At 32.7% G+C, this 72089-nt stretch overlaps 3 protein-coding genes, 1 long non-coding RNA gene and 4 other non-coding genes across 8 annotated transcripts; 4 read left to right on the plus strand and 4 right to left on the minus strand.

Annotated features, from left to right (window-relative positions):
* Positions 1 to 4086: 4086 nt before the first annotated feature.
* On the minus strand, positions 4087 to 9024 carry LOC142628377 (GDSL esterase/lipase At5g42170-like). Its single transcript, XM_075802489.1, has 5 exons — positions 8775 to 9024; positions 7374 to 7498; positions 6497 to 6727; positions 4953 to 5193; positions 4087 to 4265 (listed from the first exon to the last, which is right to left on the minus strand). Exons 1-5 carry the CDS (start codon positions 9022 to 9024, stop codon positions 4087 to 4089), a joined length of 1026 nt encoding a protein of 341 aa, XP_075658604.1.
* Positions 9025 to 32109: 23085 nt separating this feature from the next.
* LOC142627110 (uncharacterized) lies at positions 32110 to 33954 on the minus strand. Its single transcript, XR_012842767.1, has 3 exons — positions 33842 to 33954; positions 32839 to 32906; positions 32110 to 32270 (listed from the first exon to the last, which is right to left on the minus strand). It is a non-coding gene; the product is annotated as an uncharacterized LOC142627110 (long non-coding RNA).
* Positions 33955 to 57271: 23317 nt separating this feature from the next.
* Positions 57272 to 57907, minus strand: LOC142628378 (uncharacterized). Its single transcript, XM_075802490.1, has one exon. It carries the CDS (start codon positions 57905 to 57907, stop codon positions 57272 to 57274), a length of 636 nt encoding a protein of 211 aa, XP_075658605.1.
* Positions 57908 to 59577: 1670 nt separating this feature from the next.
* On the plus strand, positions 59578 to 59684 carry LOC142630143 (small nucleolar RNA Z107/R87). Its single transcript, XR_012843254.1, has one exon. It is a non-coding gene; the product is annotated as a small nucleolar RNA Z107/R87 (small nucleolar RNA).
* A 118-nt stretch (positions 59685 to 59802) lies between these two features.
* LOC142630123 (small nucleolar RNA R30/Z108) lies at positions 59803 to 59897 on the plus strand. Its single transcript, XR_012843235.1, has one exon. It is a non-coding gene; the product is annotated as a small nucleolar RNA R30/Z108 (small nucleolar RNA).
* A 95-nt stretch (positions 59898 to 59992) lies between these two features.
* Positions 59993 to 60068, plus strand: LOC142630093 (small nucleolar RNA snoR31). Its single transcript, XR_012843208.1, has one exon. It is a non-coding gene; the product is annotated as a small nucleolar RNA snoR31 (small nucleolar RNA).
* A 7779-nt stretch (positions 60069 to 67847) lies between these two features.
* LOC142627510 (uncharacterized) lies at positions 67848 to 70691 on the minus strand. Its single transcript, XM_075801390.1, has 3 exons — positions 70485 to 70691; positions 69753 to 69921; positions 67848 to 68414 (listed from the first exon to the last, which is right to left on the minus strand). Exons 1-3 carry the CDS (start codon positions 70542 to 70544, stop codon positions 68218 to 68220), a joined length of 426 nt encoding a protein of 141 aa, XP_075657505.1. The 5' UTR covers positions 70545 to 70691; the 3' UTR covers positions 67848 to 68217.
* An 83-nt stretch (positions 70692 to 70774) lies between these two features.
* TRNAI-AAU (transfer RNA isoleucine (anticodon AAU)) lies at positions 70775 to 70848 on the plus strand. The gene has a single exon. It is a non-coding gene; the product is annotated as a tRNA-Ile (tRNA).
* Positions 70849 to 72089: the final 1241 nt, after the last annotated feature.

Genomic DNA, 72089 nt, shown 5'->3' on the forward strand with positions numbered 1-72089 from the left:
AGGAGGAGGAGGTGGCGGTAAAACTGGGGGAACTTGGGATCCCTTTGCTCCCTTCTTTGCTATTCTCGCGCCTCTCGCAGTCATTAGACCCTTAAGCTCGTCCATCTCTTCTTCGATGAAGTTGTCGTCTGGACGAGCAATCACTAGGCCCGCGATCCCAGAGGCCTCGGCTGTTTCTTCCTCCTCATCGGAGAGAACAATGAATGGGTTTCCGCGAGGTCGTGGGGCGTCCTCGAGCTGAAATTGTTCAATCTCCTCGTCCAACGTGTTCGAAGAAGATACTCGCTCCTCTGGGACAGCGATTGCCTGAAAGTACGCGGTAAGAGGGATCGCCGCAATAGGCTGTGTGTACAAAACGGTATGAGGGGCGTCGGGGATATCGTGGTCGGCCAAGAAATGGGGTTGGGCTACGTGAATCCTCCTCCGCCTCCTGTCACCCGCGATTATTGCGTTCTCTATCTCCTGGAAGTCCGAGGAGATAAGGTCGTACCCTAGAATCAAGTGGGCCACCCTAAGTTGTAAGTCTTCGCTGACGAACACCTCGAAGCATAGCACTCTATTCAAATCGGCAACGTTGCAATGGCTTAATCGTGGGCACACGTGTTGCTTATCTGCAAAGAAAGACATCCAAATAAATAAACATGGTCAGATTCGTATAACAAGCAATAAGTTAAAGTTAGACGCTCAAGTAAACGTAAATGCACATTTCTAGATGTTAGAGGGAGTTATGGGGTGGGAAGTTAAATCCAAAGGTGTCGCACCTGGATCTCCCCACTCAACTGGGCAGTGGGGGCCGTCGTGCCAGTTGCCAGAAACGATAAGGTAGTCATCCTTCATGCCTTTATTAGACTTGGGCAGACAGGAGATTAACCTCACTATGCTAGAATGGGATTTTATATAATAACCTACGTTGGTAAGTTTATGGCACTCGTACATGAAAGCAACGTCGTGCCAGGTAAGGTTCAGACCCATCTGCTCGTTGAGAGCGTCAACGCTACCTAGGACTCTAAAAACGTTGGGAGCACACTGATCGGGACACAACCGGTGGTTGCGGAGGTACTCCCTGGTCACGGGTTTCATTGGGAGGGCCATCCCACCTTCTACAAAGGCGACCATCGGGATGATGACCTCTCCGGTTTTCCTAGAACCGGCCACGGCTTCCGCCGGGCAGTATTTTAAACCCACGTCGCTGGGAATGCGATACTTGGCCCTAAAGCCTTCCATCCCAGCGGCGGAGTCAACTAGACACTTAAATTTTCCCATTAGTAAGGAACGAAAGGTTAAGTTCTAAGAAGGGGAATGGTTAAAATGGGGGCCGAGAACAGGATCCGAGGAGAATGGGTTGAGGGAAGAGAATATGAACTTACAAAATTGAAGTTGTGCGAATTTCCACGGGTTTCTGCAGGTAAAAGGTGATCACTGATGTTTTGATGGGATTAGCCTCTGAAGAAATAAATGAAGGCGCAAGTTCCCGAAGCGTCACAACGTGCGGGAAGCGGCCTCGAAAATTACATTCGTCCTGCCCAAATTTTCAGGGGGTAACAGGGGCCGTTGGATGCTCATCTCACCGTTGAAAGTGGGAGACAAGGTGTAACTTACAGTAATAAATGCGCGCGTTTTTGAAATTAAAATCGCCAAGTGGCATCTTCTGGAACACGAAGCGGTCTCCACACGTGCGGTTATTTACAAAACGTGCGGAATAAGTTCTCGTTGGATCAAAACCCTATTTTTCTCCTCAGGTGCTGAAAAATAGAGTTTTGAGGAGCTATTGTAGGGAGTAAAGGACTCAAGCAGGCATTTTGGGCCTTTGGGCTACAATAGGATGGGCCGATCTGTTCTTAAAGCTAAGGATTTGTTGATACTGTAAATCGGCCCACACGCCGAGAGTCCGAGGACATGTCCGAGGGTGAGTTGCTCCTCGGACGGACCCAAGAGAATCTGGAGCTTCATTATGAATGTCAAGACACAACTCTGGGAAGACTATTGGTTAAAAGGGGGAAACCCTGAAACCTTCTAGATGCATCGGAGTTAGGAAAATATCATAAGCAAAGGCTGCCACCTCCACATTAAAGACTCTACACCTACCTCCTTGGCCGCATTAATGGGGAAGTGACCCCTAAACAATAGAACCAAAACTTCTGGTCACTATTCAAAGGCACTAAGAAAAGAAATATCTAGGGGGGAGGGGGTTGGAGCAACACGTGGACAAAAGTATCAGAAAAAGAAGTATTTAAGGGGGGTGAAGGCCAAAGAAGGGGGGGGATTAGTGAGTAACGAAGAAAGAAATTAAGAATTGTAACCTTTAAGAAGGAAAGAAAGAGAAATAATACAAAGATAGTCCTTGGCTTACGTCCGAGGAGACCTATTGGTAATTATTGTTTGTTGTTTACAAATATTGGTAACTCTTAACCTGTTATCAAGTTCTCAGTACTTCTAACCTAGATTTCAAGCCCACACTCTACAAATTTTATTGTTTAAGGCTCATTGGGCCTGAGCCTGTAGTTGTCTTTGGGTCCAGGTGCAATTGTGCACTTACAAGGTTAAAGTGGTACTGAAAAATGTAATATTTGGAGCCAAAATTCTTGCGGAAATTAATGTTGTTGAAATTGGCTCGTCTTTTTTTTTTTTTTAATTTTTTTAAAAATAGTTGTTGTTAAATATTAGCATTGATACACCATGTTGAATATGTTAGTATGGACGTAGAAGCGAAATCATAAAGTATAGAACACAATAACACATGAGAATTACGTGGTTCAGCCTAACGGTCTACATCCACGGAGGAAACCCTAAAGGGCTACATCAATAATATATTAGAGTGTAGTACAAATCTTGTGTTACAATGAACCATAACATGTATATATATAGTAGACTAAACCCTAGACTAATAGACTTCTAATACAAGTAGGAGACTTGGCTTGCATACAAAGTAAAATTAGACTTGAGCTTATGCTAATATGCTAATATATCTCTAACAGTTGTATTGGCTTATTTCAAGGGTTTTAATGACCATTGAAATAAAGGTAGCCATACTTATTCTCTTAAACCTATTTTCACTTTTCAGTGTTATTTTGTTTGGACCCTTTTTAGTGGACCTTCGAAAATGGTGGTTGAAAGAGGTGAAGTATTTTGTAGTGGTGTGAAGGTACTCATAAATGAATCTTTTTTTTTTTTCGACATGAATCTAATTATTTATTTTGATTATATTAATTTAGAATAATGAATGCATTAAAAATAATAATTTTTCTTAGAAACAATTAAAAAAATAATTTTTTAAGAGAGTTTCAATTTATTGTGTTCGTTAATAAGTCTTGATAATAGGTCTAAATCTCTTATTTAACTATCAAAGACTTTACCAATTGAACTAACTAGAATCCACATTAAAAATAATAACTTTATATAACTCTACATATGTGTAAATAACTAGATATACTTCCTCATACAAAAAAAGAGCTGTAAATATACAGTGAAAATATTATCCCATATATAATATTTATTTTATTATATGCATTTATATAACATACTATATGTCTCATCATGTAACGTACCCAATGCAAAAGCTAGCTTGGGACATCCTGGTCAGATTGCTCAACCTCAAAATATACAAATTATGCTGACATAATTTAACAGACTATAATAAGTAACATATTGAGGCAAGCCGAAAAAGAGAGTTTAAGAATACACGGATTATGTTGACATAATTATGCTTATAAATTTAATCAAATTTGACTACTTACTTCCTTTACCAACATTGATAGAAATTGATTATCTCATACCTATGTTGTTCCATTTTTTTAGGCACTACAATAGTGGGAGAATTGTTATATGTATTAGAATACTTGTTGAAAGAAAATTAAAGAAATGATATGTCCACAATATTTTTACAATATTTTTATAACAAATTCTAAAAAAATTAATATAACGTGTTTTTCTCTAAACCACATGGTACGTCAATGAAGAAAGTTACGAGTAATATCCACCTTTGATCATCAACATCTACGTGTTTTTCTCTCCCTTATTATGCTTGCAACTATTGTAAACACCAAGCAAGAGAGTTGCTGCAACGAACACCAGAAAACAAGTATTGCTTCAAGAGAAACTAGAAAGGGTTTTGTTGAGTACATCAGAGACAACTATTCTGTAAGTTTTTTCAGTGGGGTGGAGAGAGTCCCAAAAGACATAGGTAGAAGCATTTGGACAAACGAGTGTAGTAAATGGAAGACATGAGCCAACGCCGCCGCAGCACCCCAAATTTGCGTTTTGAAAGCCTGAAATTGTAAGAATAGTCACAAATTAGAAATAAAGTTCAATTATAATGTGTCATATTACATAAACTTTAAAAATTGATGTTTTAACTTTTGATAACAAAATAGTAGGATACTACACACACACACACACACACACATACACACACGTGTATATGCGTAAACTTTATAGACACGTCTCATCAATTACAAAAACAAGAAAAGTAATTATATTATATGAAAATTCTAAGCTATTTAAAATTTTACTTCAAAAAGACTTACAAATTAATGCTACAAAAAATATGATATTGTTGCCACTTTAATAACTAATAAATAGATATCTAAATAACCTTTAGGAGTAGCCTATCCATTATAGTAAGGTTTATATAGTAAAATTTGTATTATCCTTAATATCAATATTTTATCATGTTATTGAAGTGACATCAATTGGATACATTGCCACGTAGGTTTATAAGCCTTTTTTGCGTGTTTTTTTTTTCACCTTCAATTATTCAATTGTTCCAACAAGGGATGAAGGGTGATCTAAATTTGTACTACCTTCAACATTTCCCATTAAAATCTGGTTGTAGCTCTAGTATTTTCCATATAGGCTAATTGGCCTTGGATGATAGCAAAACAAAAGCTTTAAGTTTAAGTAAATGATCACCAAATTTTTTAAGAGATAATAATAATAATAATAATAATACTTACCAAACTGCTGAGGATTACTAGCGATGTTATCTAGAGGGGCAAAGATGTCGAAAAAGACCAGCTTTGCATCGGAATGCTTGCTTTGAAGGGAGGCTATTCCTGCTTTTAGCAGATTATTGTACGTTTGTGCTCCAACGTTTGCGGTAATTGAACAAGATCCTGGAACTCTTCCTGATGGCTCGCATCCAAGTGCTACAGTACTAAGAACACCCAATCGCCGAGCCCCCAGTGCATACAATTGCTTCACAAATTTATATTTGATACGGTTAGCGGGTTATAAGGTGCTTTGTGCTCTTTGTTAATTCTTAACAAAATTGATTTTTAATGAAGTGCATGGCATATACTTTGTTAAAAAGGTAATTAGAAGATCACAAATTCTTGTCCTTGTTTTATATACATACATGCAAACAAACATATATTGGTACGGATGATTCAAACAACAATGTGGCACCTAGCAATAGTGAATGTGATGTTGCAAGCTCAAGGGAATATGATTCTCATAACACAACATCATTCTCCAAAGAAAATAAGGAATTAGAAAGAAAACTACAAGAATTATTATTGGTTAAATGGTTCATAGCTAAGTATATGTACTTGTGCTATGCTTGTTTTGTTAACTAAAATAGAAAATGGAGAATGTCGATCAAGGGAGTCAATTTCGTATCGGAAGCCGATTTGGTTTGACAAAAAAAGGGTATATTTCAGTACCAGTAAATATTGGTGTATCGTTTTGAATTTACTACTATTTTATTATTAAATTAATAAATATTTTATATAATCTATTAAAAATATTGAAAATTATAATTAAGTCCATCCCGAATTTATTTTTGATGAGAAGTCCATCCCAAATTAATATGTTCAGCCCTAGCTAAGTGTTAAAACTCTTATTTAACTGTCACCTGGAAGGTTGACAAACCACGTAAATTCAATGATTTGTCCACAACATTTTAGTGGGTAGACAGTAGACTTTCACTTACTTTTTGAAACATGGGGTACAACTAGGCAATGAAATAAAATAGTAGGGGTAGAGAGAAGCTAAAAAAAGAAACGACGAAGACACAGTTGCAAAGAGTTGTTGACGCCGACGAAAAGGAGAGGAGAAAAATAATACAGTGACAAAGAAGAAGTTGAAGACGCTTGCGACTAGGTTTGAAGAACATTTCTTATACCGGCTGGAAGCACAAAAACCGTTCGAAATTGCCGGTACAGACGAAAACATCCGGTATCAACTGAAACATCCGGTATTTAAACTAGTACATTTTAAGACGTTTTCGGTACCAGTTTGGTGACCGATACAAATTTTTTCGACTGTACCGGCTGGTACAGTATGAATTTCACTTTTTTGTCACAAATTATTACACAATTTTTTGTTACAACTCTCTGCATGAACATACCATTTTTTTTTCATCACTGGCACTCTACCATATTACGCTTGTAGCAAAAAAATTGTATAATAGTTTGAGGTTTTAGGGTTTTTTTTTTTTTTTTGGGTGTGTCTAAAAAGTTACTTAGGGCCTTCATATGTCATAACGAAAGAAAATTACCTCCAAAAAAGTGGTAGACCAGGTAACCAATTGAGCACAATATGCAGGAAAAGTATACTGTAATTTCCTCGCACCACCTGTGTATGATACTCCTATGTCATTGTTTCCTGCTGACATTAGAACAAGGCTGTTGGCTATGATGGCTTTTGCTTTCTCTTCACCAGCAACCCCTGTTAGCTTCGCTATGTAATCCTTGAAGTATTGTAACTGTTGGGACATTGCCACAACTCCCTGATTCCAACAAAACAATTAAATTGCAAGAAAGCCTAGAATTTTAAAAGCACAGTAAATTATGTGTAATTATTAGATTTAGGAAAATATTAATTCGGCTCTTCTAATCGGATTTGTTGTTGTCTCGTGTTTTGGGTATTGGATTCCATCACCTAAAACATGGAGGGGCAGAAGTTGAAATACCATCCTCTAGATTAATTGAAAACCAACAAATGTCGTAATTTCTATACAATATGAATAAAAGAGAGGGAGGATCCTATCCAAAAAAAAAAAAACAAAAAAGAGAGGGAGGAGGGGGGCATCATATCCCTTGTCATGTGGTTCTGCTAGGTAACAATTTAGTTTAAAGACTTTCAAATTTTATATTTCACCGCCTAATTTTGGACTAAAATAAAATTATTAGGGTTATGTTCAAAATCTATTTTGCTTGTTTTGATTGAACATATTACCTCCTTGGGATTCCATCCAATAACAATTTCGTACCATGATTATTTTAATTGTTACATTTTGATCCCTAAAGTTTAAATTATAATGAAATCGATAGAAGTACTTTTGACAAAATCCAAACTATTTGATTTTAGTCCAAACCTTAATGCGGTCAAATGTAACAATTGAAAGCTTGTTAATAAAGATATAAGATAGTTACCAGTGTACTAGATGTTAACGGGTCAATTCCTGAGCCACCGGAAGCAAAGCCTACACCGGTTAAGAGATCTTTACTTTGAAGATCTGGTTTAAGATACGCTGACACAGTATCTTTAATTCCCAATGCTTCCGTTGAAAGGAGTATAAAATGGATGAATAACCACAACAATTTGGTCATATTTTCAAATTAAACCTTAAAGTTTTGAGTACATTACTTTCATCCCTATAGTTTAAAAATTATTGTAATTTAGATATGTTTTTGAAAGGCTCTTTCAACTAAAATAACAAAAATCTACATAAACTATACCTAGAATTTTTTGGACACTAGAACTCAAAAGCAGAACCAGAAACTTTATATACATAGTATATAAAACATGCATCATGCATGATGTTAGGGTTATATTTTTATATAGTTGGCATATGTTTTGAAAAAAGTGCATTTTACTTGTATTTGGGTAGTTCTAAGTGAATTCTAGAATATCATAAAGTATGTCTCTTAAAGAAAATAAGTGGTATTATTGAAGACATAAGATTGCACAAAGAAATAAGTTAGAAAAGTTGAAAATAATGGACCTTGATACAAGCTCAACACAAATTTGATCTATCGAGATTTAATAAATCTCGACACCTCTTGACACTACTCAATCTATCAGGCTTCACAGATTTAGAAATTCCAAATCTGTTTTTTGGCCTATGATGACTTGGACTTTTAGGGTTTCTTTCACTAAACTTCTAGAAAATATAAAAGGCTTATTTTAAAGTTGTCATCATACACAAAGACTCAATTAGAGAATCTATACACTTATTATGAAGCTATTGCATTCTTATGCACCTTAGGATTTTGTGACCAAGTACTTCATTCTCTACCAGTGTATTGAAGAATTTTGCATCCAACAACAAGCTTTATGCTGCTAGGAGGTAAACACGTACCGACATCCATGCAAAAGGAAGAAGTCTCTACAAAATCAAGACCAATTAGGGATTGGCGTAAGGATTGAATTGTAGCTTAATACTTTGGGATAGGCCAAGTTTGGAGTAAGATTCCTTGCACTTGTAATATCTTGATTTTGATTAGTGTATCTTGTTAATGGTGACCTAAAAATTATCCGGTGAGGTTATTGCCTTGTGAGAGGTTTTCCCTATTAGTTAACAAATAATTGTGTCAATTTATCAACTTGGGTAATTGAATTAATTAATCACTTAGTGGTTTTTTTGCTTTGTGCCTCCACAATTTTACATGTAATTTGATCTAATTAATCAACTTGGGTAATTAAATTAATTAACTAGGATCAATATATAACTCATCACTTGAGAGAGAGAGAGAGAGAGAGAGAGAGAGAGAGAGAGAGAGAAAGAGAGAGGAAATGTTGTTTGGTAAGGAAAAAAGTTTATGATATTATACCTATCAAGTCTATCGGGTTTTTCCCATTGCAAAATCTTCCTGTTGCAACTTTTCCTGGAAAGTCTCTTCCATATGGAGGGTAATTACACCTACCTGAAAGCAAATTGTTATTCATGCCTGTATCAAGGATTGAATCTCCAAACGAGAAAATCGCTGAAAATGTTATATTTGCTTGAGCTCCTATGGTGTAGAAAAATAGACAAGCACAAGCTTGAAGAATGAAAAGTATAAATAAAGATGTAGAAGCCATTTTAATTTACAAAGTCTGAGCACTTAGTTTTTGTAGTGATGAATGCTTTAGTTTCTCATGGCCTAAATGAAGTATGAACTATGTGTATTTATACTCTCATAGATAGAATAGTAAAGAAGATGTTAAAGGTAATTACAAGAATGAAAGAGATTTTACATTAAAATCTGATTTGAACTTCTATCAATTAATGGTGGTCAATCGTATTAGATAATTTCTTTAAAAGCATTAATGCATTAAATTAATTAAATATTCCCCAAAAATGTTAGGGCATGTTTGATAGATTGTAATAGGCACTGTAATATAATAATTATTCTTATAGTTTAGCTATTCGATAGTGAAAAATTCTTAAGTAGTCCCGGAGTATGGTTAAATGGTGCTCCCTCCTCTCACATTCATGGTAGACTCCACCATAAATTTAATGAGCGGACCTTACCATGAATGTGAGAGGAGGGAGTACCATTCTCCGTGCTCCGGGACTACCTAAGAATTACTCTTTGATAGTTTGGTTATGTTTTTATTAAAGGAATGTGTCATTCCTTATAAATAGCTATTTATTAAAATGAAAAATAAGTATTCCTCTCCAAAAGGGTTGTAATAGCTATTCTTTAGTAGGTGTAATAATTTCTAACATTAATATATTTCCAAATAAACAAACTTTCCATATTCACTTAACAATTATGGAAATAAAAAACATAAAAAATAACTCATCCCTCTCAAATTTAAAGTATATTAATTTCTAGGGAATTAATTGTATGAGTGAGATATTTCCTAAAATAGATTTTAATTTTTATTATAATGCTACAACTTAGATTTCACAACCAAACTAATGAATTGGTTTAGTTATTCCATTACAACACATTTTATTCTTAGTAATAAAAATTACCATTCCTGTTGTAATTCATATTCAGTGTACCAAATATGCCCTTAGCTTAGTAAGATATATCTTTAAGGCAGTCCTTATCCTGGGATACTATCTCTATAACTTTACGTTTAGAAACTTCACAATGGATTATTAATGTGTGTCAATAGACTATTAATTTGCACGATCTGTTATAAGGAACTAGATTCATGTCATGTGAAGGTACTCATAAGATAAGAGTCATAACTTAAAATAATTATTTACTTTTAGATTTGATTCTAATTAATATTTTTTATGTCATCAAAATATTTTTTTTGAGGGGATGTTATTAATTTAATGTAACTAAATAAGTAGTTTTTTTTAATATTAATGTTCATTGTGGGTATTTTTTTCCTCCAACTTTCCGTGTGGAAACCACCAAAAAAAAAAAAAAAAAATAGAAACTTCATAATGGATTACTTCGGGTTAATAGATTATTAATGTGCACTATCTATTATATTGAACTAGATCAATGTCATGTGAATGTACTCATCAATATATATTAATATAATTATTTTTTATTTGACATGAATCTAATATTTATTTCAATTTTATTAATTTAATATAATTAAATGAATATAAAATAATTTAATTTAATATAACTAAATATTTTTATATATACCTGTGCAAAAAAATTGTAAATATACAAGGACGATATTATCTTATGTCTAATATGTATATTATTAGAGTTAAATTTAAGTTACATTTAGTGTAATTAGTGACAGAGCTAGGAAATTTGTTTTTGGCAGCCACAATTAACCTTAATTTATTAGATATGTAATATTTTATTTTGTATCTAGTTTCTCTATTATCTAATGAAGCACAAAAAAAAAAAACATTTTTTCATATATATATATATATATATATATATGTGATATGATTTAAAACTTAAGGTAAAAACTCAATATCTAAATGTTAGAAAAATGGGCCAAAATGGGCACATGCCCATTTCACACAAAAAAGCAGCATTCTGCCTCTTTTCCCAAACTAATTAGGGAAATATCCCCTCTTTTGTAACTCGATTTTTTCAAAATCGAGTTTCAATATAAAACTCGATTTGTAGAAAATTGAGTATGGGCCCATCAAACTAAAAAAAAAAAAAAAAAATTGCATGGAACTCAAGTTCACAGAGCTCGAGTTCCATAAAAAACGCCACTATAGGTATTAAAAACGCCACTATAGGCCTCCATGAAACGCAGCTATAGGTAAAAAAAAAAAAAAAGTATGAAACTCGAGTTCGTGGAGCTCAACTTCCATAAAAAACACCATTATAGGTATTTTAAAATGCCACTATAGGGCTCCTTGTGGAATGATCAGACTTAAGAAAAAAACTTGCATGTTAAAATGCCATTATAGGGCTTTAAAACGCCACTATAGGGCTCCCTATGGAGCGATTAGACTTAAGAAAAAAACTTGCATGCTTTAAAACGCCACTATATGACTTTAAAACACCACTATAGGGCTCCTTATGGAGTGATCAGACTCAAGAAAAAAACTAACATGTTTTAAAACGCCACTATAGGGCTTTAAAAAATTGCATGGAACTCGAGTTCATGGAGCTCGACTTCCAGAATTTTTTTTATAAATTTTCAGTTTGCTATAACTCAATTGTCCAAAAATTGAGTTTTAAATTGAAACTTGATTTTGAGAAAATCGAATTACAAAAGAGAGACATTTCCTTAATTAGTTTGGAAAAAAGGGGCAGAATGCTATTATTTTTTGTGTGAAATGGGCATTTGCCCATTTTGGCCTAGAAAAATGTCATATATTTTATTGCTACGTATGTCTAGTTTTAAAATTATGTGATGAAAAAAATAAAGTAACATAAAAAATACTTTTGTATTTTGTTTCAAATTATGATAGATTTAATTAGACTAAATATAATTAAATGTTTATGAGAAGAAATTAAGTGTCTTTATTTTTTTTCTTAGATATAATTAGATGTTGTTTCTAAAGAAGAAGAAGAAGAAGAAGAAAATTAAATTATATTAGATGTGATGAAAAAGTAAAAAACAATAACAAAAAATTATTTTTGAACATCTTTCCAAATTGTGAGATATTTAATTTGATTAGATATAGTTAGACGTTTATGAGCAGATATTAAGTGTCTTTTTTGTTTAGAAACAAAATTCAGTATCTTTATTATTGTCTTTCTCACAATAAAATGGATTGTAAGAATTTTGACAAATGTAATTGCCATATGCTTTGACAAAGTGACACATGTCACCATGGAATGCATCCCCTAATTGTGAGAATCCAACTTTTATATATTAAGCTTTGAGTTGTGAGTTATAGTAAGATCAAGTGATAAAGTCTTTGATAGTTGAATGAGAGATTTGGAGTTCAATCCCCGCCTATACCAAAAACTAATTGGTGCCTTGGTTAGATAATAAAGAGCTAACATTATGAGCGGACGCTATAAGTTGAAATTTTCTATAAAAAAAAAAGGCTTTTAGTACATTCACATGACATTAATTGATCTGCTAGTTCCTTATAATGAAATAAGTGCATTAGCTTCTCGGGTATGAGGATAAATTGTTTAGCTCGTTAGTAGTGGTTCTAGCGAGTAAGCCGGTATGGGTAATTGCCCAAATAAATTTGACTAATTATTGTACTATATACTTTACGACGTGCAACTAATTTGAGTTAAGTTTTTCTACGTTATCACAAATAAAAAAGATAATGTACATTAATAATCTATTAAAACAAAATAATCCATTAAGTTTACTGAACGGAAAGTTGGAGAGTAATACCCTAGGACTACCTTAATTTCTTAGGCTTTGTTTGGGAGTTCGTAGGAGAATGGAATGGAATGATCATAAGGAAATGGAAATGAATGAAATAGAATGAAATGTAATGTATTTAAGTAAGGAAAAAGAATAGAATAGAATGGAATTAATTAGCATTGATTGGATGTTTTAAAAAAAAGGAATGGAAATGAATGAAAATAAATGGAATGTAAGTAATCTTGTTTGTGAGTAACTTGGAGGGAATGGAATGAAATTATTTTATGATAATATTACTATTAGACCTCCTATTTTAAAATAAATGGTTCAATATATAGGGGCATTTTGAGAGTCTTAGTAAAAACTTCATTAAATCTAATTCTATTTTCTCTCATTCTCCTAATTTCCGTGCGAGGGGGGGGGGGGAGGGAATGAAAATTTGAGGTTTTAAGGGAATAGAGAGGAATGAGTGTTCTCTCCTATCTATTCTATCCCCTCCCACTTAAACTCCCAAACAAGAGAATGGATTTTTCATTCCCTCTATTAAAACTCCAAACAAAGGAAGGGAATAATATTTTAAATTTATTCTTTTTATTCCTTTTTATTCTCTCCCCCAAACGAGGCCTTAATATTAAAGCAATATAAATTATACTAAGCTAACATTTTTGGGGATATTATTAAATGTATTAGTGCCTTCAAATATTTTTGAGAATCTTACTTTCATTGCCTTACCATAAACTACTTCTTCACTATTCTATATTCTATATTTTTGGGGATTTTTCATTCCCTCTATTTTTCCGTACCATAGGAGCTCAAGTAGCGCCAACAAACCAGAGCCAAAAACCTTTTTTTTTTTTTTTTTTTTTAATTACAAAAGTGAAGAAATTTTTACTCCAAGGCTGCAAAATCATCTGCTTGCTAACATAACTATACCAGTCACTAACCCACATCTTATCAATCAACAACGATTAAGAAGTTTTCAAACCCAATGCGATTGAGAGTCACTCGAAATGTTGACACCAACCACGAACGACTAACCCATGATAAATTATGTCCCCAATTGTTCTTGTTACCTCAATACAATTTTGTAAATACCGTAACTTTATCTTGGAATGTAACAAGCAAGATAATGGGAGTGTGTGTAACTGTGAGGTACTCAGAAGTGGTAGTCATGTGACTGCACTAAGCAGAGTCAAAAACTAGGAAGCGGGCTCTTGTATTTTATTTCACTCTCCTCAGGTGAAGGCCTGGACCTCAAAAAAACTTCTGGAGTATTGGAAAAAAAAAAAGACTGCATTAGACTGTATAATTTAAGAACAACGATGTTACGTAGAAAATATGATTCGTTTGAACTTGACTTGGAAGCGGTGCATAAGACCCGTTAAGATGATGATATGTGACTAAAAATAGACAAGTGTCACTATCTCAATAAGTTTAGCAAAATTAGACGTTGAACTCAAGTTTTACCCAATTCTTTCTTGTATTGACCAAAATTGATGAAAATAAGATAGAATTGAGATAATCTCCAACCTCCACTAGATAACTGGATAATTATTTTCAGATGCTTTATTCAAACGAGTCGCTATAAAATTTATTCATCACAAAACCATAAAACAACTTCCCTACTAAAACAACAAAGACTACTACATACCCATTGGTACCTTACCAGTTTACGACTTCTTTCTACTTAAGCAACCACTCCTAATAACAACCACTGCTAACAGAACAAAGCTTCCCACTCTAAAGTTCCCTTCTTAAAATCTCTCCCTTATTATGCTCGCAACTATTGTAAACACCAAGTGAGAGAGTTGCTGCAATGAACACCAGAAAACAAGTATTGATTTAGGAGAAACCAGAAAGAGTTTTTTTGAGTACATCAGAGACAACTATTCTGTAAGTTCTTTCAGTGGGGTGGAGAGAGTCCCAAAAGACATAGGTAGAAGCATCTGGACAAACAAGTGTAGTAAATGGAAGACATGAAACAACGCCGCCGCAGCTCCCCAAATTTGCATTTTGAAAGCCTGAAATTGTAAGAATAGTCACAAATTAGAAATGTATCACCAAATTGACGCTATAAAGTTCAATTATAATGTATCATGTTACGTAAACTTTAAAAATTGATGTTTTAACTTTTGAGAACAAAACAGTAGGATACTATACACATACACACACACATGTATATGTGTAAACTTTATAGACACGTCTCATCAATTACAAAAATAAGAAAAAGTAATTTTATTATATGAAAATTCTAAACTATTATAAATTTTACCACAAAAAGACTTACAAATTAATGCGACAAAAAATATGATATTATTGCCACTTTAATAACTAACAAATAAATATCTAAATAACCTTTACAAGAATAGTAGCCTATCCATTAGAGCATTAGTATTTGTGATGTTATAAAGCTAAATTGCTATTTTTAGCACCACCAACTACAAAAATGGGAGCACATTGGTGGAGCTAAATGTATGTATTTTAGCTTTACAACTACAGTGCACAACCATCTTTGGCTATACACTGTAGCTCAAGGGTAAAAAAAAAGTGGTATTTTATTTATGCGTTCACATTGATGAAGAATATTTAAACAATTTCTTTTCCTTTTTCTCTTTTATTACCGTTGCAGCTCTCAGTCTCTCTTCTCTCTCAAATTTTTCTCTTCTCTTCCTTAGATTTTTCTTTCTTTTCCTTTTTGCCATATTCTAACCAACCAAACAAATGACAAAATTCTAAGTCAAATGTGCAATTTTCAATTCCAACATAAACTGATAAACCCACTGTTGCTGCGAGCTTCTTCTTATTCTACCGCGAGCCTCTTTTGTTGTGGCTTCTTCTTCTCTCATTTTTTGCGCAATATATCTCTTTCTTCTTGCCTTTTGGGTGAAGAAGAAGAACTATCTTTTAGTTTAGGTGAAGAAGAAGAGTTGAAGAAGAGACAAGACAGTGACTGGAGGAAAAGAAAAGATATTTGATGAAAATGAGGAAAAAACGTGGGTGGCGGAGGAAAAAGTGAAGGAAAAATAAAAATAAAAAAGGAAGTTAGTGGGATACGTGTCCATCATGTAAGGAAATTTACTAAATAAAAATTACAATTGAGTTAAAACGTACAACAAATTATTACAATAATTTGGGGTTAAAAAAATATTATTGTTACACTAGATGATTATTTGTTATCATGACAATTTAGAAATTGTTTTAGTAAAAAAGATTATATATATAATTTGGGGTTAAAAAAAAAATTATTGTTACACTAGACAATTATTTGCTATCATATGGCGGCGGCGGCAGTTACGGTAGTTGTGATTGTTGTTTATTGTAATGGATATATTATTTTATTGTAGTAGATATATTATTTTATTGTGCTGTTTATATTATGTTACTGTATTGAAAGCTAAAATAAAATCTCTGATGTTGGGTGGACTGTAAAGTGAGAAGGTAAAATAGATAAAATAGCTTTTGGTAGAGCTAAATAGCTAAAATTATGGCTCCACCGATGTGGATGCTCTGAGGTTAATATAATAAAATTTGTATTATCCTTAATATCAATATTTTATTGCATTATTGAAGTGACATTAATTGGATACATTGCCATGTTGATTTATAAGCCTTTTTTGCGATTTTTCTTTCTTTCTTTCTTTCATTTGTTCATCTTCAATTATTCAATAGTTCCAACAAGGGATGAAGGGTGATCTAAATTTGTACTACCTTCAACATTTCCCATTAAAATTTGGTTGTAGTTCTAGTATTTTCCATATAGGCTAATTGGCCTTGGATGATAGCAAGACAAAAGCTTTAAGTTTAAGTAAATGACTACCAAATTTTTTAAGAGATAATAATAATAATAATAATAATAATAATAATAATAATAAAATTATTATTATTATTATTTTATATATATATATATACACATATAATCGAAGCCTTTAAAGCTCTTACAATTTTCCATGTCAACACAATATTTAAATAAAATTATTTTTGTTTAGTCTAAACTTAACAAGAAGTGAAACTCTATCTTTCTAACAAGTCCAACTTAAACTCAAACTCAAACTCATCATTATCATTTTTTTAAAACAAAATTATTTTTGTTTAATCCAAACATAACAAGGAGTGAAACTCTACCTCTCTAACAAGTTCAACTTAAACTCAAACTCAAACATTGATAATTTATTTATCTCCAAATTTGCGAGGTTAATCATGAATACTATAAAGTAATGCAAACCCCAATATAAGAAAGAGACTCATGTTAGAACTTTTCTCTTCCTATTTCAAAACCCTAAACCTAACTTGGCAAGGCAATGTTAGCGATCTAGGTTGTGTCCCGTCAAATGATGAAGAGTTCCTCTGGCGCCAGTCTACGGTGGCATCACGAACTTAACAAAATGTACTTTTAGTGACAAAAAAATTCATCACTAAAAGTCCAGTTTTTCATCGCTAAGGACCTTTAGTGACGAAATCGAACTTTTAGCGATGAAACTCATTTTGTCGCTGAAACCTCGTCACTAAAAGTCTTGATGACGAAAACTTTCGTCACTAAAAGTCCAATTTGATTTTTAAAAAAAACTTTTAGCGACGAAACCGTTTCGTCTCTAAATGTTTTCCTCGCTAAAAACACCATTTAGTGACGAAAATATTTCATCACTAAAAACACTTTAGTTTATTAAATCATATTTGGTGACGAGTAATTTCGTCACTAAAACTATTTTCAGGTTCATATAGTGATGAAAAAGTACGTCACTAAAACTATTTTTTAGAAAATCCAAGCACATATAGCGATGAAAATTTTTGTCACTAAAACCATTTCTTACAAAATTTTGCTACATTTAATGACGAAATATTTCTTCACTAAAAACAATTTTTTGTTGCTATATTTGTGACGAAAAAATTCGTCGCTAAAACTTATTTTCTTTTCTTACTTTTTTCATGGCTTTGATATTAACCTGTAACCTGTTATTATATTATTAAAACCTTACATTTGAATAATACATTTATTTCAACAACATATTTATAAAAAAAGATCCATACATTCCACAAGTAAAAAATAAAACAAGTATCTAATTCAAACTCCTTTCATACAATAATTGTTTGCAACATATACAATAACTCAAGATGTTTTATAACAATACAAAAAGTGTAACATAATATAATTAGAACTAACAGAAGATGTCCTCATATGTCTTCAAGTAATGCCAAAAGTAAATCTCCAAAAAGCCACCAATAAGGAATCTGTACAAATATAAAAAAAATACTACATTAAAATCGTAAAGTAAAAACATTAACTATGTTATAAGAAATATTTCTAACAATGCATTAAGAGTAGCCACACCATGTAATGTGGGTCAATTGCTAAAATAAAGTACTAACCAAAAAATGTTTTAACTTGAAGTTGAACCACCCCCATAGGTAAGAGTGTCATCATAACCCTTACTTCTCAAAAAGTTAAGAATATTCTTTTGGATCTCTTCTTGCTTAGCTCGTGCCTCTTGGTGCTTAGCTCACTCCTCTTGGTCCCTAGCTCTTGCCTCTTTGAGCTCAATTATCTCATTTTCTAGCCGTTGGATGTATTCCACCAAGGAATTAGATGAGGCGGTGGTACTATAGAAGAGGAAGGTCACATGCTAAGTCCTTTTACAATACTGGACTTCTTCTCAAAAACCAAGTCTGTATTTAATGTTTTCGTTACCAAGTTGAAATCTCCTTATAGCTCAAACTGATCTTGTAAAATGAAGTGTATATGTATTATAAAAATATTATTATATGAATTTAATATGCTTAGTGACAACAAAGACGAGTTAGACGTTATTAATGTAAATTTACCGGAATATTTTGAAGCACCACATCTCTAGTAGCAACATCAACATTTTTCCAATTTTTCACGTTGTATGGATGGCTTAATCTGCCATCGGGTGTCTTACCCATTGTCATCCAACTTTTATCCATGTTTGACTACAATTACAAGATGAATGCTACTTTAGTAAAATAAGGACAACTCATGTATAATGTATTCTAGCATCTAAGTTTATAAGCTACTTAGATAAAGTTCTATCTCATTCATGAATGCACAAGTTTATATTAATACTTAAACAAATATACATTGCACACACAAATATACACTCCCAATATGAATTTAAACCACCTTATAACACCATGTAAGCCACGAGCTTACTCTAACCAACCCACCACAAAACCAATCACAAACATTACAACTATAATGCTTGCAAGTATTGACATCAAGTAAAATACTATTCATCACATCTAATCAAGCATAGTCATTCACATTTGCAAGAAATTAAAAACACTCCCAATATTAGTTTAAACTACCTTATAACACCATGTAAACCACCCGCTTGCTCCAACACAACCTACCACAAATCCAATTTCCAATATCACAAGGATAGAGTTTTACAAGTGTTTAAATCAAATAAAATATTATTCATCACATCTAATCAACAATACTCATTCCCATTTACAAGAAATGAAAAATACTCACAATATGTATTTAAACCACCTTATAACACTATGCAAACCACCCGCTTGCTCCAACACAACAACCCACCACAAAACCAATCACAAACATCACAACTATAATGCTTACAAGTATTGACATCAAGTAAAATATTATTCATCACATCTAATCAAGCATAATCATTCACATTTGCAAGAAATGAAAAACACTCTCAATGTTAGTTTAAACCACCTTATAACACCATGCAAGCCACCCGCTTGGTCCAACACAACAACCCACCACAAAACTAATTTCCAACATCACAAGTATAGAGTTTTACAAGTATTTAAATTAAATAAAATACTATTCATCACATCTAATCAACAATACTCATTCACATTTGCAAGAATTGAAAACACTCTCAATACTTATTTAAACCACCTTATAACACCATGCAACCCACCTGCTTACCCCATCACATTCCAATATCACAGGTATAGAGTTTTACAAATATTTAAATCAAATAAAATACTATTCATCACATCTAATCAACAATACTCATTCACATTAGCAAGAATTGAAAAACATTCTCAATATTATTTAAACCACCTTATAACACCATGCAAGCTACCCACTTGCTCCAGCACAACAATCCATTACAAGACCAATTTCCAACATCACAAATATAGAGTTTTACAAGTATTTAAATCAAATAAAATACTATTCATCACATCTAATCAATAATATTCATTTACATTTGCAAGAATTGAAAAACGCTCTCAATATGTATTTAAACTACCTTATAATACCATGCAAGCCACCCGGTTGCTCCAACACAACATACCACCACAAATCCAGTTTCCAACATCACAAGTATAGAGTTTTATAAGGTTTTTAACTAAAATTTACTTATTTTGGTCAAGCTAAGCTTACAACTTTCAGAAAAAATCCAAAGTTATTGCAAACAATGTGTATTTAGCTTGCAAAAGAGAAGTTAAATTTATAAGTACTTCAGTATTGAAAATGATCCTCTCATAAATTACTACACAAACTCATAGCTTATACATGTAATACAGCAGTCATCCAAATTCCTCATCCTACAAGAATATGACACCAACATGCTCAGTTGAACTAAACTTAGATAAACCAAATTTATTACCATTCAACTTCTTCAACTATAATTTCAACATCCAACCCCTGTAGCCAAGTCCAACCCAGATTTCAAACAAACCCACCTCCCCAATTTCACAAACTACATATATATATATATATATATAAATTAATAACTAAATTCACTTTTCAAATTCCTTTTATCACAGAACAATGGAGAAAAAAATATAAACAAACCAAAATAAAAATGAGAAAAATAAACAAACCAAAAAAATATAAATAAATCAAAATAAAAAATGGAAAAAAAAAGCAACAGAGGCAAACCTTGAAAAAATCGGGCAAAGTGAAATAAAAAAAAAGATCATACATACAAGCAAACGTAATAGGATGTTGAAGATTATAACAAGTGGGTATCTAAAATATGTTAAAAAAAATGAAAATCAAACAAACAAAGAGGACAAAGATGTAAGTAGGAATGCGATATTGAAGAACAAGGGAAGAACTTACAGAGAAGTGGGAATGCAAAGGGTCACCGGTAGGGAATGCGAATGGTCGCTGGTTGGAGGTGAAGGATCGACGAAGAGGAAGAGTCGTTGAACGAGATCGACGGTGAGATCGATGGCGAGATGGACGGCAAAAAGGATGGCGAGATCGATGGCGACGAAATGGAGATATCGGCGAAGGAATAGAGCTTATCGGCGACAGAATGGAGCTTACCAGCGATGGAATAGAGCTTATCGGAGACGGAATGGAGATATTGGACGGAATAGAGCTTATCGGCGACGCTTGGCTTTGGCGTCGGTGGCTTATTGGTGATGGTTGGCTTCGGCATCGGTTGGCTTATCGGCTTTAGACGGTTGGAGCCTTGTGTGACGATGAAGATGGTGTGGGTGTTTAGACTTTTGGGAGTGAAATGAAATGAGGAGAAAGTGATATAAAAGGTTATTTATAATCAGGCCTTTAGTGACACAATATTTCTGTGGCTATTGCTTCCTCTTCGTCGTAAAAGGTATTAGGCTTTTAAGTTTTTAGTGACAAAGGTCAATTTCGTCACTAAAGAACCTAGATTTTGTATAGATTTTTAGAGACGAAATTCATATTTCGTTGCTATAGCATACTTTTAGTCACGAAATATGATTTCATCACTAAAACAATGAAGTGTAAAACTATTATTATTTTTAGTGATGACTATTTTTCATCGCTAATTCTTCCTTATAGCGGCAAAAGGATTTTTGTCACTAATACTATCCATAGCAATACCTACAGTGGCAAAATCTTTTGTCACTAAAAATTTCAACTTTTAGCGATAAAATATTTCATTGCTATAGATTAATTAAGCTTGCGCCAAAGTTTCCCTCCGCCGGCGCCCCTTTTTTAGATCACAATAGCGATGAAAATTATTTTTCATCACTAAATGTTTTAATTTTTTTTTTCATTATTAGCGACGAAATTCATATTTCGTTGCTAAAGCTGTATTTTTAGCGACGAAAAATATTTCCTCACTAATTTTCGTTACTAAAAATATATTTTGTTGTAGTGTGCAAGTCAGCACAATATTTAAATAAAATTATTATTTTTATTTAAATAAAATTATTTGTATTTAGTCCAAATTTTATCTCTCTAATAAGTTCAACTTAAACTCAAACTCATCATTTTTTTTAAACAAAATTATTTTTGTTTAATCCAAACTTAATAAGGAGTGAAACTCCATCTCTCTAACAAGTCCAACTTAAACTCAAACTCATCATTTTTTTTAAACAAAATTATTTTTGTTTAATCCAAACTTAACGAGGAGTGAAACTCTATCTCTTTAACAAGTCTAACTTAAACTCAAACTCAAACGTTGATATTATTATTATTATTATTATTATTATTATTATTATTATTATCATCTCTTTACTTCACTAACATGATATTTTATGATAGGGTGCATACTTATAGCCATGGATTATTCTTTTGAATGTAACCCAATTTTTTCTTATATTTGTCTATTTTTTAGTCACACACACACACACACACACACATATATATATAGTGTTTTGTTTCAATAATTTCTAAATTGTGTATCATTTGATTCTTTACTAGTTTTTGGTCTTTTAGAAGTTTTAATATCTAATTTTTTAAGTTTTTTTTTTCTTTTCAGTATCTGAAATTGTTTGACAATTTTTTTGTAAGCTATTACAAGTTCAAGCAATGACTTCTTCATCAAATTGTAACACAAATTTAAGTCATACAAGAGCAAATCATGTAATGGTGTAGTTTCTTGATCAATTTAAGATTTTATAAAATTATTTTAGTCTACCTCACAAATAAGTAGGCTCCTGTGCATAGCATGAGTTAGCGACTAGTTATTATAATAATTATAACACTTACCAAACTGTTGAGGATTACTAGTAATCAAAGATGTCGAAAAAGACTAGCTTTGCATCAGAATGCTTGCTTTGAAGGGAGGCTATTCCTGCTTTTAGAAGATTATTGTACATTTGTGCTCCTACGTTTGTGGTCATTGAACAAGATCTTGCAACTCTTCATGATGGCTCGCATCCAAGTGCTACAGTATTAAGAACACGAAATCGCCGAGCCCCCAGTGCATACAATTGCCTCACAAATTTATATTTGATTTGGTTAGCAGGTTAGGTGCTTGGTGCTCTTTGTTACTTCTTAGAAAAATAGATTTTTAATGAAGTGCATGGCATATACTTTATTAAAAAGGTGGTTACAAGATCACAAATTATTACACAATTTTTTGTCACTACTCTCCACATGAACATACCATTTTTTTTTTCATAACTCACACTCTGCCATATTACACCTATAGCAAAAAAAATGTATAACAGTTTGTAGTTCTAGGTTTTTTATTTTCTAAAAAGTTACTTAGGGCCTTCATTAGTCATAAGGAAAAAAATTTACCAAATTTTTTAAGAGATAATAATTATACTTACCAAACTGCTAAGGATTACTACGATATTATCTATAGGGGTAAAGATGTCGAAAAAGACCAGCTTTGCATCGGAATGCTTGCTTTGAAGGGAGGTTATTCCTGCTTTTAGCAGATTATAGTACGATTGTGTAAAGTTTTAGATCCCTGTAAACTAGATTGTTTAACCTAATTAATTAATCTAGTGTATACTTAGGTTTATTATTTAGATCTAGGTTAAAACACTAATAATCATATCTGTTAGGACATATGTGATTCATGTTAGGAACATATGTCAACATTTTATGTAATTGGCTAATCCTTTGACAAAATGCACTTTACTTGTATTTAGGTAGATTTAGGATATGTTTAATACTTCAAGAAACAAGGTTTCAAGTTCAAGTGTTAAAACCATGCAAGTCTGTCCAAGAATCAAGTAAGAAAGTTCTAGATTTTAAATCTCGACAGCTAGTACCTATCGAGGTTTAAAAGCTGCTGAAACCCGTGGCTCGACAGTTATTTCGATAGATGGCTATCTATTAAGATTTATGAAACTCAGTTTTTAAGAGCCGTTTTTTCATTCAATCCATGAGTATGTGTTAAGGCTTTCTTTTCTCACAACTCCAAACATATATAAGGATTATTTTGAGGGCTGTCAAAGTGACACAAGTTGCACGAGTATTGAGCAATGTCCTGTTCATGCAAATTGTGACCAGAGACAGAATTTGCCCTAGTTCTTCTTTCTTTTGAAGAAGCTGTTGTGTTTATACACCGTAGGGTTTTGTGACCAAGGAACTTCATGATCTTCATCGTGTGATGAACTTAAGGACTTTGCAGCCAACATCCTTCTTAAGTTGGTGATCAAGTTGCGTACTGGGATCTGCGCATCTTTTGGTTAGTCACGTATTGAGAGCCATACAATACAAGGAGAGATTGTCACTATAGAACAAGTCCAATTGGGTATTGGGGTAAGGGCACTGTAGGTTGGTATAAAGTATTGCGACTCTTTTACTTGTAACCGCTTATTTTGATAATAGTGAATTCTCAGGAGTGGTGACCTTAAAATCACCCGGTGGAATTTTTGTCGTATAGGCTTTCCCTATTCGTAAACAAATCACTATGTCATTTAATTTTCGCTGCATATTTAGTTATTTGGTGATTTGTTTGTGTTACCACACTCATTGAATGTAATTGAACCTAATTAATTCACTTGGCTAATTAATTGGTTAATTCATTACAAGGGGTCAATACATCTTGGCCTATCAATATCATGTAAAGTAGCGGAAATTATAAAGAACACAAAGATCTGATGACCTAGGAAAACCAAACCGGTAAAAAATCTAGGGAGGATTTAACCTATTGCTACCTTGAGTAGAAAACTTGCTACCTCGAGTAGAAAACTTACTACCACGACCCCATGATAGCTCTGAGTCCATAGACTATTTCTTTCTTTAATCCATAGCAACCACAAGTTCTTCTACTTGTGACTTTCTTTAAGCAACAACTGAAACAACCATCAAGTTCTTGATAGTTCAAAGTGTGTGTATGAAGGTAAACACCTCTTAGATCTCATAAAAGATTCAACACACAACACATCAAAGACTTTAGAGAGCTTTTGGGTACAAAACCCGAGATCTACAAAAGAGGCACGCTCTTTTCACTCTCAAAAGCCTTTTTAAAAATGTGCTTAGGGTTTCCTTTTTATACTAGAAGAAGTAGACTTGAAACCCTAATCCTTAATATACTTGAACTGTTGTTTGGGCTTAATTAAAATTCTGCATACCTGTATTTCGATCAGTCGAGCCTGTTCTTCGATCGATTGAACCAGGAAAATTCTGAATTCTTCTTTATGCAGCTTGCTTGTTCTTGAATTTTGACTTGAATCACCTTGAGCATTGTCTAATAATACTTATAGACTCTAAGATCTATATCTAGACAAGTTTGTATTCACGATTTGTCAATTGTTTGAAACTTTTAGAACCTAACAGTTTGTGCTCCTACGTTTGCTGTCATTGAACAAGATCATGCAACTCTTCTTGATGGCTCACATCCAAGTGCTACAGTACTAAGAACATCAAATCGTCGAGCCCCCAGTGCATACGATTGCTTCACAAATTTATATTTGATACGGTTAGCGAGTTAGGTGCTTGGTGCTCTTTGTTACTTCTTAGAAAAATAGATTTTTAATGAAGTGCATGGCATATACTTTGTTAAAAAGGTGGTTACAAGATCATAAATTATTACACAATCTTTTTCACAACTCTCCACATGAACATACCATTTTTTTTTTCATGGCTCACACTCTGCTGTATTACACTTATAGCAAAAAAATTGTATAATAGTTTGCGGTTCTAGGTTTTTTATTTTCTAAGAAGTTACTTAGGGCCTTCATAAATCATAAGTCATAAGGAAAGAAATTTACCTCCAAAAAAGTGGTAGACCATGTAACCAATTGAGCACAATATGCAGGAAAAGTATACTGTAATTTCCTCGCACCACTCGTGTATGATACTCCTATGTCATTTTTTCCTACTGACATTAGAACAAGGCTGTTGGCTATATTGGCTTTTGCTTTCTCTTCACCAGCAACCTCTGTTAGCTTCGCTATGTAATCCTTGAAGTATTGTAACTGTTGGGACATTGCCACAACTCCCTGATTCCAACAAAACAATTAAATTGCAAGAAAGCCTAGAATTTTGAAAGCACAGTAAATTATGTGTAATTATTAGATTTAGGAAAATATTAATTCGGCTCTTCTAATTAGATTTTTTGTTGTCTCGTGATTTGGGTATTGGATCCCATCACCTAAAACATGGTGCGGCAGAAGTTGAAATACCATCCTCTAGATTAATTGAAAACCAACAAATGTCGTAATTTCTATACAATATGAATAAAAGAGAGAGGGGGGAGGGGGCATCATATCCCTTGCTTTGGGGTTCTACTAGGTAACAATTTAGTTTAATGACTTTCAATTTTTATACATCACCGCCTAATTTTGGACTAAAATAAAATTATTAGGGTTTTGTTCAAATTCTATTTTGCATGTTTTGATCGAACATATTACCTCCTTGGGATTCCATCCAATAACAATTTCGTACCATGATTATTTTAATTGTTATATTTTGATCCCTAAAGTTTAGATTAAAATGAAATTGATAGAAGTACTTTTGACAAAATCCAAACTATTTGATTTTAGCCCAAACCTTAATGAGGTCAAATTTAACAACTCAAAGTTTTTTTAATAAATAAAGATAGAAAATAGTTACCAGTGTACTAGATGTTAACAGGTTAATTCCTGAGCCACCGGAAGCAAAGCCTACATTTTTTAGGAGATCTTTACTTTGAAGATCTGGTTTAAGATATGCTGGCACAATATCTTTAATTCCCAATGCCTCCGCTGAAAGGAATATAAAATGGATGAATAACCACAACAATTTGGTCTTATTTTCAAATTAAAACTTAAAGTTTTGAGTGCATTACTTTCACCCCTATAGTTTAAATATTATTGTAATTTAGATTTTTTTTTGAAAGTCTCTTTCAACTAAAATAACAGAAACCTACATAAACTATACCTAGAATATTTTGGACACTAAACTCAAAAGCAGAACTAGAAACTTTCTATACATAGTATATAAAACATGGATCATGAATGATGTTAGAGTTATATTTTTATGTAGTTGGCATATCCTTTGACAAAATGCACTTTACTTTTATTTGGGTAGTTCTAGCTTCTAAGTGAATTCTTGAATATCATAAAGTATGTCTCTTAAGGAAAACAAGTGGTATTATTGAAAACATGAGACTACACAAAGAAATAAGTAAGAAAAGCTGAAAATAGTGGACCCTGATATAAGCTCAACACAAGCTCGATTTATTGAGATTTAATGAACCTCAATACCTTTCGACACTACTCAATCTATTGAGCTTTACAAATCTAGAATTTTCATCTATTTTTCAGCCCATGATGAGTTGGACTTTTAGGGTTTCATTCACTAAACTTCTAGGGGATATAAAATGTTTATTTTAAAGTCGTTAGCATACACAAAGATTCAATTAAGGAATCTATAAATTTATTGTGAAGCTACTACATTCTTATGCGCCTTAGGATTTCATGACCAAGTGCTTCCTTTTATACAAGTGTATTGAGGACTTGATGTAGATTGGTTAAGGGAGAATAAAATATTTTAGGCGTAAATGCACTTTTAGTCCCTACATTTTGACCCTATTTCTATTTTGGTCCCTACATTTTCATTTCACCACTTTTAGTCCCTAAATCAATTAACACGTGTTATTTTAGTCTCTACCGTCACTCAACTAACAGAAAATGCTGATGTGACTAACGGAGGGATTAAAATATTATTAAAAATCCACCGTGGCACTCATTACCCATGCCACGTCATATTATAATTCAAAAAAAAATTAATTTCTCAATTTTAACAAAAGAAAAATGTATACATCAGTTTAGATATGTGTTCATCTTCAACAAAAATACTAAAGAACACGAACACAAACTCAGATTTTAGACATAAGAACACATGCTCGGATTTTCTCACATTTTCTTGCCCTTTCTTGTCAACCAAACATAAGAACACAAACACAAACACAAACCAATCTCCAGCAAGAACACAAACGCAAAACCAGCAGCAGATCTCAGATTTTCTCAAACCAAAAAACCCAGATTTTCTCAAACCAAAAAGCCCAGATATACAAAATCACGGCTCAAGCCCAAATTTTCTCATCTTTCTGAGTAACCAACATAAAGTCAATTTAAACCAAACACAAACCCATCTCCAGCAAGAACACAAACATAAATCCAATAGCAGGTCTAGAGCAAACCCACAAATATCAAACCTAGAAAACAAAGTAACCCATAGATTTCAAAACTAAAAATTCAAAACAAACAAAGACCATTAGAGCAAGATCCCTTCAAACCCAACCGATCCTTGCAACTTCCCAATACAAACAAACCCATAAGAAACTGAGAACCCAAACCCATATAAAACTAAAACCATAACCGAAGATCTGAGATTTTGAACATGAGAATTCGAGTCTTCAAGTGGAGGTGTCGAAGTCTTCGATTTAGGCATGGTTGGCTGCCTTCACTGGTCCACAAAGCTCCATTGTTGAAGTGAGCCCGAGTTTGAGATTTGATATAGACGAAGTCCCATTCTTAAGCACTCAATCAGTTAAGGAAAAGAGAAAGATCAAAGACCCATAAATCCATAAACCTGAACCAACCACCAAAAAACAAACTCAGAAAACTAAAATTCCATAAATGAAAATCGGCTTTTGTGGGAGAGAGAGAGAGAGAGAGAGAGAGAGAGAGAGAACATATGAATGTTCTTTGGGAAGAACTTATTCTTCCAAAAAATCCAATTAAAAACTTGCATGTGGCATCCAACCCATCTATTAATGCTTGGAAATTGGGAATTGGGAGATATACAAACGCATGGCAGCCATGTATTTAAATATTTTTATTTATTTTGGGTGTGTTAATATTGATTAATATTGTGGTTGTAAATCGGTTTGGTATTTTGTTCATATTTGGGTATTTTGAGTTTGTTAACATTTGGGTATGTGATGGGCTAATTGATGATATTGAATTGGGTTTGTGTTCTTGTTCAAGTTAAATTAGATCTTAATTCATGTTACGTTTAATTTTTAATTCTGTTTTTTATTTTGTTAAATTGAGAAATTATTATTTTAACTCATATTTTTTCTTTTGTTAAAATTGAGAAATTAATTTTTTTTTTAAATTATAATATGACGTGGCATGGGTAATAAGTGTCACGGTAGATTTCTAATAATATTTTAATCCCCCCATTAGTCACGTTAGCATTTTCTGTTAGTTGAGTAACGGTAGGGACTAAAATAACACGCTTTAATTGGTTTAGGGACTAAAAGTGGTGAAATGAAAATGTAGGGACCAAAATAGAAATATGGTTAAAATGTAGGGACTAAAAGTGCATTTACGCCAATATTTTAATATTTTGTGTTGTTTTCTCTTTCCTAGTGGAATCATGATTTATTTTCTTTTACAAGTTCAATTAAAATCATTTTCCTAGTTGAATTAGGATTTTAATTTTTTTTCTTTTCCTAGTTAAGTTGGTTTTCCTTTCTCAAGTAGAAGTAGGTTTATTATTTATTTTTCTAAATGGAGTAGGAGAAATTCTATTCCTATAAATACTCTTTATAGAGAGGTTGATTAATGTTATGTGTTTATTAATAAAAGTTTGTTAGAGATGTTTTCTCTATTATTTTGCCTACTAGCCTAATTTTCTTGTAAAACTTAGGTTTCGTGGAAGAGTTGTAGTAATTGTGTATTGCAGATTCTGCTTCTACACTCCTATGCAGCATCAGTTGGTATTAGAGCAAGGCTAGGTTCCTACCATGGCACAAAGAGAAGCACGTGGGGGAAGACTTGTTGCCATAGATGACGTGTATGAACGCGATGAGGTTGCACGTGATGCACAATTAAAGGCATTCTTTCATTGAACAGAAGAGTGGTTTGATGCACTTTCAAAGCAGCTCACCACCTTAGTTGTTGGAAATCGACCTCAAAACAGCCTTCCAAATCCATGTTATGTGCAGGAGGAAGAGGAGGAGGAGGAGGAGGATCTCGATATCAAGGAGGAGGACTGTGATATCAAAGAGGTCGATGAATACATTGAAAGAGTTTGTGCAATAAATTGGGATTCTCCACCAATTTATGATAACTATCCTGAAGATTTTAGTCAAGAAGACAAGATTGAGCTTGATAAAAATAAAGTCATATACATACGAGGTGAGCCCATAACTCACACCATTGATGAGACTTCCGACGTTCAAAAACAAAAGGTTATTGATTTTACTGATTACAATCATAGGTTGGTACAATTGGTTTGTTTGGTAGTAGATGAGTTCTCAATTGATGAAAAAAGTTTCAATCTACTAAAGCTTGAACTTGAATGCATTCAACACTATGATTTCATTAGGGTTGATGAGCTCCTCTCAAATTTTTTTGGTAATACAATTAAAATTAATTTGGAAAGATTAATGGAAAGTGTTATTGATCCCTTTTAGGAGGATTTTATTGAACAAGAATTGATAGAGGTCAACAATAAGCATGAACACGTGATTTTAAGTAATCTTTGTGGAGGAGGCAATATGAAGTTTATGGATGTGTGCATGGATTCTTTTTTAGTACTTACTTCATATATCCCACTGTGGCAAAAGAGGTCAAGAATAAAAATTCGTACATCAAGATTTATTATGAGTGAGAAAAGATTGATAAGTAGCATATTAAATCGTCTTGTCTTGCACAAAAGAATATGATGGAGAGGATTATTCAGGGTTCCAATTGATCGTGGAAGATTGCCACAAAACTTGAGGACGAGTTTTCCCCAAACCCAAGAGAATGATGCAGATTGGTTAAGGGAAAATAAAATATTTTAATATTTTAAGTTGTTATCTCTTTCCTAGTGGAATTAGGATTTATTTGCTTTTACAAGTTCAATTAAAATCCTTTTCCTAGTTGAATTAGGATTATAATTGTTTTTCTTTTCCTAGTTAAGTTGGTTTTCCTTTCTCAAGTAAAAGTTGGTTTATTATTTCTTTTTATAAATGGAGTGGGAGAAATTCTATTCCCATAATAACTCTTTATAGAGAGGTTGATTAATGTTATATGTTTATTAATAAAAGTTTGTTTGAGATGTTTTCTCTATTATTTTGCCTACTAGCCTAGTTTTCTTATAGAACTTAGGTTTTGTGGAAGAGTTATAGTAATTGTGTGTTACAGATTTTGCTTCTACACGCCTACACTACATTAGGAACTTTGTATCCAACAATAAGCTTCAAGTTGCTGGGAGTTAGACATGCATTGAGATCCATGCAAAAGGAAGAAGTCTCAACAAAATCAAGACCAATTAGAGATTGGCTTAAGGATTCAACTCTAGGTTAATACTTTCGGGTAGGCCAGGTTTAAGGTAAGATTCATTGTACTTATAATCTCTTGATTTTGATTAGTGATTCTTTTGAGTGGTGACCTACAAATTATCCAGTAGGGTTTTTGCCTTGTGAGAGGTTTTTCCCATTAGTCAACAAAATCACCGTGTCAATTTATCAACTTGGGTAATTGAATTAATTAATTACTCAATGGTATTTTTGCCTTACGCCTCAACAACTTTACATGTAATTTAACCTAATTAATCAATTTTGATAATTGAATTAATTAACTGGGGTCAATATATAATCCAACACATTAGAGAGAGAGAGAGAAAGAGAGGAAATGTTGTTTGGTAAGTAAAAGAGTTTATGATATTATACTTATCAAGTCTGTGGGGATTTTCCCATTGCAAAATCTTCCCGTTGCAACTTTTCCCAAAAAGTCTCTTCCATATGGAGGGTAATTACACTTACCTGAAGGTAGATTGTTATTCATGCATGTGTCAAGGATTGAATCTCCAAATGAGAAAATCGCCGAAAATGTTATATTTACTTGAGCTCCTGTGGTGTAGAAAAATAGACAAGCACAAGCTTGAAGAATGAAAAGTATAAATAAAGTTGCAGAAGCCATTTTTACAAACTCTGAGTGTTTAGTTTTTCTAGTGATGAATGCTTTAGTTTCTCATGGCCTAACTGAAGTCTGAACTGTGTATTTATACTCTCATAGATAGTGTCATGACCCAAACCTGTACTTCAAAATTTAGAGCATGACTGGCATGTTAATATCAAGTTTACCTCAATACTAACACAAACCAACCTAAACTGAAGGTTCTTATCAAGAAATGTGTCTTGTATTTCTGCTTATTTTCTTGCATAAAAGCCATAATATACAAAAATGATGAATACCTTGAAACTTCATTTCATTTGAACTTTGTAAGATTACCACTTGGCTGAAACTTGAGGTATTCGTGTAAATATTACATAGCTAAACGTTTAGCAAAACTCTTATTTACAAACCTAACCCCAAAGACATACAACTAGGGTTCAAAACAAACTAAGGTTCCCAATTATATCTGTGCTCAAAGGATCGAGTACATCTTGATTCCTCCAATATAACAAAAGAGCTAAACTATTATACAACAAACAACTATACATTCTAACAAACGAGAATCACGGAATCCTTGCCACCTCTAATACTCTCGCTCCTTCCAAGAAGGAACCTATGCACTGAAATATAATAGGGTGAGCTACGAAGCCTAGGAAGGTTTTAAGCTACATGGACCTTTAATAAGAATGCATGTAAATCAAATATTTTATGGATATTCAGATAGGTGAACATCTTTTCATGCATAGTATTTTATACTATTCATAATAACAACTTACACATTTTTCATAGAGAAATAATTGTTCTCCTTTTCCCTTATCAGATTAATACTACAAAATCTTTCAGACTAAATTCCTTTCATTTCTTATAAAGTCACTAAACTTTATATTAACTCTTCAAAATCATAGAAAATATTAATTTCCTTCATAAACTTCTTCTCATAAAATATTATGACTTTTAACATAAACTTATACTTTGATTAAAAAGACGCACCTCCATCCTCAATAATACTTTGATTGAGCGCGGACATATTGCCATCCTCAATAATAATTTGATTGAAAAACTCACGAATATATATCTTTACTTAAATCATGTTTATATGTAGTATCTCTAATTAAAAGGTTTTAATGCATAATAAATTTTCTAAATAGTCCTTATACTTATCAAACGCACATGTCACATATTCCTTACCTGAAAACAGAAGACGCGAGAGATTTGTACAAGAGGAGCTCAAGCGTCCATGTTCTCATTCTCGTCACCTAAATGAAAAACCAAAACTTATTACTAACAACACTTCCTAAATATATAAACTTATACCTAAAACACAACCTAACTCTTAAACTCAAGAAAATCTTAATTCCCATCACATAAAGTTTCCCCAAAAACAAGATACATTCATCAAACACATTATGTACCAAAACATAGAGAAACCAAGGCATAAAAATTCAGCTATGATCTAGACATAGCAAAAGATAAGAAAATTAAATTATGGCTCAAAACATTCATCCTAACTTTAGAATTAAATCCACAAAGTCAGAGTTATCCTTCACTATTTACTGCTCATTACAGCAACAAATGCCTCATTTGTAAAATACATATAGGCTATCTAAACACATCAAATCTTCATGAAATTTTACAAAGCCACTCCTCTGGATGTTTAGTAAATAAAATATGAATTTTAGAGTCAAATCATAAAGCAATGATTTATTAAAAATCATACAAGACAACATGATCAAATCTGTCTTGATAGAAATTCATGCAACTTAGAAATTAAACCATTGTTTTTATATTAATCCAAATGCTGTGAGACCACTTCCATTACAACTATATGTGTCTTAGGATTCATAAAAACTACTCCTAGCATCCTAATTCACAGAAAATGATTTAATACAAATTTTGCTTGTTGTAAACATCAAATTTGGCACAGTGACAGTTTCAGCATATGTTCTTACAAAATCGTCAACTAGTAGCAATTGGCCTTCATTTCATTTGGGCATTTTTATTCCTATACTATACATATTAAAATACCTTAATAAGCATCCAATTGACCATAATATCATCAATCTTTCAAATTACTAAAACAGAATCACAAGTTCAACTTCTAAAATCAGATTAGAGAATAAAGAACTGAAACTAAAGCAAACCATTACACCATTAAAATACTCATAACAGAAAAATAAACATATATACTTACCAAAAACTGAAGCTAAGCTTTAGTAAGAGTTTAATTTTCTTCTTAAAGAGAGATATCTATGATTTTCGGTGAAAGAAAAGGAGGGCTATTGTGAGATGGTGCTGCCGTGTAAGAGCAAAAGGAAATGAACAAAAAGAGCAAAAAAAGATGAACCAAGAAACTGTTCTGGAGCAGCAAAGAAGATAAGAGAAATGGACTTTGGGGTGGGGCACTTGTAATGCTAAGGGAAAAGGATTGGTGAGTCACCCTTTAAACTTTTAAGTATTTACTTTCCCCCCCTTATAAGCTTATATTCTAGAAAGGCCCAAACAACAATATAACTTTACATATATGTTTTATAATTTCTTTCCATAACAGTAAAAGAGCATATATGTTTTATAATATCACAATATCAAAGCTTTATGCACTTAAAGTAATTAAGATAATACTAAGTATATAAACCCATAAAATTAATAATGTAATTAGGTTGGGATGTTACAGATAGAATAGTGAAGAAGATAATGGTTAGACATTGAACCTACAAGAGTGAAAGAAATTTTACATTAAAATCTGATTTTAACTTCTACTAATTAATGGTGGTCAACCATATTAAATCATTTCTTTAAAAGCATTAATGCATTAAATTAACTAAATATTCCCTAAATTTGTTAGGGCATGTTTGATAGACTAGAAATAGACACTATAATGTAATAGTTATTCCTCTAGTTTAGCTATTCAATAGTTTGGTTATATTTTTATTACAGGGATTATTCATTCCTTATGAATAGATATTCTTTAACGCTTTGTTTGTTTCGCTGGAAAACCTTCTATAAAGATAGTTTTCCACATTTTCCAGTGTTTGGTAGCAAAAAAAAAAAAAAACTTGATCAATGGATAACTATTTTTAGTCAACGGAAAACCCTAATAAAAATAATGCTTATTTTCTATATGTTGTTTTTCAAATTTTTTTTTTTGGAAAACAATCTCTTTCTCATGCGTTGCATCTCCTATAAATATATCTTCATCTATAGCCATGGGAAACATAATTTTTTGGCGCCTTCTCTCTCTCATGTTAAGTTTTCTCACTTTTTCTCTCTTCCCTTTGCTTTTTCTCTCCTCACACCCTCACTATCACTAACTTTGGTCTCTCGTCTTCCCATAGATCTCTCTCTCTACCATTCTGTCTTCTCTCTTTTCTCCATGTTTTTCTTCCCCTCTATAACACAACTCTCGGATTAGTTTTTTTTTCCTTCACTGATCAGTCAATAGCTCCAACTTGCAAAGGAGAACAAATTTGCAGTGAAAATTATTTCATTCCTCTCTACCAAAATTCCAATTATTTGCTTTGAATTTCAAGCTCAATATTCTTTTTTTTTTCTAAGAAATTTTCGGTTTAATGGATTCCCGGCACAAGTTACTTCTTTTTCATACATAAAGTGCAAAAAAAAAAAAAAAAAAAAAAAAAAAAAAAAAAAAGAAGAAGAAGAAGAAGAAGAAGAAAAAAGAATGAATGAAGTAAAAGATGAAAAATTTTAAACATAGTACCTATATTGCTCTAAATTGCTTTTACATGGGACAATATTTACTGTGGACTAATAATATTGTTATATAATGAATGATAATTGTTTAGGAGAATTGTATTTGTTGGCAGATACTTTTTTTGTTGGCAGATATTATGCAGTGATGATATATTATATAGTACATTAAGTAAATACATAATTTAGAGTAATATTGAAGACTTGTGGTTGACCATAGTAGACAATTAGAAGTTATTATTATTTATACTTATTGAAAATGTATTCCCCTGTCAAATATATATATATATATATATATATATATATATATATATATATATATATATATAGATAGATAGATAGATATAGACAAATGGTTGATATATGTGTGTGTGTGTATGTATGCTATTGTTTATATATATGATCAAGATGAGTGGTAAAGATCATGAAAATTTGACAACTAATTAATTTTGATTGTATCTATTGTCAAAATTTTAGTATGAAAACCAAATTTATTCTTGGTTTTTTATTTATGATGATTACATTTGTTAGTTTACATGATATACATGTTTTAAATTATACAAGAATTTTTTTAAAAATAATTGCATACCAAACACCAGAAAACATTCTCAAGCTCATTTTCAAGGTCGTTACCAAATACTGGAAAATAAGACAGTTTTCTAGAAAATGCTATTTGAAAAATGAACCATTTTCTAGAAAACGTTAATGCTGAAACAAACAGAACGTAAAATGAGAATTAACTATTTCTCGTTGTAATAGCTATTAGTAGGTGTAATAATTTCTAACATTAATATATTTTCAAATAAACAAACTTTCTATATTCATGAAATAATTATGGAAATTTAACAAAAAAACATAAAAATAACTCATCTCCCTCAAATCTAAAAGAGTAATGTTATAGACACATACTATTTTACAACATTTTTACAAATTGTGATGTTAGTGATGGGCCCATATTAGAACTAGTAAAAATTTGCCACATCATCATTTTGTAAAAATATTGTAAAATAGTTTGTGTTTGTGGCATTACTCAATTTAAAATATATTATTTTATAGGGAATATAATTGTATGAGTGAGATATTTCCTAAAATAGATCTTAAATTTATTTTAATGTTACAATTCACAACCAAACTAATGAATATTTTTAGTTATTTCATTACAACACATTTTATTCTCAATAATAACAATTATCATTCTTGTTGTAATTCACATTCAATGTACCAAATGTGTCTAGTAAGTTATATCTTTAAAATTAAGAAATCAAGGTATTCCTCATCTTGGGATAGTATCTCTATAACTTTACGTTTAGAAACTTCACAATGGATTATTGCTATGTGTTAATAGATTATTAATTTGCATGATCTGTTATAAGGAACTAGATTCATGTCATGTGAAGGTACTCATAAGAGTCATAACTTAAAATAATCATTTACCTTTTGATTTGAATCTAATTAATTATTTTGTAGTGGTACTTTGGTTATGTAATATATTATAAGCCTATTTAAAAAACTTTATATACTACTTTCGTGTTTGTGTGTTCTAGTAAGTATTACTGTTTCCTCAAGAAAAAAATTATGTTAATAAATTTTTTTGAGGGGATGTTATTAATTTAATATAACTAAATGAGTAAAAAAAAATAATATTAATGTGCATTGTGGGTATTTTCTCTCCAACATTTCGTGTGGAAACTGGAAACCACCAAAAAAAAAAATCATAATGGACTTGTGGGGAGTAAAAGAACCCGAGCAGGTATTTGGGCCTTTGGGCTCTGACAAGAAGGGCCAATCCGTTCTTGATTAAAAGTCTATTAGTACTGCAAATCGGCCCATACGCCGAGGGTCCGAGGATACATCCGAAAATGAATTTCTCCTCGGATAGACCCAAGAGAACTCGGAGATTTGCTATAAAGATCAAGGCAGAGTTTCAGAAAGACTGTTGGTTAAAAGGGGGATCCCTGAACCCTCTAGATGCATTGGTGTTAGAGAAATATCTTAGGTGAAGGCTTCCCCCTCCATATTAAAGACCCTGCACCTACCTCCCTGGCCGCATTAATGGAGAAGTGACCCCTGAACAGTAGAACTGAAACTTCTGGTTACTATTGAAAGCACTAAGAGAAGAAGTATCTAGGGGGAAAAGATTTGAGCAACACGTGGATAAAGCACAAAGAGAAGAAGTATTTAAAGGGAGTAAAGGCCAAATAAAGGGGGGATCGATCAATTACCAAGAAGGTAACTAAGAATTGTAACCTTCAAGAAAGAAAGAGAAATAATACAGAAATTGTCCTCGGTTTATGTCCAAGGAAGGTCCTTTGCAATAATCATTTACTATTCGCAAGTATTTTTACACCTTAGCCTGTTTATTAAATTTCCAGCACCCCTAGTTAGATTTCAGATCCACACTCTATAAATTTCATTGTTTAAGGCTCATTGGGCCTGAGCCCACAGTTGTCTTTGGGTCCAGGTGCAATTGTGCGCTTATAGGACTATTTCAGGTTAATAGATTACTAATGTGCATTATCTATTATATAGAACTAAATTAATGTCATGTGAATGCACTCATCAATATATATTAATATAATTATTTTTTATTCGACATGTATCTAATATTGATTTTAATTTTATTAATTTAATGTAACTAAATGAATATAAAATAAAATAATTTAATATAACTAAATATTTTTATATATACCTGTACAACAAATATATAAATATACAATGATGATTTTATCTTATGTCTAATATGTATATCTTATGTCTAACAGAGCTAGGGAATTTGCTTTTTGGCAGCTGCAATTAACCTTAATTTAATAGATTTGTAATACTTTATAACTTGTAGCTAATTTCTCTATCTCTAATAAAGCACAAAAAAAATACATTTTTCATATATATATATATATATATATATATAAATGTGATATGATTTAAAACTTATGGTAAAAACTCAATGTCCAAATGTTAGAAAAATGTCATATATTTTCTTGCCACGTATGTATAGTTTTAAAATTATGTGATGAAAAAATAAAGTAAAATAAAAAATAGGGTAAACTACATATTTGGTCTCTAACCTTTACGTCATATTTCAATTTGGTCCTTAACCTTTCAAATGTGTCAATTTGGTTCCTGACTTTTTAATATTGGGTCAAAATGGTCCTTACAATTAAGCGATGGATGAAAAATGCTGACGTATCTAATAATTAAAATAAAGTATAATATTTTTTGCCACATAACTGCTACATGGACTACCACATTAGCAGAACGTAAAAAGGAAAAAAAAAAAACCATGTCATTAAATTGACATTTAGATTCCCACATTATTAAAGATTAAACTAATACAAAATAAAAATCTCTCACTCTGTTCCCATCCTTAATCAATCCCCATCTCCCCGCCTTGCCAAAGAACGGAACCTCTCAATCTACCATCACCATTAGCAAACTACTTCAAACAAAAATAAAGATATCTGAAAATCTATCAAATAACAATCCAGGGATTACTATCTTTCTCTTTGTATGCCTACTCTTGCAATGGCATCCTATAACCCACAATCACCATCCCAAAATTTATTCGACTACTCCCACTATCAAATTCGACTACTTAGTACTTACTTCCTCTATCAACATTGATAGAAATTGAACATCTCATAGCCATGTTGTTCCATTTTTTCAAGTGCTAAAATAGTTGAGGAATTGTCATATGTATTGGAATTTACTTATTGAAAGAGAAATTTTCAATATAAGAGCACTAGTATTGGGCATATAAAAACTCCCCAGTTGCTATTTTAATAACCAACAAGCCAAAATTCACCCACATTCGGGTGTGGACCTCTGTTTATTTTTTCTAACTGTGAATAGCTGGTTCTCATATATGAGAACCATCTATTCACAAGAATGTAAGAAATATATATATATATATATGGGGAAAGAGTCAAAAAAGTAGAGAGGAAAGAAAGATGGAAGTGGAGAGAAAAAAAGAATTTTTTTATATTATTTGTTAGTATAGTTTATATTATTTTAATGAGTTAAATGTAAAAATAGAAACTGAGATATTGGGTGAATTGTAAAATGGGATGATAAAATAGATAAAGTAAACTTTGAGGATTTAAAGTAGAAACTATTTTACATCCCCGGATGCAATTACTTAATATATCAATCGAGTCAACTGCTTTAATCACCTAGGTAGAACCACCTCATTATCACTAATTCTATGTGTGTAATCAAGGATTATAACCTAGTAACAATGGCAGTTAGTAGTGCATACTTTTTTAGTGATTTTGGAAGGAGTATTTATAGGTTTTATTGGTGAAGTCTGGTGAGCACTCACCAAGTCAATGCAATGTGGCCACAAAATAGATAATTGAAAACAAGAGTCTTGATCAATCTGGTGGTGTCGAGGTAAATTAAACCTCGATCAATCGAGCTCACAGTTGAGGCAATAGTATTTTCTCTTTTCTAACCAGATTTTTGAGCTATTCAATCATAAATAAAAAAAATTTGTTGCTCCCTAAAATACTTGCTAAATAAAAGCACTATACAAATGGATCTTCACTTTTCTTAATTTAGGTAAAAGATATTGTCGTTCTTGATGGGAATATGTACGAAATTCCCATATTTGTGAGATGCAAAAATAGAGAAAAAATATACGTCAAAGAAAAATAATCAAACACAAGACAGTATTTACGTGGTTCGGCAATTTGCCTACGTCCACGGAGTTGCAAAGATTTCAATATTCTCAGGGAAAAATAAAGAGTGTGGCAGTACATTTTTCTCTTTAAAAAAAAAACATCAAACCCTAATCTCCAAAACAATAGTTTTTACATCCTATGTACAAGATTTACAATGGGCTATAAAAACGGGCCAAAATTTTTTGCCCAAGCCTTTGCTCCATGGACTAAATCTCAGAAAATCTCACATAAATAACTATAACAATATTATTTTGGGTCGGGTCATAATCCAAATCAAACACAACTAGGTTCCACAAAACCCAACAAATCTCCCACTTGGAGACTAATTTAATCACCAACATCAACCGCAATCCTCCAAAGACAATCCCTCATCGATGTAACTCATCATCCTGTCTCCAAGCTAGAAGACCAACTGAAGCTGCACACAGCTTCAGCTTCTCAATAGTGACACCCTTAGTCAACATGTTTGTTGGGTTATTAGATCCACAAATCTTATCAAGTATTACTAGTTAATCTTCAATAAGGTAACGGATAAAATGGTATATCAATTGTATAGGCTTCGAATTTGAATGAAAAGCTAAATTTTTTGCAAGAAAAATTGCACTTTGACTATCACTGTGTAGAATGCCCAATTCTTGCTTCTTACCCAGTTCATCTAAGAAGTTATGTTGCCAAATCATCTCATTTCTAGCTTTAATTTCTGCTACATATTTAGCTTCTGTAGTAGATAAAGCAACAATCTTTTGTAGATTTGAAGTCTAAGATATAGCTATTCCACCCAGAGTAAATACAAACCTAGAGTACTCTTTCTACTATCAATATCATCTGCTAAATCAGCATCTACATAACCCTACAGTTTCAAACTTGTACCTGTAAAGTAAAGACATGTATCTATTGAGCCTCTCAAATACCTAAAAATCCACTTGACTGCCTCTTAATGGTGCTTTCTCAATCTACTCATTTATCTACTCACAACTCCCACTGCATGTGTGACATCGGTCTTGTACACACCATAACATACATTAAACTGCCAATAGTTGAGGCATAAGGTACCTTGCTCATATGGTCCCTTTCTTCTTTTGTCTTTGGTGACTGTTCTTTACTTAGTTTGAAATGACTACCCAAGGGTGTGCTCACTGGTTTAGCTTCTTTCATGTTGAACCTACTGAGAATCTTCTTCACATATTCTGCCTGTGAAAGTTTCAATGTACCATTAGCCTTGTCTTTAATGATTCTCATACTAAGGATTTATTTTGCAACTCCCAAATCCTTCATTACAAACTGTATTGACAATTGCTTCTTCAGATTATTAATCTCCTCAGTACTAGACCCTGCAATGAGCATATCATCCACATATAGCAGTAAAATGATATAAGAATTGTCAAAGAACTTTACATAGTAGTAGTGATCAACTTCACATCTCTTGAACCCAGTTCTATTCATAAAATTATCAAATTTCTTGTACCACTATCTTGAAGCTTACTTTAGGCCATACAAGCTCTTTCTTAGTTTGCAAACTAAACTCTTATCCCTGAACAATAAACCCTTCTGGCTGATTAATGTAAATGTCTTCCTCCAAGTCACCATGAAGGAATGTTGTCTTCACATCTAACTACTTAAGATGTAGATTCTCTGCAGCCACCATTCCTAGTACCAATCTAATTGTTGACATCTTCACAACTAGAGAAAATATTTCTGAGTAGTCGATGCCCTTCTTCTGCTAGAACCCTTTGACAACTAATTTGGCCTTGTAGCGTTTGCTACCATCATACTCATTCTTTATTCTGTATACCCACTTGTTGTGCAAAACCTTCTTTCCTTCTAGCAATTCAGTTAGTTCCCATGTTTAATTCCCCAACAAAGAGTCCATCTCATCCTTTCATGGCTAACTTCCACTTGCTTGAATTTTCATCTTCCAAGGCTTCATCATAACACTCTAACTCACCACCATCAGTCAACAAGAGATAATTTAGAGCGGGTGAATAATGCTATGGAGGTTTAATGATCCTGAAAGATCTACGGACTTCAGCTAACAAGTGTACTCTAATCCACCTGTGAATTTATATTCTCATTATCTTCTTCACCCCCTTTTTGGACATTTTCAGTCAATTCATCTAAGTTGACAAACTCAGATTTCTTTTGATCTATCTCTGTAACTTCTAGCACTACAATTGATCTGTCCTTGAACATAACTTGTTCATGAATTATCACAATTTTGCTTCTGATGATTTTTCAGTATCATTCGTCCCAAAATCGACAGCCAAATTTCTCATCATCATAGCCAATAAAAAAAACATATTTTAGCCTTTGCATCAAGTTTACTACGAGCATTAGGATCAATATGAACATAAGAAACACAACCAAAAACTTATAAATGGAAAAGTTTACCTCTTTACCACTCCAAACCTCTTTAGGAATTCTGAACTCCATGGGAACTGATAGTCCTCAGTTTATCAGGTAAGTTGTAGTACTAACAGCATCAGCCTAGAAAGTTTTTGGTAATCCAACATGCAACCTTATACTCCTAGCACACTTATTGAGAGTTATGTTCATGCGCTCAGCCACACCATTCTGCTGTGGTGTCTCAGGAATGGCCTTATCCATCCTAATTCCATGTGTAGCATAATAATCATTGAACCCTCCATCTATGTACTCTCCTCCATTGTTTGACCTCAGACATTTTACTTTCAAATATGTTTTATATCAACCATGGCCTTTCACTTCTTAAAAGTCTCAAATACATCAGATTTATTTTTCAGAAAATTAACCCATACTTATCTGCTTGACTCATCAATGAAAGTGATGTAGTACCTTGAACCTCCAAGGGATGCAACCATCAAAGGCTCCCACAAATCAGTGTGTACTAACTCCAATTTTCCAGCTTTTGGTGTCCTGCCAGTTTTCAAGAAGCTCAACATTTTTTGCTTTCCTAAGATGTAGCTTTCATACATGTTAAGATTAATAAACTTCAGTTCTGGTAGTTTCCCTTTTGATAGTAGCATCTTCATCCCTTTCTCACTCATGTGACCAAGTCTGCAATGCCACAGACTTGCATCACTACTTGCTTCAGCAACTGCAATTGTGTCTCTTGGACTTGAGGTCATATACAGAGTACCAATTTTCTTTCCACGAGCCAATACCATGGCTCCCTCTGTAACCTTCCAGGTACCACCATCAAATAGCATTGCATGCCCTTCATCATCAAGTTGTCCTATAAAAATCAGATTCCTCCTCAGATTAGGAATATGTCGAACCTTCTGCAGTAACCAGACAGACCCATTAGGTTATATAATTCGGACATCTCCCATACCCACAACATCCAAGGCTTCTCCATCAGCCAAATACACCTTACCAAAATCACTTTCAACATAGTTTTGTATGATTTCTTGGTGTGGAGTGGTATGAAATGAAGTTCTTGAGTTCAAAACCCAATCATCAGGTAGACTATCTATAGCAAGAAGTAGTGCATCATGTACCTCATCTATTACAGCATTAGCAGAATCATTATCATTTTTCTTCTTAAGGCTTTTACGGTGCCTCTTAAGCTGGTTAGCTTTGCCACAGTTCCAACATTGTACCTGTTGGCCAGATCTAGATTTACTTCTATTTTGGTTGGAATTTCTGGATTTTGATCTGCCCATATTTGAATTTCTGTCATTACCTCTACCTTTTGTCTCAAGGTTTAGGGCAGAACCAAACCTTAAGGTTTCACCTACATCTCTGTGCAAATCTCCTCAGCCAGAACTAGATCTCGTATGTCATTGTACTTCAACTTTTCATTTCCAGTAGAATTGTGTTGGAAAAACATGGTTTGTATCTCATACAAAACATATGCAACGGAAAATTAATGGATCTACTTCATTCGCAATCGAGAACATATACTATGTAAGTTTCAAAATTTAAAAACAAGAGAGCGTACATTGGTGTGGTGAAATTCAAAACCAATGATTAGAAGTACTTGGGAATACTTTTAATCTTCACTCCAATTCCACTAAAGCCCAAGAAGTGTGGTCTCTCAATAAGTTCAAAGGAGAATAATAGAGTGGCTTACACTCACATACACACTATTTTATTCCACAATTGTGTGTCTCTAAATTCTATATGTTTCTCCCCTTATATCTAACTGATTATCTAATTGGGCTAGCCTTTTGGGTCATTCCAATTGGGCTTAAGTATGTGGCTTGTAGTGGGACCAAAAGGGACCAATAAGACACTAGCTCTAAGGGTTTTGGGCCTTTCTATCAACTCTTGGTAAGCCCAAAATTACCATTAACTATATTTAATATCACTATATAAATATAGTTGCTCTCTAGACCTTATTTATAAATTATATTCCAAGACTTTATTGTACAGTAATACAAAGTTATGAATGTAGATTGTCACTTTGAAGATTACTATATCTTAATCCTTGAGTATCCGATTTAATCCTTTAAGTTATTCATCATATATTTATGAAATCCAATTTCATAACTATATACTTTAATAACTCTTTACTAAAGTGGTTAAGCCTAACACTCTAAATAACCAAACCCATTAAACTTATCTCAATGGAATATTTTATATTTCCGTTAAGAGATTATGAATTCATCTTGAGAATATATGTTCCCTCAACACTAAATGTGGCTACTCAACATACTGAAGTTTTGATTGTGACTTTAGATCTCACTCCTAATATATCAAAGCAACCTACACTACATGATCAGGTTCATTATTCTCTCAGAATTAAGAGTTCATGTAAATAGAAGTCGTGAGATTTATTATTCATTTGACAGTTGTTAGAAGAATAATAAATCTCATAGCGGTTCAGTTCAATATGTTTTAATTCTTAAAACATATCAACACATCAACTAGAAATCTTCACTTCCATGATTAAGACAAATCATCTTAGTTGATATGTTATAGTTTTCGCAGATAAAATGCCCAATTTTATCACCGACTATGAACCAAAATTCTGAGTTTACAAAAAACTTTTGATCTATATCTTCTGTGACTAAATCACATAAATTACATACTATGCATCTCATGAACTATATGATAATGTCCAAATATTCATGTTACCATTATTTCAGATAATAATAAAACAACTTTATTAATCACAACATTAATTCATACATTATGTCATACATAGCATCATACAATAGGATTTAAAGGTACTAATCCTAACCAATTGCTCACTACCATTCTCTTAACCTCCTAATTGTTTGCAAAAAGGCCAAAATGACCAGTGCACAAATCTCATCATCAAAATCAATTTCTAAAAAAGATAATTGATTTGTGATGGTATTAAATTCATTCAGATGTTGTGTTGTTGGTCCATTCTCTACCATCTTCAAATTGAGTAGTTTCTTCATTAGATGCACCTTATTGTTCGCCGATGACTTTTCATACATACCATACAAAGCCTTCATCAGATCTGTTGTGGTCTTCTCCTTCACAACATTATGTGCAACAAACTTTGACAGAGTTGATCTGATAACTCCCAATACCTGTCTGTCAAGAAGAGTCCATTCATCATCTTTCATAGTTACAGGTTTCTCCCCTAAAAGTGGCAAATGCAACTTCTTCCCATAGAGATAATAGAGATAGTCCTCAATTTGCATTTTCCAGAATCCATAGCCTGTGCCATCGAATTTTTCTATTCCAGATGCCTTTCATGTTTCCTCTGCCATTTCTCCAACTCAAACCTAACCCTAGGCCCTGATACCAATTGATGGGAATATGTACGAAATTCCCAGATCTGTGAGATGCAAAAATAGAGAAAAAACATACGCCAAAGAAAAATAATCACAGAGGACAGTATTATCATGATTCGGCAATTTGCCTACGTCCACAGAGTTGTAAGAATTTCACTATTCTCAAGGAAAAATACAAAGTGTGATAGTACAGTTTTCTCTCTAAAAAAAAAATCAAATCCTAATCTCCAAAACAGTAGTTTTAATATCCTATGCACAAGTTTCATAATGGGCTACAAAAAGGGCCTAAACCAGACCCCCAAGGAGGCTTGTCCATGAGTGCTATAGCTTGGGCCTATTGGCCCAAGCCTTCGCTCCATGGACTAAGCCTAAAAAAATCTTCCATTAAAAACTGTAACAATATTATTTCAAGTCGGGTCATAATTCGATTCAAATACAACTAGGCTCCACAAAACCCACCAGTTTTTTCTGGGAAGTTGGAAGTGGAAACCACCAATCGAGAATATTTACATGGCCAACTTTGATGGAGTCATTTTTCTTTTCAAGAATGGTAATATCATCATGGAAACAAGATGGCTTGCACATTTTCTAGCTAGAAAAGAATGCGAAGTAAATGATTGTATTGTTAAGTAAATGATTGTATTGTTTTGTTTGGATGGAAGACATTCCTCCTGAGTTAAACTCTGTACTTCTCCAAGATTGATCTTGTATGATTTTTTCGCTGTTTTCAATGAAAATTTGATTACCTTCTGACTTGAAAACGTCTTGTAGATGTTGGAAAAACATAGTTTGTATCACATACAAAACATACGCAGCAGAAAATTAATGGATCTACTTCATTCACAATTGTTAACATGTATTATGTAAATTTCAAAATTCAAAAATAAGAGAGCATACCTTGGTGCGGTGAAATTCAAAACCAAAGATTAGAAGTACTTTGGAACACTTTTAATCTTCACTCCAATTCCACTTAAGCCCAAGAAGTGTGGTCTCTCAATCAGTTTATATGTATGTGTTCAAGGGAGAATAAGAGAGTGGCTTACACTCACATACATACCATTTCATTCCATTCAAAATTCTGTATGTTTCTCTTCTATATTTAATTGATTATCTAATTGGACTAGCCTTTTGGGCCATTCCAATTAGGTTTTAGTATGTGGCTTGGTGTGGGACCAAAATGGAACAAATAAGACTCTAGCTTCAATGGGCCTTGGACTTGTTAGGACATATGTGATTAATGTTAAGAACATATGTCAACATTTTATGTAATTATCTAATCCTTTGAAAAAATGCACTTTACTTGTAATTGGGTAGATTTAGGATGTGTTTAATACTTCAAAGAACAAGATTTCAAGTTCAAGTGTTAAAGCCATGCAAGTCTGTCCAAGAATCAAGTAAGGAAGTGTTGTTCATTAAACCTCGACAGCTAGTATCTATCAGGGTTTAAAAGCTACTGAACCCTGTGGCTCGACAGCTATCTCGATAGATAGCTATCTATCAAGGTTTATGAAACTTAGATTTTCAAAGTTGTTTTTCATCCAATCCATGAGTATGTGTTTAGGTTTTTCTTTCTCACAACCCTAAATATATATAAGAATTATTTTAAGGGCTGTCTAGGGTTGCGCGAGTATTGAGCAAAGTGTCGTTCATGCAAATTGTGACCGGAGACAATATTTGCCCTAGTTCATCTTGAAGAAGCTGTTGTGTTTGTACACCATAGGGTTTTGTGACCAAGCAATTTCATAATCTTCATCAATTGAAGAACTAAAGAACTTTGCAGCCAACATCCTTCTCAAGTTGGTGATCAAGTAGTTTACTGGGATCCGCGCATCAGATTGGTTAGTCACATACTCGGAGCCGTGCAATACAAGGAGAGATTGTCACTATAGAACAAGTCCAATTGAGTATTGAGGTAAGGGTTCAACTGTAGGTTGGTATAAGGTACTAGGATTCCTTTACTTGTAACCGCTTGTTTTGATAATAATGGATTCTCGGGAGTGGTGACCTTAAAATCACCCGGTGACGTTTTTGCTGTATAGGTTTTTCCCATTTGTAAACAAATTACCGTGTCATTTAATTTCTGCTACATATATAGTTATTTGGTGATTTTTTTGTGCTACCACGTACATTGCATGTTAATTTGATTAATTAATAAACTTGATTAATTAATCAATTAATATTTCATAAGGGGTCAATACATTTTTGGCCTATAAAGTGGTATTATAGCAGGCACACTCCGATTAGATTTTAATCTTTGCTGTGTGATTCATTGACCCTTGTTTGTCATGGATAGAGGATAGTCACTTATTGTACCTCCTTTATTTGATGAGACTAACTATGCATATTGGGAAGTACGCATGAGAGTTTTCTTGCAATCTTTAGATGAGAAAGTGTGGCAAGCTATGGAGATAGGCTGGACCAAGCCAAAGGAAGCACTGGCTGACTAGGATGATGCCAAGATCAAGGCGGCAATCTTCAACAGCAGGGCATTGAATGCTTTGTTTAGTGCGGTCACAAATGAGGAGTTCAAGAAGATATCCTCTACTGAAACTGCAAAGGAAGCGTGGACCATTCTCTAGAAAACCTATGAAGGAACCAAGGCTGTCAAGGATTCGAAGCTTCAAAGGCTCACTACTAGCTTTGAAGAAATCAAGATGGAGAAAGATGAGTCATTTAATGAGTTCTGTGCCAGGCTTAAGGACATAGTGAACTCAGCTTTCAATCTTAGGGAAACCATTCCTGAACCCAAGATGTGAGAATGGTGCTTAGATCTCTGTCCAATAGATTCCATGCTAAGATCACCGCGATTGAGGAGTCAAAGGATATTGACAAGATTCCATTGACAGAGCTAGTTGGAAATCTACAGACCTATGAGTTGGGTTTGTCTAGGATCGGGAAGTCAAGCAAGGGCAAGAGCATGGCATTGAAGGACAAGAGCAGTGACACAGATAAGTCTTCCGACAATGAAGATTCTAAAATGAAGTCCTACATTACCCGGAAATTCAAGAAGTTTATGAAAAATGCCAATGCAAAGGGCTTCGAAAAGAACTGTAGGCAATCAAGCTCTTCTCAATCTAAGAGCCAAGACAAAGGGAAGAAAGATGCTAAGGATGACGATTAATACACTGTTCCCTCAGGACCCAAGTGTTTTAGGTGTCAAGGTTTCGGTCACATAAAATAAGAGTGCCCTACCTGTCTTAAGTCCATTGGGAAAAGCAAGACACTTACTGTAACCTTGAGTGATATTGAACCTGAGAATGATTTTGATAATAAAGATGACGGAATCCTAAATGCCTTCATGACCACTGTTAATCCTACTGAAGGGATTGTAGAAGATGGGGATGAAGAAGAAGACTTGGTGGAATCAAAGTTTGAGAAGATAGATGAGCAAGATGACATCCACATAACCTATGAAAAGTTATACAAGGTTTTCGAAAAACATGAGGAACTGTATAGTTTGGCTACCAAGAAGCTCAGTGATGTGGAGTTTGAACTTGAACAACTCTCCACAGAGTTTAATGAAGCGAATCAAACTATTAGAGCACTAAGATTTAAAAATAATTTCTTGGTTGAGAGAACTAAGAAGCTTGAGGCGGAACTGTTCCAAGTTAGAGCTCAGTTGGAGAGGACCTCAAGTGCAAAGCTTGATGAGATACTCAGCATGTAAAAATCTGCCTCCGATCAAACCAGTTTAGGGTATGATTTTTCTTCTCCTAATATTGCTTCTTCTAATACTACTGTTTTTGTTTCACCAGCTAACAATATTGATTCTGAGAATAATGATGCTAAAACTATGATAGCTAGTGAGAACATAGATAAGGATAAATCTATCTTAGGAGCACCCCCTAAGCTTGCTAAGAAAGAAACCAAAAATCCTAGGGCCAAGAAGAGTAATGCTCAAAGGTTCAAAGAGAAGAAGCAGCATCTCTGTCATCACTGTGGAGTAGCTGGACACACTCGACCAAATTGCTACAAGTGGCAAGTCACTCAGCAGAGCAACAACATGGTCTCGACAGGAAACCTAAGTCAGTTTCTATCCTCTCTCGCTCCTCTTGGAGATCTCCTCAAAGCTCTCATGTTCCTTACGAACTTGAATGGGTACAATTTTTCCCCCTCTCCGTCGGTTCAAGGGTTTGCCAAAAAGAAAGGTTCTTCCAAGGTACTGAAGGGAAATGGCTCCAAGTGATTTAGTCACTTTTCTCTCTCTCACTCTCTTGTTTTTGTTGTTGCATTACTTGTGTGTTTTGCTTTCATTTTTGAGACAGTCTAGTTTTTATGCATTGCTTTATTTGACATGTTTTTGTTTGATTTTTTTCAGTTTTGTTTTATTTTTGTTTTCATTCATAAAATAAAAAAATAAAAAAAATTGAAAATCAGAAAAAATATAAAAATAAAAAATAAATAAAAAATAAAATACAAAAACAGTGTGCATTTGTGTACATTGGTACTTGTGTACCTTGAATGGCTAATGAAACAAAATTTTCTAAACTTTGTATTTTTTGTAGCTTAGATGAGAATTTTTATGCACAACTAAGCAAGTGAGTTTTGTGGCTCGTACGTAATACTCCTATCACTCTTTTTGATGGGAATGACTAAAAAATCCTAAGAGAAATGCATAAATAACCATCTCACCACTGTTGCCCGCCAATCATGAGATGAAATTTGTATGCTTCGGCATAGCAAAAGTGCAATGTCAAAAAGCTTAACATAATTGGGTATTTCTGTTCTCTCTCTTATATACCCATGCATGATATGCTTAATAAAAGAAAAAATAAAAGCAAAAAGATCAAAATACCTTATATGTGATTGTAAGCATGTATTCTAGGAGATGTGAGAGTTATAGGATGTACCTCGAAGGTGATAGTCCACATCAAATAGTTATGATTATGTGTGAGTTAAAGTGATTTTCTCATACCTCAAATCGTCATAACATATAGACACTTATGCAATCTTGCGATATTTTTATACACAACACGCAATATTCTTTGCTACATTTGATACATGTGCAGGTACAATGTGATTTGGCCATTATAAGGTTTACATATGCTAATGTGCGCCCAGTAAACTGTCTTAACTTGTTTTTGAAATATAAAATCAGTTAGACTTGTTTAGCGTGTGTGTGTGTGTGTGTGTGTGTGTGTTTTTGGATCTATGTGCTTACATTTTTCTTAATTGAGAGATGATTTTAAGAGCTTAAAATGTTTCCTCGATCCTTGGTTGAGTTGCATGGTTGATTGCATTCATGTCTGTGTTTTTCTCTTCTTGAAAAAGCTGTTTTTAAAGCAATCTCGACAGCTCCTTGACACCTTTCGACAGCTAGGCTCTCTATCGAGCTCTTTAGGTTTTTCTTATCGCAATCTCGATAGCCTCTCAATAGCTCCTCGATCCATCGAGAAATTTTTTATCTTCTCGATAGATGCTTAATAGCTCCTCAATCCACCGAGCTCATTTATGTTGTGGACACCTCTAGATAGCTGCTTGATAGCTGGATCCTTTCAAGCTTTTAAAACTCAACACCTCTCGATCTATCGAGAATTAAAAAGTTCTATAAATTGGATCCGCACGATTTTTCTTCATTTCTCATCGATCTTTGTCAATTGTTTTATGCCTTTTCACCTCCCAAACACACTCTTTTCACTCCAAACTTCATCCTCAAGGATTTTTTGGCCTAGATCAAGTTTTTCTTTACTAGTAAGGGTCCTTAATCCTTCATTCTTCATGCATTTCATGCATTTGACCTAACATTTTGGGTTTTTGAAATTTTTTTGGAGTTTTTCAAAATTGATGAAATTTTGTGAAACTTTTGGGATGGGCTTTGTGAAAATTGCTTTAAATCATCATGCATTGCATCACATTTGCATTATAACAATGTTTCATGCATCTTAGATGTGTGTTTATCTTGTTGCAATGACTTTGTGCTGGTAGGTTTGGATTGGGCTGAGCCTATGATGCATTTACTATTGCATATCACATGCTCATGCATTTTTATGCATACGTACCTTACATTCTCTATATTCTTATATATTGATTGTGTTTGTTGCTTTTCTGATTCTCTCTCTCTCTCTCTCTCTCTCTCTCTCTCTCTCTCTCCTTTTTACGTTAGTTGCGTCATGGCACCTAAAACATAAATCCACTCCGTCCCGAAACCCTCTTCATTTCAGGGCATCTACCTCTTCTGATCCTACCTCCTCTCATATTTGGTTCCATGATGATAAAGCCCGCAAGGACTTTTTAAAGAACTTTTCTAGACGAGGCATTCATTTGGAATGCCGAGTCATTTTGTTAGACTTCTCTGACACTGACCTATCCACTGTCATTCACAGTAGAGGTTGGGAGTCACTGTGTGACGTCCCGGTCACTTGTCCATCCGTGATTATACAGGAGTTCTACTCCAACAAGCATGGATTTGATTATTCAGTACCTATCTTTGTCACTCGCGTTCAAGGTACGCGCATCGTGGTCACTCTGGATATTGTATCCGACATGCTCCATATCCCTAAGGTAGTGCATCCTGACTACCTTGGTTGTGATCGTCTTAAGACCGTGTCTAAAGACGAGCTTATATCCTTTTTTTGTGAGCGTCCCTCTGATTGGAGTGATCAACAGTTCACTCTTTGTTCCTCCTTTGCTAAAGGTCCTAGGTTCATTAACATGGTTATGACCTTTATTTTGCATTCTCTCTCTCATTATAACTCTATTATAGAGCCCCGTGCTCAGTTTTTGCTATCCCTCATTGAGCATCTTACCATAGAATTTCCTTTTCATTTCATTCTTTCACTCATAGATATGTATAGGGATACGGTGACTCGTGATAAGCTCATCTTCCCTTCGACTATCACAAGGCTTCTACCCCACTTTTTTATTCCCTTTCCTGTTTCCAACTACTTCCATGTTATGTGTGTCATAGACGCCACTACCGTTAATTGGAGCGAGGCACAACTACGTTTGAGGTGGTCCGGATTGACGATTCCTCCAGCTTCTACAACTTCATCCACATCCGATCCTTCTTCTTCTACGGGCAGTGTGACTCTCGAGGACATCATGGCACAACTTGTATGGATGGATGCTTACCTTGACATTCTCAGTGATGAGTTGTGTCAGGGGAACACCCGTGTTGATCATATTACACGACGACAGGTTGTCATGGGTGGCTTCGTTGCTTCTCCTCCTCTTACTCTAGAGGCTTCTGAGGATGAGGATGATGATGGTGATGCTAATGCTACGAACGCTGAGGATGATGGTGCTAGCTCTTCCAATGATGATAAGATGTCTACTTGATATACTTGACCTTTTCACTTATGACAAAAAGGGGGAGTAGTTCTGGATATAATAGTAGTCATACTCATAGGGGGAGGTTTAGTATAGAGGATTTTTGATAGGGGGAGCGTTCATATTTTGAGGGATGTAGTGAGGACTTATGTATCTTATTCTTCTTTCTATCTTAGATACATTGTTCATGTACCTTAGATTTTGTGATCATATTGTGATAGCAAACCTTGTACTTATTGATATATATATATACATTTGAGGTTGTTATTATAGTTCTTTTGGAGGCAAGTTGTGATTAATGCATCTACACAATCATAAAGGCAGAAACTTTTTATATAACTAACGTAAAAACTTGCCATACAAAAAAAAAAAGACTAACAGAGGAGGGGGACTTTGTTTATGAGATGTTTATATGTAAATTCATCACCATAAAATAATAAGGATTCCCATAGAATAAAATAAAATAATAATGATTATAGTAAATAAAAGATATGGATTTGTGTAGTTTAGGCAACAGAAATGCTAGAAGATTATCTATCTCGATCTTATTAGTTATTGGTATCCCTTTTTATTTAAAAAAAAAAAACAACTAAAACATTTGGTATACTAAAAGACATGAAGAAGAGAGAGAGTTGTGGTGTAAACTCAGTCAATTAATGGGACAGTTGGATGATTGTAGAGAAACTTCATAGGAGGTGCCACTTGCCAAAATCGTAGACCCTCACACAATAAGGTCTCTGCTTTTATATATATATATATATATATATTGATCTGATGTATAATACCTAATACAATGAGAGTCTCATTTTTCTCAAGTAGTGTCTCCTCCTTTTCAAGAGAGGCTATGTCTCTTTGTTGACTAAGTTGATCTTCTTTACATGGATTCACAATTTTTGGGTTTGTGCTATAGCCATACTGGTTTGTCGAACTCGTTTGTTTATCTTCTCCATACAATAGCCAATTTCCTCCCCTTCTGATCACAAATAGAGGATAGAGGTTCTCTATATATATATACAATGTATCTCTTTACTCTTCACTTGTAACGATTGGATATCACATGTCTCAAGATTTGATGTAAAAATATTTCTCATGCTATAAAATTAATGATTTATTATTATTGATTTGTACTAATAGATTGATGCTTTGGATACACAACCTTTCTAATAATAAATTATTTATCACCACACACCCTTTATGCGATGGTCACTCCACAAGTACAAATGCTTGTGGAGTGTGGGGGCAAGGGCCGGGGTTCAAGTCTCCAAGAGGGAGCTTCACACACATACACACTTAGATTAGGCTAGAGCAGAATTTCTATCTTAAAATAAAAAAAATATTCATTAATTTTGTAAAAATAGAATAATAACTTATTTTATCAAACATACAAACAATATTTTGTTTTAATGTCAGTAGAAATATGATAAATTATTAGAATTTCGCCTCCTAGTTCTTGACGTTTAGGGATTGTTTCATTTTGGTCATTAGAAAAACTTCAATGTCAATTTAATCCACCCTTTATTTACCCACTTCAGTGTGCTCCTTGCCATCATCTAACTCTCAAAAAATGTTGATATGGCTAATAAATTGCTTACTTGTCACTTAATCACAATTATGAAAATATTTAGTAGGTTTTAGAAATTCACATCAACAATTTATGTGGCATTTGTGTTTAATTTTTTACTTTCCTTTTTTCTTTTAACTTTCATGCCAATTTCTTGGTAACCAAACAAACACACACACACACACACCAAAAAATTTCAAAACGAAAAATCAAATGACAAATACCAACTCAAAAATCCTCAAAATGGAACAATTTAAGCAAAACAAAATGAATAACAATACATAAGAAAATTGTGAGTTCTAATTAGCTCAACTGGTAAAGTCTTTGATGGTTAAATGAGGGATATGGGGTTCAATCCCTGCCTACACAAAAAACTAATTAGTGTCTTGATCTAATGATAAAGAGTATCATCAGGAGTGGACGTCGTGAGGGGTTGTTTCTATTATTTGATTTCCTAATCGATTATAAATAATTTTTTTAGATGATTTACTATATCAAACATCGATGATAAATCAATATTACGAGGTTTTATTTTTTGAGATCAGAGCAAGTTTGACAAATAGTAATGGAATACATCAAAAGTTATATAATCTTTTCAATCCCTGTTGAATAGGTAATCCCAAATTCTTCAAATCCAAAATATTAGTTGTTCCATTCTCAGATTCCTCAACTATTATTTCCGTTATGCAAGAAACATGAAAATTATACTCACCACACTCAGAAACGTACGACCACACCTCAATTTCTAACAAATCAATTCGATTGCAAAATTTGCACTTTGACTTTAGTCTCACGAAGGTGAAATTTCACATGACCAATTTGGAATTCTTTCTTGAGGTTCAGACAACAAGAGTGCAAATCCAAGTCCTCTTCAGGGCAATGGTAGATGAAACCTTTGATGTGTTTCCCACAAGCATTACAATATCTCTTCGTTCTTTTGCCATAGAGTTCCAAAGGGGGTGGTTGCTTATAAAATTTGAAAAATGAAGTCTTTGAAGATCTCGTGAGTTGTGGTGGGCTTACTAAACTTGCAATCTTTGTGAAGACTATAGTTGCAATCTTCACGTCTGTATCTCATTCCATTGCTGCCAGATTCCTTGCATCCATTGCATATGTAACGTTTTAGGTTTGGATTGTTACCTAGCTTGAGCTCATTCTTCTTGGGACAAGAAGAAAATTGTTGCAATATCATTAGAGTCATTGCAACAGTTGACATGAGGTGTTGTAATTAAATTTGAGATAATAAGTTTGTGCAACAAAAACTTTTGATGCAATAAGCTCCAAATTTTTTAATGACAAATTTGATGCAATGATATATATATATATATATATATATATATATATATATATATACTGTTGCAATAAACAATTTACTGTTTCAAATATATATATAGGCTATTACTTCATAAATTTATTACAATATATTGCAAATAATTTACCAAAATAAGTTGGATTAAATTATTGCAATAATATCTTCATTGTAATAGATAATTACTTCATTTTGTTATTGCGATAGATTATGAAATAATTGATATCAGATTATTGCAATGATATATTGGTTGCAATTTCGTATTTGTCATTACGATAGATGGTAAAAGAATTAATATCAAATTATTGTAATGATAACTAAAAGAATTAATATCAAAGTATTACAATAGATGGTAAAAGAATTAATATCAAATTATTGACATGAGCTATCTTGTTGACATATCTATTGTAAATAGTTATACCAAAGCGAAATTTAGATTGATTACATAAAGTTCAAAACACAAAAAAAGAGGAAATGATTTGAACTAAGATAACCACTACATCATACATTTAAAGTCCATTTATTAATAACGTGAGCTATCCTGTTGACATATCTATTGTAAATAGTTAGGCCAAATCTGAATCATTAGTATTATTGGGATTATTAAGTAGAAAATAAATAGGGAAATACTGCATTCATATGTATTAGTCTTTGCTTATTTTATTTTTATTCCTAATTTTGTAGGGGGAAAAATCTTGTTCAAATGACCACATAGATTGATTATTCTTTTTAATTTATTCTGTTTATGGTTAGAAATTGTATATTGAATAATGGCTTAAGACTCTACAATGGAACACTATTCCCATGCATGTCGATGTGTGTATGAGGTTTTATGAAATTTCTGTACTAAAATCACTCTTTCTTAAAGTAGACTAGTGATGTGAATTTCATGTATCTCATGAAATTCACATTATTTGCATGATGCATCACATTAATTGCCTGTTTTTGTATGACTTTTTAGGGTCATGTGGCTTTGTTTGATAAGATTCATATCAAGCTAATTTCAATCCGTTGGACTAATACGTGGGGATGTACATCATTGACTATACAAAATTGATGCACATAAATTTTGTATGACTTTATTCTATTCATTTTATAATATTAATTTTTGATCATATTAAAATTATGCAAACATTGAGAATAAAAGAAGACATTGTAATCTAACAGTTAAATTCTCAAAATATGAATATAGTAAAAAGTTATTAGATTGTATAATATTACTTAGAATTACACCGAATATAACCTTAATCTAGAAATACATGCCCATATGACAATTGATAAAATATAAATACAATACCACCATTATCTATTTAATTGTTAGCCAAATCAGCAAGAAGACTGACAAAAGTAATTGGATCACCAAGAAGAATACTGATAATTGTCTTGAGAAACATTTTGAGTATTTTCAAGCACATTTACCCATCCCACCGTTTCTTTTCAATCGATGTTGAATAGGCAACCCCAAATTCTTCAAAGCCAAAATATCAGTTGTTCCATTCTCCAATTCCTCAACTATCAGTTCCCTTATGCAAGAAACATGAACATTATACTCACCACACTCGGACATGTACGACCACACCTCAATTCCCGACAAGTCAATTTGATTGCAATATATGCACTTTGACTTAGTCCCATGAAGGTGAAATTTCACATGATCAATTTGGAATTCTTTCATGAGGTTGAGACAACAAGGGTGCAAATCCAAGTCCTTTTCAGGGCAATGGTAGATGAAACCTTTGAGATGTTTCCCACAAGCATTACAATACCTCTTGGTTCTTTTGCCGTAGAGTTTTGAAGGGGGTGGTTGCTCGTAGAATTTGAAAACGAAGTCTTTGAAGATCTTGTGGGTTGTGGTGGGCTTGCTAAACATGCAATCTTTGTGAAGATCATAGTCACAATCTTCACATCTGTATCTCATTCCATTGCTGCCATATTCCTTGCATTCGTTGCATATGTAGCATTTTTTGTTTGGATTGTTATCTAGCTTGAGCTCATGCTTCTTGGGACAAGAAGAAAATCGTTGCAATAACATTAGAGTCATTGCAACAGTTGATATGAGGTGTTACAATAAAATTTGAGGTAATAAGTTTGTGCAACAAAAACTTTTGTTGCAATAAGCTCCAAATATTTTGATGACAACTTTGATACAATGATATATATTATTGCAATAAACAATTTACTATTTCAAATATCTATATAGGCTATTACTTCATAAATTTTATTGCAATATATTGCAAATAATTTACCAAAATAAGTTGGATTAAATTATTGCAATAATATCTTCATTGTAATAGATAGTTACTTCATTTTCTCATTGCGATAGATTATGAAATAATTGATATTAGATTATTGCAATGATATTAGATTATTGCTAAACATGCAATCTTTGTGAAGATCATAGTCGCAATCTTCACATCTATATCTCATTCCATTGCTGTCATATTCCTTGCATCCGTTGCATATGTAGCATTTTTTGTTTGGATTGTTATCTAGCTTGAGCTCATGCTTCTTGGGACAAGTGCAATTTCTCTCCATACTATAGCCAATTTCCCCCCTTTCTGATCACATATAGAGGATACAGGTTTTTTATTTATATACAATGTATCTCTTAACTATTCATTAGTAATGATAGAATATCGCATGTCTCAACATTTGATTTAAAAATATTTCTCGTGCTATAAAATTAATGATTTATTATTATTGATTTGTACTGGTAGATTAATGCTTTGCATACACAACCTTTCTAATTATAAATTATTCATTAATTTTGTAAAATTAGAATAATAACTTATTTTATCAAACATACATACAATATTTTGTTTCATGTCAATAGAAATAGGATAAATCATTAGTATTTTGCCTTTTAGTTCTTTACTTTTAGGGATAGTTTGCTATTGGTCATTAGAAAAACTTCTATGCCAATTTAATCCATACGCCTTATGTACCCACTTCAGTGTGCTCCTTGTCATCATCTAACTCACCAAAAATGTTGATATTGCTAAAAAATTGCTTTCATGTCACTTAATCACAATTATGAAAATATTTAACTAGTTTTAGAAAAATTCACATCAAAAACTTATGTGGCATTTGTGTTTTATTTTTTATTATCCTTGTATCTTTTAACTTTCATGTCAATTTCTTGGTAACCAAACAAACAAACACACACACAACAAAAGTTCTCAAAACAGCAAATCAAATGACAAATACCAGCTTAAATATCCTCAAAATGGAACAATTAAAAAAAAAAAAAAACAAAATGAATAACAATACATAAGAAAAATAATTTATATAAAAAAAAAAACTTAAATATGATATGAATTTCTATTTTTCAAAGATAGAAAAAATAATTTAACATATTTATTACAAGAAATTGGAAGATGTCAGGAAATGACGTTGTGTGAGGGGTTGTTTCTTTTATTTGATTTTTTAATCAATTATACATTTTTTTTTTTATGATTTGCTATATCAAAAATCGATGATAAATCAAAATTACAATGCTTATTTTTAGAGACCAAGGCAATTTTGACGGATAGTAATGGAATAAATCCAAAGTTATATGACTAGATTACATTTTAGACAAAATTAGAGAATATAATTTGTAATTTAACTTAAATAGAATCCAAAAAATGCTCTCTTATCTTTCTTTTGTACTTGTATGCTCATAAGTCTCTCTGTTTTTGTGTGTTATTGTTTTTGGTTTTTGAGTTGAAAGATCACAGTGATGTCCACAATAAATTCAAGCTCAACAGACCAGAAAGCAAGCTCATCTACACTCTAGAGAACTTTGAGTGTTAACAACCCCGCTGACCTGAGTGATCTCTTGTCTCTTTTTTTCTCAGAAAGTTTTTCTACATTTTTCTTTCAATCCAAACAGGGCATTAGGTGTGTTGGATTTTTTCCCCCCCTTAAAAGTTGTATTTGTTTGTGGGAAAATTTGATGGTTACAATGAGGATTCTTAACTCTCTCTTCTGAATTGTAAGTTTGCTGCTGGCAGAATCGAACCTATGACTTTAAAGCCAACACTGAGTAATCCATCTATTATTTCCTCCGAGTTAGCTGTTTTTTTTTTTTTTTAGTTTTGATTATTTAGTTAATTGTTTTATTTGTTTATTTAATTCTCTTTTATAGATTGGGATGAAGAGAAATAAATTAATCCAACACATAATCTAAGTGATGTTTAACAACTTGCTTATGAATCTATTAATGATCTTGAGTCCTCACCTTGTAAATATGAGCCTAGTAAAGCTTGACAAAATAGATCAACAAAAAAGCTCGATATAAAAACAATCATCCAGCAGAAAAAGATCATGACCTACAATAACTATTAAGAATGTCGCAGAGATTTTCTTACTAGATCAGGTCTGTACTCATGAATTTTCTCTCATTTATATTATAGCATTATTTGTTTTACTACCTAGAACAGAGCAAATTCTAAAATTATTCAAACCACTGTATGGAGGAAATTTTAAAATTACTTGCTTTACTAATTAGAAAAGTGATAGTCATATCATGATTGATAAGTTATAATTAATTTTGAGAATGAGTAAAGGCATAATGCATTAAAGTATACATTAATATTTATATACATATTTTTTTAAGAAATGGTGGAAAGAAAATTATGATATAACCGCTAATATGACTTAAGGGTAGAGTAGTAATAATAAATTCTACGTTTCAGCTTTTAGATATGAAAGCTTGGATTTGTGCTAAAACACAAGAGTTTGTTCACACCCTCAAATAAAAATTACGGCTAGTTAGATTGCTTTTACTCTAACTTGAACTAAGCGCAGAATAAGAGTAAATGAACGCAATGAACCGATAACACTACCCTAAGCCATATTAATCCATTATTAACAATCACAACTTTACAAGATATATATTAGATATTAACTCGTGCTTCACGCGGTTTTTTTTATTTTTATTTTTAATTTTCAAATTTGTAAATATTGTGAGTAGAGATACGTTCAAGAAAATATTAATTTTTGTTAATAGTACTATTTATTAAAGTAATATGCTCTCTTTGGAAAAGTAATATGCTCTCTTCGAGGGGCATGCTTAGAATCTGTGGTAGAAAAATAATTTTTCAAGACTAACTGTACATAGGTCACTGTTGGATATAACCTTAATCTTATGTAGTCTATAACAAATTAAGTTGGTTGCTCAACAGTCCATGAGTCTAAATTAAATTAGGCTGTAAGGTATATATGGATATGAAATATTTGGTTCCAAGACAAGCATGGCTGGAAAGGATGTAAAAACAAAGGTGGTGGGAGAGGAGAAAACTGAAGAATACTGTAATCGAAAGCGATGAATTACATCAACAGGTGCACCTGTATTATAAAACCAGGGCCACCTTATTATACTTGGATTCTAGGACTTATTTTCATTTTCTGAGAAGTCAAATCTTTGGAAGTGCATCTTGAATTTCAGAACCTATAAGATAAAATCTTAGTCAGCGTAAGCTCTTATATAGTAACTTCTTAACATCTTATTAGTCCCATAAGATGCAATTTTTATGTGCATAAGCTCTTATATATGTAGTAACTTCTTATCAGCTCACTAGTCCAATAAGATTCAAGTCAAGTCTTTGGAAGTACATCTTGAATTTCAGAACCTATAAAATTAATCGTAGTCAGCATAAACTCTTATATAATAACTTCTTAACAGCTTATTAGTCCTATAAGATGCAATTTTGACGTGCATAAGCTCTTATTTAGTAACTTCTTAACATCAAGCTCCTTCTTGGAGACTTGAGCTCCGGCTTTTACCCTCACACTCCACAAGCACTTACAATTGTAGAGTAACCATAGTGTAAATCAAGGGCGGAGCTAGAATTTTATGTTTGGGAGGGCCCAATTTTGATACTAATATATTAGTCTCAAATCAAGATAAACTATCACACACATGCATAAATGCACATACACAAATATAGACATTAATATTTTTGATACTAGAGTAGGTCGTAATTTATAAATATATTGTATATAAAATTATCAACTTTCTCATATGTATATTTGCAAGATAATTTTTTAGGAGAATTTATCATCTTTTAAAATATAACGAGTATGCACAAGCTGTCTAGTTTGATATTAAACATGTACCAAAAAAAACAAAAAATTAGACAAACAAAAACTACCTTGTCTTTATAACTATTAGACCAATTGACAAATTCTATTGGTTTTTAAGAGCATCATTGGACTAACTCAAACATTTGGGGGGCCAACTTTTATTTTTGTAGGTAAATATTTAAAGTTCTTTATACTTACTCATAATATAAAATAGTTTTTTAAAATTTTGGGGGGGGAAGGGGCATGACTTGCAAGTTTCAATAGCTCCGCCCCTGGTGTCAATGGTTCACGGTGGTTACATAAGGTCCTATACATTAACTTTTTAACATCCTAGTAGTCATATTTAATGTATACAATAATCAATAATGTATTATGTCTTTACCCATTTTTAAAACTAATTATAATTTATCAATCATGAATCATGATATGTCCATCACTTTTCAAAACCATGATTTTAAACGGTCTTGAACCTAAATGTAACTTATAATAAAAAATACACATAATACAAACATCTTGGGCGACGAAACCATTTATTTATTTTTAGTTTATCCCAAAAAAATATCACATTCCACCATTGTATTCATATTCATATCCTAATGTAGTATTCAAGGCCAAGTTAAAGGGTCTAGTTCAGCTCCTACTTAGAGAACTATATGTCATTTTAAATTTACTTCAAGAGATAGATATAATAAAGCTCTTAGCAAAGGGGTTTTTTTTCCTTTATATTTATTTGTATAAAATATTACATGCAAGTGATTTTCCTAATATGCTTTTTTGTGGTGTATCAACATTCTCTACATGGTACCGATTCAACAAGCACATAGAATCACATTAGCATGTATAACAATTTAGTTTAAAATATTAATGTAATAACAAATCATATGAATATTACTTTAACAGCAAACCACTTCCCTCACATTGGAATACATTATTTATCATAGATTATGGTTTTACATCACTATATTATTATAATTATTTTGAGTTATGTCCACTAATTTTGGTTCAACATTCAGTCCACATTGGTCCATTTTCGTCCAATTTGGTCTTTAAAAAAGCACAATAACTATATTTAGAAATTGTTTAATTTTTAGGGAAAACAAATTATCTACAATAAATTTAGAAAATAAATTATACATTATTGATTATAACACATCTCAAAATGATTATATATTCTCTCGCATTGTATAGGTCTACCACTTATTTGTCATAAAATCATTATGGGTTATGTTAATGAGTGTCACTTTAAGAAAATTTTGATACCATTTTCATAAGAAATATAAAAACTGTTAAAAAAGTTAATTTTTTTCCCCCCATAAAGAAGTTTTTAAACCAATGCCCTTAGGACATTTTTTAACTTTTTCCATATTTTATTCACTCTTTTAGATCTTATTCTTTGTTTGTATTCTGATTTTTAAATATCATTTATTAGCCATGAATTGAATTTATTATCCATAATTACTCTTAAATTAATACTCCATGTTTAACATTAAATAAAAAATCAATGCTTAATAATATTTAAAAGTATAAATTAAAAAATATATTTAACAATTAATTAAGATGCTTATTCCAAGAGATTTAAAACCTATGTAAGCCTTTTGGATATATACCACTATCAGTTTCTTTAAAACATTTTACCTGTGTACATGTTAAAAATACTTAGTATTCTTAAAAAAAAAAAATGCATATTCCTACCTATCGTCCATGTCCAAAGGGTAACTTCTTAACATCTCACTAATCCTATAAGTTTACTAGTCCTAATCAATAGTCACTACTATTTCCTTAGCTTTTATTACCTAAAGAACAACCTCTGTGAAGAGCCAACATGGGTTCCTACACTTTCACAGTCTTTGCCCTATTTCTGTCAGTGGCTGCCCTTATCATACATCCTTCTTTACAATTTCTTATGAAATCTTGGGAAAAGTTTGCTCCAAAGTTGAAGACAGAGATTTTTGTTTGAGACTTTTAGAGAGTGATCCGCGTACTCGTTCAGCAGACTTACCTAAACTCTCACTAATATCTATTGAGCTAACAAAAAACCGAGCTCAAGCAACTCTGCAGACTTTCATAGAGTTTAGCAAGAATCACACCAATCCTTCTCTAAAAAGATCTCTCGACAGGTGTGTGACAGAATACAAGGATATTCAACGCAAGATTGAAATGGCTTATCAGTGGTCACAACAAAAGAAGTACAAGAAAATTACTCAATTGGCCAAGGCATGGGTTCTAGCTAACACCTGTAATAGCATTAACTCAATTTTAATCAATAAAATTTCCCACCCTATATTCTTAACCTTAGATGCTGCAAACGGTGTAAACAAATATATTACTCAAATGATTAATAGGACATGATTTTGTCTTTGCTAGTTGTTTGATATCACATAAGTGATAAGTGTAATCCATTTCTTAGTAGTGATGGGTAATGGCAATGTGAGTATTAAGAAATAGCAGTAATAAAAACCAGTCTAATTATCTGCTTCAATTCATTGCTTTGACTTCGTTGAAACATAAATTTTTTTTTTTTTTTTCTCAATAGATAGATAGGACAAGAATATATACGGTAGACTCTAACTAATCTGTTGAGAATTTATAGCCAACTCTAAAAAATTTGCAACTAAGTTTTTGTTGTTGTTGTAATATAGATATTCGGGGATTGGGGAGGTGGGGTTCGAAATAAAGCACCAAATAGGGTGTCACTCCAGAGAACTCTCACTTGAACCTCATGAATCATATGTTTTAGATAGGAAACCTTAACATACCAAGTTTAACCTGTTTCATGAGGATATATATTTCCAAATCAACGTTTGAACTGACGAAATGCAAAATCTATCTTCATGAGTGGAAATAACTTTTGGATTTATTTTTCAAATGGTTAAATTGACCTGACAACTAGAAATGAACTTACTATTGACCTGACAACTAGAAATGCAACTGAAATACATGCTTATACTCAAGTCACTTTTTCAGAATGTCCAAAGGAATAAAAGTACTTTGTGAGTGTGAAAAATTTTATTGTTTAGTGGTGGAGTCTTTCAAGGAATTAGCTCTAAGGGCCAATAACCAATGGGACTACAAGCCAATGCTTGATCTTGAGTCCTCAACTCCTAAAGCAATATCTAGTTGTGAAAGTGATTTCAACTCTGGACCTCGTTCACCAGTGAACCCATTCTCATTTTAATTGATTGGAGCAAGCCACTCAAGGCCCGATTAATATATTTCGGGGCATAAGGGGACAACTATATATGAGCCTTTTTTATATTTAAATATTAACTATATAATATTTATTTTAATTTTTAATAATATTATTATTAATTAAATATTTATTTTTCTGCATCTTTTGAGATGTAATATTAATAATTAAGTTTATGTGATAAATGAAAAGAGATCTTTTACATTTTACTATAATCGCATCCGGCCTAGAAGCATATCTAATTTTGCTATAAAGATTAGTACACAGGTAACACAATGTGTAAAGGATAGAAACTTAGAAAATTAGCTGACTAAATAAAAAAATTATCATGTTTTTGTACAATACATGTTGGGTAAGCTACAAACTAACTGATAAAGAACTCTTCTTTTTCTTTTTCTTTTTCTCCTTCTTTTTTTTTTTTTTTTGCTTATATACACATAACGTGTAAAAAGAACTAAAATCTAGATATATTAGGATAAGCAGTGAATAGATAAACATAGTGGATAACAATAAGTCAGTTGTGATATCACATATTTGTTGTCCATTTCTTGGTAGTGGTGGGTAATGGCAATGTGAGTATTAAGAAATAGCAGTAATAAAAACCACTCTTATATATCTGCTTTGATTCATTGCTTTGACTTTGTTGAAACATACATTTATTTTTTATTTATTTTTTTATAGATAAATAGGAAAAGAATACATATAGTTGACTCTGGCTACTATATTGAAGATCTATTGCCGATCTCAAAAAATTTGGCACTAAATTTTTGTTGTTGTTGTAGTATATAGATAGTTAAGGATTGGGAGGTAGGGTTCCAATCACAAACATTAAACACCAAATAGGGTGTCACTGTACCAGAGAAATCAATCTCACTTGAACCTCATGAATCATATGTTTTAGATTGGAAACCTTAACATATATACCCAGTTTAACCTGTTTCAGTTGAAGGATATATGGTTGCAAATCAATGTTTGAACTGACGAAATGCAAAATCTATCTTCATGAGTGGAAATAGCTTTTGGATTTATTTTTCAAATAGTTATATTAAGAAAACATTAAACTGAGTGACCAGAATATCTCTTATGTATATAAGATTTCAAAATACTTAGGAGCTGTTACTATTTCTTCATCTTCTTTAATCAAACAATATCAACAACTATTAGACAACGAGTAGCCTTTCCTCTAGTAGTTCAAACTTCAAACTTTAAACCCAATAACTCCTTTTTCAGAAGGCGGAGAATTCAGTAACACTTTTAGAAGATCCAGTAATATATATGATACCAAACCCATTCATGATTATGCCAAGTTGCTAACATGCATTGATGCAGTTATCCTCAATATTCTGCTAACTTTTAATATCTTTATATTGATAACCAGAATAAGAAACATTTTCAGCTAACATGATAAATGCTACAGCCCATCAACAATTAATGCATAGAGTCCTTGTAATTAATATAAGTACCCCCCCTCATATCTTCTCATCTAAATCAAACAAGAAGATGGCTTCTACTCTTGTTTATTCCCTACCCTTATTAGTGGCCATGTTATTTTGCCGAAAATTCTCTATGCAAATCTGAAAAATACTGAGGAAAACATTTTTTATATGAATGAACTTACTATTGACCTGACAACCATGCAACTGATACACTGGTGTGTGTGTGTGTATATATATATATATATGAATTTTCATTTTTCATTCTATTATAAGAATCATACACATAGTGGATATGTGATCATAAACGATTAAAACTAATCAGCACTGAATTATCAGTCCCATAAATGCTAATCTGAAACTCTCTTCACTTCTTCCAACCAAAAGGCAAGATGTCTTCAAATACTTTCTATACTAGTCATCTCCCTTTTCATCTGCCCTACTTTGGGTGGTCCAAGAACCCAAGAATTAATCAATAAAATATGTAGTCAGGTGGAGGATTATGTATATTGTAACAAAGTTTTAAACTAAAATATGAAGGCCCCAGAAACAGACATTTTTGGTCTGCCTCAGATATCACTTGGGCAAGGTACAGATAATGCAACCTACACATATCTTTTAGTTAGGAGGCCTCTTTGGCAACACAACTGACCCAGCATTGAAACATTATCTTACAGAGTGCATGGATGATTGTTACATGGTCATGGAGCCTTTCATTGAGGCATTTAGGTACTTTGATATTACAGACCCATATAATGATTAGTAACATAACATCTCTAGCGGCTTAGTCATATAGGTAAACAGTTATTTTTGTTTTTTGCCTATCTATTTTTTCAAATACATTTTTCAATAGACTATTTTTTCTTTCTCTATCTTCATTGAAATATTATTTTTTTCACATTTATTTCCCTCTCTTTCCTTTCTCTTTCCTTGTGGCCTTAATTTTATATTTTCAAATATTTATTTGGAGAAGCTACAGCACTCTCCACGCAAAGAGAGTGATTGTAGCTTCTCCAAATTTTTTGAATAAGAGAGTTCGTTGGAGCTTGATTTTGGAAGTCATCTAAAATAGAGAAGATTTTGGATTTGACAATGTGAAGCTTTTTTCAAGAAACTACATGTGAACCCTTCAAGTGACATGAATATATAAATGGGGGAATAAATTATGAATAGATTATATTACGAAAATCATTGTTCTCATGAAATTGATATTTGTTATGAACTTAAGCCATTGGAAGTTTATTCAGTGGGTGTGAGCAAAGATTTAGCTGGATGTATGTCCTGCAGTAATATTTGAAGCTTAAAAAATCCAAATTCACTCTTATTAGACTCATTTCAGCAAAACATTAATGTGAAAAGGTTTGAGTTTGACTAACAGAGCACAGTCAATAACCTAACCGAGAAGGCCATGACACATACAGAGTCTACAAGTTTAATAAATTTTAACAAGATGATTTTTGCATACTCCAGTACAAAGAATTCCTCTCCATTGTTGAATATCTCATACCTCACTTGTTTAGTGGTTTTCAAAAACTATCAGAGTGTGACATAAATCACATATAAAGTATCTTCTACAAATTCGAAGATAAGATTGCTCTGAAAATGTACACGCGAAGGCAACAGATCAAAAAAGATCAAATCAGATCCAAGTTCCAGCGCAGATCATCGGCCCAACAAGGCAACACGCTCCTTCTGTACTGTCAGCGAAAGGTTGATATCAAATAGCTCACACCGTATGGGCATCTCCATCTCATAGAAGGGATTCTTCAAGACATAATCTGTATACAATTCGTAGATGACTTTCAAGAGAGCTTCCATGTGCTGTGTCCCGGGCTCACAGACCACAAAGAACTTTGTCCCTGCCAAAAATGCAATTCATCTGTAAGTCTAATTTTTCCAGAAAGAAAATCAATTACAAGCTCATCATTTAAGATAAACTCATGTTAAATTTCACTTCCAAAGTGTATAGTAGAGTGTAGTAAAACCCAAGAATACTCCTTTACTCATGAGGGAGAATCTCAACTTAATGGTAATATTACGAAGGTCAAATACCAGATAGAAGGGGCCAATATAAATGCAAGAGCAAAACATACCAAGGGGGGCTAGTTGGGCTACAAGGCTCTTGACAAAAAAAAAACCCTACATTGAAACAGATGGTACATCTACAATAGATTACATTTTAGTGTAGGTTAATTTTCAAATAATGTGGATACATGTCTGAGGTATAGATTGTTAAAATTGAAAATTTATTTGTTTTATGGAATTTGAATGCTATGGCAATCAAAGCGTGACCACATTTAAAATTCAATAGTTAGGAAGTGAGCCTCACGTCATGCATCTCATAGTTGTTAAAAATGGAAATAAAACAAAAAACAATTCCAGAAAAAAATAAATAAAATAAATAAATAAAAAAAAAACCTTTTACCAGTATCCAACTATTTATGATAAAAGCTCCCCCACCCCCTTCTTTTGTACATATCATTTAGGTAGAGAGTTCAAAAGCTCCAATGGAAATCAATACATAAACAATTAGATAGTGAGCATCCCCCAACAGTTATCTTATGTTCAAAAGTGGCTCTTAAGACACCAACATCATAAGAGACTATCCCATTAGTGAAAAGGAAATTGATGTCACATACCGGCACACTCTTCCAGACCATGGAAGAAATAAACAAAGAGCCACCCTATTGTCATAAATATCTAATATCAACTTGCAATATATATGTTGCTAACTAAAATCATTAGATTTTAGCATGTCACAGCATAAATTTCTCCATACAACTGTGTTTCAGTTCATTAAACCGCAAAAGTGGCAATGCTTGACATAACAGCATGACTAAATAAAGTACCAGTCTGCATTCCAATGAGGCTTATTAGATATGCAACATCTAGGTGCAAAAAAGTCTCTCTAACTCTTGTATGAACAATTATCAAATATTTTTTCTTATCTTGACACTTGCAAGATTATTTGATAAGTTTTGGCCCCAAGGGAAGATTACGATCTTAAAACTGCAATGCTTGAGAAAAAAAACTGTATAACTAAAACGTACGAGTGATATGCACCCATCAACAATTGGATGAGGCTCATTAGATTAGCAAGATATGGATTACCAATAACCATGCTTAGCCTCTTATACGCAACAGTCATCAACTATTTTTCCTATGCTCAAGGGTGATCAGTTAACATTGAATCATACCAGTAAGTGATTGGAAGCAATGGAGATCAAATGTATCAGCTTCAAGAAGCTCAATGCCCGAACAACCTGCAACCGGCGATAACTGCTGAGAGATTGCGTGCATTGAGTGCCATAAACTCGCTACCCTCAAGCTATCATTTGTGTCCATCCGTCCAGCAGACCCATAATCCTGATTGTCAAACACAAACACACAGAGATTTCATCAAGTAAGCTCTATTTCCATTGAAAAAAAAAAAATCTACTTTTCCCTATGAAAAATAACACTTTTGCAGGAAATCTCCACTATAACCACAGACCCAGCATCCCATTTCATTCAAAGCTCAAAATTTTCTGGGAACGCATGATCCAAAATGTCTAAAAGATAATTCAAAAGAAAAATTAAACATACCCAATATGCAAATCACTAACACTATGCTTGTTTCCATGGAAAATCGAAACTTTTACGAGGAAAAACATGAAATATACAAAATACGCATCTGTTTCATTTAAGACTCCTACAAGTGAAAAGGTCAAATCTTTCTCAATCCCTAAAATTCCATTTGTCTTGTTTTGCTTTCCCACATTGTCTCGGCCACCAAACATAGCATATAATAGTTATACACTCCATTCAAACAGTTTGCTATCATACCCACTTCCAATTTTCTCGAGAAAAAATTATCATAAAAACAAAAAATGAAACTTTCTCGGGAAACAAGCAGAAAAGTATATTTATATAAATATATACATATTTACCTTGTAGAAGATCAAACCACCTGATTTGTTAATGATGTAGAGGCTGTAAATAGCTGCCATTCCAAAGGGCAAGTTTGGAATCTGATAAACTTTTGAGATAGATCAAAGATGAGTTAAAGAAAGACTGATGATGAAGCATATAAATGAATTAATTCGCAGGGTCTGCCATTTATTCTTAAAAAAAACTTCGTGGGGGTGAGATTGGAAGATCCGATTCGAATGCTGTTTTAGAGTTTCAATAAAGAGTATTGATTGTTTTGAAAATATATTTGATGTGTTCAAATATATCCGGCCTATTAGCTCAGCTGGTTAGAGCGTCGTGCTAATAACGCGAAGGTCGCAGGTTCGAGACCTGCATGGGCCATTAACTTTTTTCCCAATTATAAAACTATTTTTCCAATTTTAATTCTGTCCTTACAAATTATATTTTAAAACTATTTTTCCACAAATTACCTCCAACTTTTTTCTTCAAAAAATATTAAGGTGATTAGATCTTCTATACTCAGAGTCGGGAAATGGTCCTCTCTCCCTTTGAAATGAATCTATTTCTTGATTGAGAATACACAACTTTTAGTGTAACTATTTTTTCACAAATTGCGTCCAAATTTTTTCAAAAATGTTAAGGTGGTTAGTTCTTCCATACTCAAGGAAATGATTATCTCTCCATTTGAAATGACTCTATTTCTTGAATGAGAATACACAATTTTATTGTATATCAACTTTGAGTGTAACTTTCTAGTGAAATTGAGAGGAACTTATTTCGTTGAGTTCACCATTAGCACTATTTTTATTGTGCACCAACTATTATGAATTAAATTAAATTAAATTAAGATAATAAATGATGGGGTGAGAGAGGAGGGGAAAAAAGAGAAGAGTGTGGGAAGTTTTTTTGACCCAAAGAGCGGAAGAAATGGTGATGATTGAGAAAGAATGTAAGATTTTTTTAAAAACAAAAACAAAAACAAACAAATAAATGAAAGGAAGAGAATGAGTGTAACTTTCTGGTGAAAGGAAGAGGATTCTATTCCATTGAGTTCATCATTGCCATTATTTTTATTACACGCCGACTATTATGAAATAAAATAAATTAGGAAAATAAATGATGGGATGAGAGAGAGAGAGAGAGAGAGAGAGAGAGTAGGAAGTTGTTTTGAATGAGAGAGCGGAATTGATGGTGATGATTAAGAAAGAATATGAGATTGAAAAAAAACAAAAACAACAAATAAAAGGAAGAGAATGAGAATGATTAAAGAGTGAGTGGGAGTTATTGTCTTTACAAATTATATTTAAAAACTTTTCCCCAAAAATTGTTAAGGTGGCTAGTTGTGATTGGGGTTATATGGCTTCCAACTTTTTTCATGAAATGTTAAGGTGATTTGTTCTTCCATTTTCAAAATAGTGAAATGATTATGTTCATTTGAAATGAATCTATTTCTTAATTAAGAATACACAACTTTTATTGTACACCAACTTTAAGTGTATCTTTATAGGGAAATAGAGAGGATCTTATTCCGTTGAGTTCACCATTAGCACTATTTTTATTGTACGCAATAAAGTTATGATTTTCAACTACATTTTGTTGGCATTAATTTCGGGTCAAATTTA

The sequence above is a fragment of the Castanea sativa genome, chromosome 3 (assembly GCF_040712315.1).
Source record: "Castanea sativa cultivar Marrone di Chiusa Pesio chromosome 3, ASM4071231v1".
NCBI classification, from domain to species: domain Eukaryota; kingdom Viridiplantae; phylum Streptophyta; class Magnoliopsida; order Fagales; family Fagaceae; genus Castanea; species Castanea sativa.

Coding starts and splice junctions, on each gene's coding strand:
- LOC142628377 (XM_075802489.1), bottom strand. CDS start 9,024: ATGGCTTCTACATCTTTATTTATACTTTTCATTCTTCAAGCTTGTGCT. Junction 7,499..8,774: donor AAACCCGATAGACTTGATAG/GTATAATATCAT, acceptor TTTCAACGGAAG/CATTGGGAATTAAAGATACT. Junction 4,266..4,952: donor TAGTAATCCTCAGCAGTTTG/GTAAGTATTATT, acceptor TTACAATTTCAG/GCTTTCAAAACGCAAATTTG.
- LOC142628378 (XM_075802490.1), bottom strand. CDS start 57,907: ATGACTCTAATGTTATTGCAACGATTTTCTTCTTGTCCCAAGAAGCAT.
- LOC142627510 (XM_075801390.1), bottom strand. CDS start 70,544: ATGGCAGCTATTTACAGCCTCTACATCATTAACAAATCAGGTGGTTTG. Junction 69,922..70,484: donor GTGGTTTGATCTTCTACAAG/GTAAATATGTAT, acceptor TTTGACAATCAG/GATTATGGGTCTGCTGGACG. Junction 68,415..69,752: donor TTGCTTCCAATCACTTACTG/GTATGATTCAAT, acceptor CATTTTTGGCAG/GGACAAAGTTCTTTGTGGTC.